We start from the raw sequence: 60948 nt of genomic DNA, 5'->3' as shown, positions 1-60948 counted from the left end.
TTCAGCATGGCTCAACCATATAAGCAGAATACAAAACTTAACGTTGTCTATAAGTGTCCTGTATCTTCATGTCAAAATTCACATAAAATCTTTCCTACCTATGCCAGTGGATCACTGTGAATATAATGTATGTGGGTAGTCACTGCCACAGTTCTGCTGCATGCTTCTCTCCCTGGTAACCCATTTTCTTATTATCTCACCCTCACCCATTTGGTTTATCTAGAAAAAAGAAAATTCACAGCTATTCGAGTACTGCCCTAATCTTCAAAGTCTGTTGCTGGGTAAACAGCAGAAAATGTACCTCCAGGTCCTGTAGAGATTAAGGCAGCAACAGGTGCCTTACAGCATTGTGCCAAACTTGTTATCAAAGGCTTTGGGTTAGCACCAATAAAAGGTTACAATAAACTTCATATCAGCCTCCAAAAAGAAGTTCTAGTATCAGGATTTAGGAAGAAAACAAAGTTTCAAATTCAAGGCTCAATCTTGAAGAAGTTAACATGAGAATAGATTTCAGCAATTGAGATAATGACTACGTGAGTCATTATTCAAGAAAACATCTATTAATCAGAAACAAGATATATTTGAGTACTATTTTAAACTCTGAATAAACTAACATGGAATTGATCGGAAGGTCTAACCCCTTAGTCTGTCAGCTGCGGGAAAATACTTTTCCTTGTCCGGTTTTTACTAGTACTTTGGAAATATGCATTACTGCCTACAGTATTTCCAATGAATAATACATGAGGGAAAAGACTTCAGACTACACAATTAGAAGGAAAGTCTACACAAAATCACATGCCACTTCAACATGAAAGAATCTAAAAATACTGAAATTGAAGCAGTAATCCTAATGATTGATGTTGCAGCTGTATGATGATCTGAATACAATAAATTCATTTACAGAATTTCTGTTAAGAATAAAAGACAAAGGTCTGTGGAGTTGTCATTTAGTTTTAACGCATAAGTGGCTCTCCAACTGGGCAGGTGAAATGCTCACAAATGTACTTGCAAAGTCTGATGTTTGCCTGCTTTCATTTCCCTTTTCGATTTCTTTTCTTTCTTCCCTTCCCTCTTCCCTTTTCCTCTGAAAATGCTCCTTTTTGTGGCAGATGGACAGAGGCAGAGCACTCAGTGTTTCAAGTCAACGAAAAGCATTGATTCTGCTGGCCCAACTGATCGGGAAGGGAGACAGTCACCGTTCTGCTGAGTATGCGAAAACCAAGGCAAGACTGGAAACAGGACTCCAGCACGAGACATTATTCTCTATGGATCTCTGCATGGGATAGATCCCTCTGCCAGAAGGCTTTGGTGTCACCTAGAAGGCAGCAACTTTGAGGAGAGTGACGAAGCAAGAAGGGCATACAAGAGCCCCTGCCTGAACCTGAAATACAGGTTTAAAATGAAGCTGAAGGCAAAATGAGAAACATTATACAAGTGTGGGTGGGGACCAGTCGTAAGGAGAGCTGACTAAAGAATTTGAAATCAGGTGGTAAACACAAGAACAAACCCACTTTTCCAACACTAAACAGTTGCACTACCCTTGGAGAGCAATGCTTTAGGAAGCTGCAAACCCTACTATCTAATTCCATTATCTTTATTTTGTCTTGGTACTATCTACATGAATGGAAAACAATTGCAAAAATAGATGCATGCACTTCGGTTTTACTGGCTTCCAGTACATGACTGGATTGGAAGCAATGGTTCCAACACATTCATCTTCTTTCAAACTGTGGTTTCACTGAAAGGTGGCTGTTTCTTGAGCTTTTACTTAGCATATCATTTGTATGTTAGCCAAGAGAATTCCCAAAGACTCTTTCCCATGCTGCTCCTGTCAGTCTTTTTTTTTAAAAGAGTGCTCAACAGAAGGCTATTTCCAAAATGTACCTGTTAAACTTGTATTTGAATATTATTCATTCATAAAGCAGATGGAAAAGTGAAGAGCAAGGAGCAGAAAAATGTACAGAAAGGAGACCTGTACAAAAAGAATCACAATGAAAACCAGAGATAATTTGATTCTCTATTCCCCATAACAGAAATATTAAAAGTTATGTTCTTTGGACTGTGTGTCACATACAGTTCCTAAAACACAATATTAGCTACTGTGTTTCTGTGCTGAAAGTCATTTTCCCACTGCTTTTTGTTGGCTGTTTGCATTATTTAACTTTAAAGAGTCCAAGAGGCTTCTGATTGTTTCACTTCCTATTCCTTTCATCCTATTCTTCATCTTGCTGGAATTACTTTTTCCAAATGGTATCAGCAGTGCTGCCAGTCCCCAAGGTTCTTTATTGATTATTTTCTGAGTTTTATCTTCCTTCTGTAAAATCCAGGCACTTTCTCTGGCCATAGCAATGAATTTCTCCAGCTGTGGCTGATTAACATTCTTGCTGATATTAAGGTCTTGTTCAAAGGGATTCCAGATATAAAGAGGAGATGATTCAGGTTTATTTACTTCCTTTCCCTGCAGACAGTGTAAAGAAAAAGCAGAAGTTGCATATATGTATAATAGGTTGAGCAAATAACAAATCACTTGACTTATTACATGAGCATTAAGAGTAAAAGTGTTTTGACTTACTAGAGAACTTTTTACAAAACACCCAGTTGTTATTAATCAAGTTAATTTTCCTGTCAACCTGACTGACTGTATGATTCCTGTTCTCTGAATCCTCTTAGTGGTGGTTTTCCTTACCACATTCAGCTTAGATTTCCTTCAAGGCAAAGAACACACAACTACAGCTTAACCTGTCTTTTTGGCCATTCCCCCATTTGCTTTTCAACAAACCTCAGACCTTACCCATTGCAACCCCCTTCTCCTATCTCTGTTTGTGTATGGGCAGCACGAGTGTGTCACATTAACCTGTGTAGCCCAGTTCGATAAACTATTGCAAGCACTTGAACTGTTCAAACCATTCATCCCACAGTGCTCAGACAGCTCGCAGAGCTAGTGTAACTAAACAAGATCACTGCCTTGGCTGAAATCCCTCCCACCACGGTCTGTCTTTTTTTAAGCACAGAGCTACTCAGGTCATGGTCCACTTTTGGGCACTTGATATTGTACAACACATGTAGTTGACAACAGTGTAGGTTTGCTAATTTAAATGCAATTCCACCTCAGTGCTTATCAGTGCTACTTAGCTGACCTGTTCCGTATTCCAGAACCTCTTCAAGCCTTCTATCACAAGCTTTAGCAGGAACCCACCAGCTACTGCTGTTCCAGAAGGTGTCTATGTACATGTTACATACTCTTGCCCCAGGACCAAGAGGACAGACTAATTAAACAGAAAAACACCAGCAGCACAGACATCTTCCCTGACTAGCAGGCTCCAAACGCATGGTTTTGCTTGGTTTTTATGGCTTAGCGGCAAACAGAAGTTCTCCACCTTAATGATCCACATTAGGATCAATCTGCAGCAGCAAAAAGAGCTCTTGTGTCACTGATCCACAGTGCCCAAACAGGAAATGGGACACGAAGGGGTGTCCACACAGCAACATGGCACTGGAACCCCCACCCTGTCAGCAGTGCAGCAGGAACAGGTGCGAGTTAGGGTAGTTATATTTTCATATATTTCTATTAACTTGCTTGCACACACAGAGATCAATAAATAGGATGACGAGCACATAAAGCAAACTGAAGTGAGAGCACAGAATAATCACGTTATTCTCAGCTTACTGAGTTGTACATAGTTACTGTGGGCTGATACAAACTGCAGTGGAAAACTCAAGTGCCAAAAGCAAACTCAGAACTCAGCTGTAAGTTTTAATGCAGAATCTCACTGGGTCTGAACTCCCTGTTTTAAGTTCAAAGCCTGTTGGTGTACAGGGTTTGTCACAGACTTTTGCTATGACATACATCATGACATTTTAAAAGTTTTCCTCTCACAGAAGCAAAATAGCTTTGACTTTTTAAAACTGCCACTTTCTTCTGCATGGTTTTCAAGTAAAATCATACAGGCTTTACATAATTTTGTGCTTTCCAACATATCCAGGTAATGACACTGTAAATGTTCTTGATGATACTTATTATTTATTAGGCTCTGAGAGGAAAACACTGCTCCTTCACAGAAAGAACTCAGTTTCTGGATAAATGTACTTTTCATATACAAATAAAAATGACAGAAATTGTTGCTCAGTATATGTAGTTTATCAAGTGGCAGACAGAGAGATTCAACTGATAATGATGAGCAATTAAAATTCATTTACCTTTCGAAGATTTATGGAATTCCTTCTAAAATCAAAGTTTCCAAAATATTCAAAAAATTCACCCAATAATACATCTAAGGGAAAGAAAAACAAGAGCCATGAGTAACATTAAGGAAAAGTTAATTTTCAATATGCTCCTTAAAAAAAAAATTGACGGAGATTTACCTACCAAGTGTTTCTGTATTTTTTGTAGGTTTAATCTTCCTTAAATCACTAACAAATGAGCAATCATATCCTCCAATTATATGCTTGTCTTTTGCATCTGGAAAAAAAAATATGGGCATATTTTGAAACAATAAACAATAAAATGCCATTGTATTTAATGAAATTCAGATAACAGACATGACTGAAATCAGGGAATGCTGAAATGAAATCAATGAAATTAGGAGTTCACAAGTGAACTTTTAGGTTAAAGATTCAACTTGAAATGGTAAAAGATTGAAAAGAAAAAAGTCTACAGACAGTCAAAGGAAAAGAATCATGAGCAAATGGCATATTTTCAAAATCCTATAGGAATAAGGTACATGACATCTCTGTATCTCTGAAATTACTTATTTTAAGTAACAAACCTGGTATCTCTGCATACAGGGCTGTGTTATACACTAAACAGCACAACTCTCTGAGGTTAATATCTATATGAGAGTTGCAAAAAAATCAGACCCAGACCATCCACTGTCTTTTTCTAAAAAACTTCAGAGAATTAGGAATATTGTAAAATCTCAGAAGAGGTGTTTTATGTATAAAAAATTCTACAGAATTCTGATGCAAATGTTTAAAATTATTTTAAAGCAACTGAACACAGACCTTTTTCTCCACTGAAAACACTCAAAGCTTCCAAGGAAGCATGTCAGTAAGCAGAAGGCATGAGTGAAGAATTAAGAACTTGAGGTGTCATTCTCCGTGCTTTCATAAGATTCTCTGAAGATAATCAACCCTGAAAGCTGTGTATGAAACAGCCATAACAGCTTGTTTGCGAAGATACAAGAATTATTTGCAGATGGCCTGAACAATCTCAAGGATATTACAAATTGTGAGATGAAGATACAGTCTTTCTTTTAAACATTTGGTATCTATAAAACAATACACATATCAATCTGCATAAAATCCTTAACTGCAGAGACATTTGATACCCTACAAGTCTTCTAAATACAAAATAAACAAAAAATTCACCATAGGAGCACTGAACAAATAAATTACTTTTGTCTAAGGCACAGAGAAAGTCTAACCCTTCTAAATAGAATTTACTATTGTATTGGAAATGGATTTACTTGGCATTTAAGAATGCATTATTTTCACAAAAAATACAAGTAAAATTTGTGTATTCCCTCAAACTTAAGGCACACATAATATCCATTAGCATTTGAGAGCATAAAGGGACGGTTTGTGTTTATTTATCACTTTAGTGGAAACAAATACGAAATAAACAATAAAGTGCAATAAACACAGAAACAGCCACCCTTACCTGCCAGTTCCTTAAGTTGGTCTAGCGTTGGAATGATAGGTGGTGATCTCTTTTGCAGAAAAAACATGACCATCATGGTCAGAGAGAAGTTGGTAATCCAGGTACCAGGAGCACTATTTGTAAGTCCATGAACACGGGCCCAACACCGTATAGTGAACACCAGTGCTCGTACTCGGGAATCCAGACAGCCATAGATATACAGGAGTTCTGAACTTCTGATAGCAATGCTGAAAAAGAAATGAAAAGTAAAAGACATGTAAATGATGAGAAAATTGTGAAGTATCAGATGCAATGTTCATTATCCTTTATAAGAGGGCATCCATTAAAAAAAAAAAAAGAAGTAATGCTTACGCACTTTAGAAAATAGAAAATGAATCACAGAATTGCAGAACGGTTTGGGCTGGAATGCTTGAAATTGTACAGGATGAAATACATGTACTTTTCCACAGTAAGAAAAATACAGTTTGGGGTAAATAATAATACTGCATTTGCACAGTTTCCCGTTTCTTTGTTCCACATCACAGTGGGAGAAAAAAACCCAAACAAACAAAAAAACCCCACTATCAAGTACTCAGGAGTCAAACGATGAAGAATCGAGGTGAAAAAACATAATTTAGCCACAGTTGCCTTCAAGGTATATTAGATAATATCTCTATCCTAATATAAAATAAAATCCTTCTTTTACAACTTTCATCTAAAGAGTAATTAAATGCTGCCCTGAAAAATACACTAAGTGCAGAGACACAACGAATCTGCAAACCAAGTCAATTTTGTAATTTTCAAATGATTACTTGTTTTTTTCAGCAGAACCAAACAGTAATCTGGAAGGATAAAGGTTTTCAGATGGGTCAGGTTTTGATCTGCTTCATCACACTGTTATACAAACATTTATGTAGTGTACAAATGGGAGGGTAAGAAAAAGTAGAAAAAAAATGGAAGCACAGTGTGAGAGTAAAACTTATTTTGGTTCAGTTGTAGCCTGAAGTGCTCGCTGAACTACAGTTGCAGGAGATTTTACTCCAAAACGTGCACTAAATTTTTCTAAAAATTCAGCATGGCCTTTTGGAGATGTTTACTAGGTCAAAATTTCGTAACACCAGGACTTCTGAAATTTCAACCATGAGGTGCTTTATGGTATCCACAGAGGTTCATTATTACTCCAAGTGACAAGAAGACAAGATGCACAGTCCCAAACAGCCAAACCATCCAGCAGTGAATTACAAGGATGCTTGCACAGAACTGCATCCCAACTTTCACTGCGGCTGCATATAGAAAAGTTATTTTATTGCAAGACATTTGTTCAATCTTGCCTTAATAACCCCTGCACATTCAGAAACAGAACTTTGGGTAGTTCAGGGCAGTTTCCATGCTCTGCCGTCACCGAGGGCGTGCAGAGGGAGAGGAGCCGCGAGGGGCATTCCCAGGCAGCCCGCGCCCCCTGGCGGCACCGCAGGAAGACCACGGACTTCCCTTCCAGGGATCTTCCCGGAAAACAGATGTATGTGGGCCCTCAGGAAGAAGGAAAGGGCACCAAAATAATTAGAAGCCAAATCACTAAAAATTAACATTCTGGAGCTGTTCAATCTGAAAATCAGTCAAGGAGAGCTGTACATACGCCCATATACATGAAGGGTACTGAAGCTAATGAACACTGACTGCCTTCTCTCAATTCTTCATAAGCCAACCTTATTGTATAGACTGGTTTTCAAGTCCTCAGCTTCAGCTAGAAAGTATTTCCTATGCTCGAGAAAGATAACCACAGCAAAAACTGAGATCTAGGAGTTAAAAAATACCCTATTTAGTTTCAGAGCCAACATTTCATATTTGTTAAGAACACTGAAAGGAGCAGACTCAAACAGTTGTCATTACAGGTTTTCAGAACATTTGAAGTACTTTGGAATTCTTTCTAAACTTTTTTAAACCAGGCCTCACCTGTTGCTCACTGACAGATCACACTGGAATCCTGTCGGTTGATGGGAAAACTTCACCAGAGGGCAGCGAGCATTGAGTATCTTCTGTACACTCACACATCCAGGACCAAAATTATCAAGGCAATCACCAATCACAGAAAGAATCCTCTGAGTCGCTAATCTTTCAGATGGTAATCTTTTCATCTGAAACTCCATTTCAAAGGGACCTTTTTTCTAACACAGAATTTTAAAAGCAATCTGTTAGCTCTAGAACAAAAGAGACATTTAAAAATACTTCTGAAAGACCACAACAATTAGCAAAGGAGCTGGTACAATTAGAGACTGAAAGACAAGAATTATTCAAAGCAATTCACAGAACCTAAAATAAGTAAAAATATATTGCTCTCTCTTTTATATGCTTTTTTGGTGATTAAATTCTTCCAAGCTAATAGTGATCAACTTACTGTAAAGTTACTTGTTCAAATGAAGGTATAATACTGCTATGTCTCACTATTGGCTAAAACAAGTCATTCTGGAATTCCCAAGAGAGCATATATGCTCCAACTGCAAAAGAGGAGCATACAATTAAAGAGGGGTAAGACATAACCAAACTACCATTAATTTCAAGCCACCAGTAATTCCACTTCAAATCCTCAGAGAACAATGAGTTTTTAGTGAATCCACCAGCAGTGCAGGGGAAAATGTCTTTTTCATTAAAAATGTAAAAAAATTTAGCATGCAAAGTACTTAATCCTTCAAAATTAAGATAAGCCCCTGTAAGACTTAAAAAAATCACTGGACATCATATAATTTTTCGGACAAAAATATTGTGAAGATATATTCTAACATCAGAAAGTACTTGTCCCGTATGTCTTTGTAGTTCGATTTGCCACATTTGTAGTTTTTACCTCAATACAACACCTTCATACTTATGAAATATCTGTTCTCTTCATAGTCTGTGTTTTTAAGCCTCAGATAATTTTGCTTGCTAATCCAATACTTGACACTGACTTATCCTCCCCCTTGAGACATGTCATGGGTGAATGCATCCTATGCAAACAGCATTACAGTGACCTAACTCATCAGTTGAGACACAGAGGTTACTTTTCTTGTCACCAGATTAGTGCAAAGAAAACATGCACTCACAGATGGGTGAAACAATTCAGAAGCCATGGACCTTGCAAACTTTCCAACAAACTCACTTTAGGTGTTGAATTTCTGAGTGGCTCTGGCAATCACCAAGGTGACTGTTCCTGCTCTCCTCCTGCCAACAGCTCTCCAGTCAGCACGTGTGCTGGAACATGCCAGGACAGAGGTCCCTAATCCCCTCTGGCTGTGCAGCTGCATGCTACCATAGGGCTGGCTCAAAGTGAAAGAGCCTGTAACTATTCAGCGCTGGGGTAGGTAACCGGAAAGAAAACGATGGTGACTCAACTCAGCCGAGGTATAAGTGGGCTGGTGTTTGGATATTTATGTTTGTGACAAAAACCACAATGGGCCTATCGAGGCAGCAGCTCAATATATTTCAAAAGCTGCAAAAAGGCTTTTTTGTAATGATAAAGTAGATATTCTTAATAATTGACAGAACCTTCATATATAGCTTCAGTGCTAACCAGAGGGTGGATGAAGTACTGATACACTGCTCTAAACCTTTGGTTCTTCCTCTATTCTTGCCATATTGCCGAAAACAGCAAATATAAGTAAACTATTACTTTTGGGTAAATTGACATAGTAATCTAACCCTCTCAAAATGCACATGCTCACACATGCACAAACTTATTATGCTTTAGAACATGGAGGACCTTAAAGATCAAAGCTTTAACAGAGCATGGATATGAGACCCAGCAGAGAAGAGAATGCAACAGCAGAATAAGAAGGTCTGACTTTGTTCAATCAATTCTGGAGGATGAGGGGTTTTTTCATAGTGAAATTCATCCTAACAGTACAAAGTTTATATAAACACCGAATTTTCTTCCTAATGCAAGAAAGATCTCTTATGTCACATCTAGCTTTTGAAAGTCTTCAAGTCCAAACACTCAAATTAATTTGTTTACATCTATAGTATGAACTCATGTAAAACCTGAATATAAATAAACTGATTCCCATCTGTGAAACAGCAAATGAGCTGCTCTGTGGAAGAAATCCAATAAACTGAAGATGCAAAGCATAATCTTACCATTTTTGTAGGACTCTTTCGTGTATCATGGAAGTCCAGAAACATGTCCACATCACATCCCAGTTTGCCAAAGGTGTTGACTGAAGAGCCAAACGGCTTTACTGTGCTGTCTGGAAAATAAGCACGTGCGAAATCCCGAACCAAAGAACAGGCCAGAAATCGGAGCTTGATATTTTCTTCTGTAAGCTGATACTCATTCAGTAGAATGTACATCTGACTGCTTATCTAGTTCAAAAAATAAACACTGTAAACATCCAATAACAGGTCTTCTATCTATTAACATATATTTTAATCCACTTAAAATCACTGCAATTAGAAGATTATTTTATAAAATTTCAAACAGGTTTATTTAATACAGACAAAATTATATTCACGATTAAAATGACTAATTTAATTTATTTGTTTCAATGTAGGAGAAACAGGAAAAATTCTAATATGGGTTACTTTTTTTTTTTACTAGAAATAAATTGCTTTTTAAGTTTCACATGATGACTTCCAAATCTGAAATGAAGATGGTTCATTTTTAATTGAGAGAGATCTAGAAACCTCAACTTACGCTGTCTGCAAGACAAAGCTTTTGAATAAGGTCTGTCACTGGAATGTGACACTGAGGAGAGAGGTGAAGTGGTGTCTCTTCAGCAGGTTGACTCACTGGGTTTTTCAGCGTGAAAGTAAAAAGTCTCGATTTAAATGGGACAACATGATGCTCTGCAGCATTTGGGATTCCAACAGCATCCTGCAACGAGGCTATACTGCTCTTTTCTGAAAACTCTACTAAAGCATTGATGCCCTAAAACATTAAGAATGGAAATACAGGGTTAGATAAATGCATACAAACCTCGAACTCATTGTACTGATATTGTTCAGATGTTCCTGGCAGTACTGAGACAGTTTAATATGCCAGCCCTGAAGTTGAATGAAAGGTTTTGTATCTCAACATGTTTTAGACACTTCTACAAGAGGTTAAAAATATTTATGATGTGCCATTCTTGGCAGTAAACACTAAGCATAAAGTTCTGAAATCTATTTATCTTCACAACTGACATGCTCAAAACCACATAAAAATAGTTATCTCTATTGTTTGAACAAAGAACAATGCAACATGAAAGTTTCAAAGATTTACTGCAAAACAGGTTGCTGACTAGCCTTTAGAGGTGTTGCTTAGCTGACTTCTGAAAAAAAATCTGCTGCTGAGCAACTTGTAAACATTAGCACAGATAGAAACTGATGTAATATACTAATTATGTATATTTTGCTTAACTTGCATGCATGAGGCCATAACCAAGTGCTGGTATTTCTTTTTATCTGAGTCTAGATTTTAGTTCACATTGTTAATTACTTACACGATTTTCAAAGAAGAAGTGACTTCTAACATTTCCATGACTGGATAAATACTGCAATAATTTTTTTTCGTTAAGTTTTGATGGGCACTTAATTAAAACAGTCCGTTCAGCTTGATCCAGTCGTTCTCTTTGGACCTCAGTGAATGTCTTCTTTCTGGTACTGACTTCAGCATCTGTGAGAAGAAATGAGCATCAAGGTTCTTCTGTATAAACAGGAAGATGTAAAACTGATTTTAGTACACTCAATCTCTTCCTCTGGATTGAACAACTGAACAAATATTTGTCCTGGTTCTCCAAGATGGCACAAAAGAGAAAACAATGAAGAATTAATAAAATACTGAAATATAAGTGTATTTCTCTCACAAATGCATAGATTTGTAATAACAAGGAGTAGGAAATGTAGGAAGAAAGTAATACTGACTTCCCTTGGTGCCATGGGAAGCTTGATGATACAAGGAGTCTTTGTTCTTTATTTTGCTGTTCACCACCAAAAAACTTAGCACACACAAAGGAGTCTGGAAATGTCAGCTATGCTACGAGGCAGACCTTTGGCAAGCTGCACTAAAAAAATAATCTCTCTCTGCTACCACAAAACCAGCACTTTTACCTTCGGAACATTTCAACACTTGCTATTTTTACAATTCAGCACCTTCCTTTACAGTAAACTCCTACTCAAAATTTTCATTTAGTAATACACTTTCATCTACTCCACTACAATAAACCCACAGATCAGCTGTATCTCACCACACTACTGGCAATCTGTACTGTTGCTGACAGCCTACAGAATCCACATGGAATCAAGACATACTGAACATCCAGAAACACGGAAACTTTTTTCCTCACTGCACACAGGCACGGGGGGCCATGTTCCAAACCTGAAATTATAATCAGTTCCCTGCATAACTCTCAAACTAATCCACTGACCACATCATATCAGCACAGCCTGTGAAGCTGCTACCTGTTAATACTGACATTCACGTTGGGAAGCTGGGGAGCATTTCCCAGCAGCTACTATCTGCCACAGGAAGATTCAACAGAGCTCCTCATTCTGTGTTTTTGATATTGAGGAACACACATGATATAGTGGCCTCATGAAAATCTTAATTATCATGAAATGATACTTTAGTATTACTTGTATTTATTTTTCTTAAATCTTTTCTTTTGTGAATCTACTGAGCTCTCACAGAGATTAGCAAATAGTCACCAAAGTAGTTGTTTCAATAGCTTAGTTTTTTATAGCATTTTTCATCAGAAGACCAATGAAGTACTTTATGAAGATGACAAATATCCTCATTTCCATAGGAGCAGAGAAGGGTAAAGTGACCAAGATGCAGAAAGCACAAGTCCCATGGATGAGCTGCATGATCAGGAGGTGAAACTAGACCTTCTCACTCCCACAGCTGCATTAGGCCAGAATGGCTGTGATTCTTGCCTGATTTACTGCCTTGTATGTGTTTAGTTACTATGGCAGATGTGCTCTGACATCTTCTGGCTCCATCCTTTGCACAGTCTGAGCATGGCACAGATTCACATGTTCACATCCAAATGGTGGTTGTGAGCATTTCAAACGCATGACAGCCAGTCCACTTTGCTTTCTTCCCCGTTCCACAAAACATTTCCAGTTAGTGCCAGAGTTTCACAATTGTTTTAAAGACGCATTCACCAGCACTGCTGCTAAAAGACACAGCCCCATCCTCCACATGCTGCTCTCTGCATGCTGATGCTAATGCAAGCATTTACACAGTCATGCAGCAAAACAGGTGAGACTAATGATCAAAGTTATGCAGCAAACCAAGAATGATTAACTGTAACCTGGAATTGTTTCTTAATCCGCTTTGCTGCACATCTGCCAGTACAAGGATATGAACAGCAAAGAGTTGCTGGCTTTGAGAAGCTGTGATAATACTACCCGGTCGTATCCTCCCTTCAAGAAACGCTTGCTACCTCACGTTTGCAAGCTGTGAAACACGAACACAAGCACAGGCCTCAGGCTCACACCCGCATGAACTGCTACAGCACAGCAGCGATGGGCACTCCTCACCGGTTCTTGCCTTGCACCAAACACACAGCGCCAGTCACGCCTTTCTTAACTCTGAGGGGGTCTCCCAGGACACCCCCTGTCACCTGATTTACCCCCATGTGAGGTAAACCGAGCGCCGGGCACCGACAGCGGACTCTGCCCCTCGGGCTGCACCGGGAAAGGCACAGCCCGGCCGGGCTGCCCGGGACACCGGCACCGGCCCGGGACACCGGCACCGGCCCGGGACACCGGCACCGGCCCGGGACACCGGCACCGGCCCGGGACACCGGCACCGCCCCGGGACACCGGCACCGGCCCGGGACACCGGCACCGGCCCGGGACACCGGCACCGCCCCGGGACACCGGCACCGCCCGGGACACCGGCACCGGCCCGGGACACCGGCACTGCCCCGGTTCACCGGCACTGCCCCGGGACACCGGCACTGCCCCGGGACACCGGCACTGCCCCGGTTCACCGGCACTGCCCCGGGACACCGGCACTGCCCCGGTTCACCGGCACTGCCCCGGGACACCGGCACTGGCCCGGGCCGAGCGGGACACGCGGGACAGGCGGTCACTCCGTCCCCACGCGCGCCGGCAGCGCCCGCCGCGCTGCCCGGCCCCGCGGCCGCGGCGGCCCCTCCGTACCTTCGGCCGGTTCCTGGGCGGCTGGCTGGGCGGCGGGCTGGGTGCTGGCGGCGGGCTGGGCGGCGGGGCCGAGCCGGGCGTGCCCGCGGCCGCCGGGCCCGGGGAGGGGCAGGCGGCGCCGCAGCAGCCACAGCGCCATGGCCCGCACGGCCGCGCCGCTCTGCGCAGGCGCCGTTTTCCACGGCGGCCGCCGAGGCTCAGCCCGGCCCCGCGGGCGGGGAGGGGATCCCGCGGCGGCCCGAGGCGTGCGGAGCGCTGGGGGAGGGAGCGGACCTGCCCAGCCCGCCTGCCCTGGGGCGCGGACGGCTGCCTGCTGCGTGCAGAGGAAACAAACTGAGCTGTCGGCACTGTGGCCTGGCAGCCAGGAGGGCCAACCGTGTCGTGGGGGGGGACCATCGCCAGCCGGTCCAGGGGTGGGATTGTCCCGCTCTGCTCTGCACTGGTGCAGCCTCAGCTTGAGTGTTGTGTGCAGTTTTGGGCATCACAGTATAAAAAAGACATTAAGCTATTAGAGAGCGTCCTAAGCAGGGTAACGAGGACGGTGAAGGGCCTGGGAGCCGAAGCCGTATGAGGAGCGGCTGAGGGCATTTGGTCTGTTCAGCTGGAGAAGAGACTGAGGGGAGACTTCACTGCAGTTACAAGTTCCTGGTGAGGGGTGAAGAGGGACAGACATGATCTCTTCTCTGTGGTGACCGGTGACAGAACCTGAAGGAGTGGCACGAACCTGTGTCAGGATAGAATTAAGGTTGGATATTAGGAAAATGTTCTCCACCCAGAGGGTGGTTGGGCACTGGAACAGGCTCCCCAGGGAAGGGGTCACAGCACCAAGCCTGACAGAGTTGAAGAAGTGTTTGGACAACGCCCTCAGGCTCATGGTGTGATTCTTGGGGCTGTCCTGTGCAGGGCCAGGAGATAGACTTCGATGATCCTTGTGTGTTCCTTCCAATCCAAGGTACTCCATAAGCTTCCCCGGCCCGGCCTGAGGTGTGGGCTGTGGGCCTGACCTGTGTGAGGAAGCACCCACAGCGCAGGCCAGGGTCGGCTGTGACCCTGTACATGAGCCCCACCAGCCAAGGGCAGGAGGGCGAGGGTGGACATGGAGGTGAGCCCAAAGGGTCAGATGGCCAAGGTGATGGAGACCTAATGTAGGTTCAGCAGACTGCTATTTGAAAAGGGGATGTAAACCATTTGAGTTGTACCAGGAATAGTGTGGCCAGCGGGACTAGGGAAGTGATTCTTCCCCAGTACTTGGCACTGGTGAGGCCACACCTCAAGTACTGTGTTCAGTTCTGGGCCCCTCAATTGAGGAAGGACATTGAGGTGTTGGAGTGAGTCTAGAGAAGGGCAACAAAGCGGGGGAAAAGCTCTATATATTTGGGTATAGAGCCCAAATCCAGTGAGGAGTGGCTGAGGGAGCTGGGGGTGTTTAGCCTGAAGAGGAGGCTCAGGAATGACCTTATCACACTCCACAACCACCTGAAAGGAGCTTGTAGCCAGGTGGGGGTCAGCCTTTTCTCCCAGGCAACTATCAACAGGATATAGTCTTAAGGGCCAGAGGAAGTTTAGGTTGGACATTAGGAGGAATTTCATCACAGAAAGGGTGATTAGACATTGGAACAGGCTGCCCAGAGAGGGAGTGGAGTCACTGTCCCTGAGGTGTTAAGGAAAGACTGGACATGGCACTCAGTGTTCAGTTATAGGTTGGACTTGATGATCTCAGAGGTCTTTTCCAACCTAATTGATTCTGTGATTCTCTTTGTCTAGCCCCATGCCAGGACATGTTGTGTGGGATCTAAAATGCAGTGGTTGGGGCAGAGAGCTGCAGGGCGCCCAGCAGGTAGTTATTGACCTGCAGCATGGTTACCCAGGTATGGACTAAAGAAAAAGTCATTTTCTTTAGTATTTAAAACCAGGCATTTATGTAAAACATGTGGCCACCTCTGCAGTGCATGTTAGGGAGTTTGTAGCTACTTTGTGTATTAGTAGGTCTTCACTGCAGAGTTCTATATACTCTTGATAGCCTCCTAGTAAGTCGGGGTCTATAAATAATTGCTGTGATCTAATGATTTTGGGTTTGTATCCCAGGATGATCATTAAGACAGAGTAGATTGATTTAAAATACATCCTTTCAATTTATATCCTACATATGCATACCATGGAGCAGGAACTTGTGTTTCCTCCCTCTCTCTCTGGCAAGTTTCCCCTGGAATCCTATGACTTGTCCTGCCTAAATTCATTGATGTGGAAAGAGAAACTCCTCCTCTTTCCCCCTTTGAAGTTGGTCTAAAAAAAGAAAATGGTTTCATTAAAATTAATTGTGGGTTTGGGGAAACTAATAGCACAAGCAAGTTCCTGAAAGAGGATACCTCTAGCACCTTAGCGTGAGAGGTGCTGCACGTTAAGGATGTGTTACTCAGCCTCCTTAACCTCCCACTTTCAAGGTGCTGCCAGTTCCACCCTTTGCTTGGCCTGGCCTTTCCTGTAGCCTAACTTCTTCCTCAGTCCCCTAATTTTCTTCCTCTTTTTTTGTCTTTAATAATCTTCAGCTTTCTTATTTTTTTCACAGGCATTTTTTAGCAAATGCACTGGGTTGAACAAGGTCAAACTCAACAAAGAACACGCATATTTCTTTATATAGAGAGGCTTGCCATGTATTTATCATCTGTATAGTCTGGAGAAGACACTGTGAGCAAAGGTTAACCCTGCTAGTAGTGTTCCACATGCATAGTTATGATGCTAAGGAAAAGAAGAAGGTCCTGTAGAGAGTCCAAGTCCCTGTACATTTCAGAATGTCATTTGTGACATACTTTGGCCCATTCTGAACAACATAGGAGAGGTAGCAAACACAGAACCTTTAAACAAGGGAGTCAGTGTGTCTGGATCATATCAACAGAAAAGGATTTGTATGAAGTAGTAAACACTGAAGCCTAAGGTGAATGTTTGTTCTGAAACTTTATAATGAAAGTTTTGCCACTGACTTCAGCAAGTGGATAGTCATGACACTGCAGATAATAAATAGAAAATTAACCTTGACACCTTGAGACAGGTTCAACTCATCAGCTCCTAATGCTGTGGCAGCTGGTTTTGGTAAAGGTGCTACTTGTCTCTTTAAAAACGAACTGACTGAAGAGGAGCTATTGGGCAGCACAGTTCTGCAACAGTTACTGCCTTTTGGATGAGAAATAAAAAGTAGTCCTGCCCAATTTTAGCAATTGCCAAATTCACGCTACTGTGTCCTGGAGTGTTTTAATCCTACTGCCAATAACAAACTATTAAAATTGTTGCCCTAAATTCCACCCGAGTGTCAGCTGAAGTTTGATTCAGATAACGCTTAAACTTGATGTATGGATGCAGCTGAGGGATCTCCTCTATGTGCACACGGGAACACGAGGGGCTGTAGGAGAGCGGTTCAGCGATGCGCCGGTCGGGGCAGGAGGCGAGCGCTGGCCGGGGTTACGGCCGGGCCGGGACTGGGCGGCGCTGGCCATCCTCTGCCGGGAAACCGAAATAGAAACCGCGGTCGGGGCCGCCCCGGTCCCCCGCCCTCGGCGAGGGGCGGGCGGTGCTACCTGCGCCCTTCCCCGCCCCCGGGAGTTTCCCGCGGGACGCGGCCGAGCGGCGCTGGGAGCGGGCGGACAGGCGGCGAGTGCTCTCCCGGCGGCCCGGGGGTGAGCGGGGACGGGGCTGGGGGGCTGGGACGGGAGGGGGCAGCGCTGGGAGAGGCGCCGGGATCCCTGGCGGGATGGAGCGGGACGGGACGGGGCTGCGCTGCCGGGGCGGAGGTGGTCGGGTCCCGCTCCACTTGCCTCCAGCTCGGGCACCGGGCTGGGGCTGCAGGGCTGTCCTGGGGTCAGTCCCGGTCCGCCCTCGCCCTCCCGAGCACCGCCGTGTGTCCGCGGGGGCTGCGGCACCTGCGCTGTCCCCGGGGGCTGCAGGGCAGGAAGGGGCTGGAGCTGGAGTTGGAGTTGGGCTCTGCCGCTGCCAGCGCTGGGAGAGTTGGGGATTTTCTTCTTCCAAGTGAACATGTGCAGTGCTGTCGAAATTGAGGTGTTGACATTTCTTGCTCCTTAACAGTAGAACTTTCCTTCCAGAGGGATTGTGGTTTTCGAAGTCCATCAGTAAGTTTTCTTAAAGGCACATAAGGACTTTTTTCATCGCTAGTAGGAAATGACTTGTCACTTAGATTAGGAAATTATTCCCTAAAAGCAGCAGGAGAGATCTTTATTATGGGTGTGAGGTTGTATTGAGCCAGTCTATTCAGGTTTGGGCTGATGTTTATTTTACTTTTATTGTAGATTTTGTTTAATTTTTTGCTTTGTTGATCGGTGAACCTCAAAAAGTCCCACAGTGTCTCAGAATTCTGGTATCCAGTGACTCTCATTTAATATGATGGATATAAGGATGCTCTCAGGCAGCACACTTCTCAGGCAAAAGGGTTTGAAAAGTTTTGCATGATAAATAGAGAAATAAACCTTTGGCTTGCAAATTACTCATGTGATGATGTTGAAATATTGGCAGAACTGGAGAAAGAGTCTTGTGCTTTAGCAACTGACTTAAGTGCTTGCACGTAGTTTTGTTTTTCCACTGTAGGTAAGACCAACTTTTTTAGCTGAGAATCTAAGTAAAGCCTACTTAGTGATGTAGTTTCTTCATGAACCTGGGTTATATAGAATGGTTAAATATTATATGAGTGCTCACCACTGATACTAGTACAGGATTTTAGGGTAAAAACAAAAAGTGAATTCCGTATTGGTAAATGGACACCTTTTTTGCCAGTGGTGGAAATATAATACTAAATTGCTGCATAATATAAAAAATCAGCTTTTATAGTCCAGATACTGCTTTCATTATGTAAACATTTGGTGTTTAGAATTTGCTAGATATAGGAAAATTAGAATCATAAAATTGTTTAGTTGGAAAACACCTGTAGGATCACTCAGTCCAACCCTTAACGTAGCACTACCGAGTCCACCACTAAACCATGTCCCAAAGTGCAGTTATGTCTACATGTCTTTTAAGTCACCCCAGGGACGGTGACTGCATCACTTCCCTGGGCAGCCTGTTCCAGTGTTTGCAACCCTTTCAGTAAAGAAATTTTTCCTAATATCCAATGTAAACTGATCCTGGCACAACTTGAGACAATTTCCCCATGTCCCATCACTTGTTATTTGGGAGAAGAGACTGACCTCCACCTCTCTACCACTTCCTTTCAGGTAGCTGTAAAGGTGAAGCGTTTACAGCTTTTCTCAAGCACTAAAAGCATAGAACTGAGAATATGCAGGTTGTAGTCACTTTTTCATGTTATTCAGAGCTTTTTGGGTAGTACTGAAACTGCCAAGAATATTATTAGTATTGTGCTGCAGTTTGGGGACGTTTTGAGGAACAGAGCAGAGCTGGCACTTACAGAAAGCTACATTTGGTCTAATCTGTACAGATGCCATGTATATGAAAATGCTGTCAGAGAGTAAATTAGTTTAATTGTGGTATGTACTTGTCTTTATCCACAAAAGACCAGAGCATCTAAAGGCTCATGTTTTTCTTCAAGAAGTCCCTCAGGACTAGTTTGTAACTTTACCTGACTTTACACATGTTGTCTCTCAGTTCCTTTTGTGACTGCACTGTTTCTTTTCTTTCTACCCCTGCTAATTCAGCACCAAAAAAGCACAATGAATAGAAGTCATGCTGTGGGGAAAAGTAGAAATCTCCTTTGTAATAAAGAGTAGTCACTTTCAGGGTTTGTTAACAGCCTGTAGCTTGGTCATGGAGCAGGAAGATGGGGTGATAGGGGTTGGGAAACACCCACATCATCTTTTATTTTTTGTGTAGGTTGGAAAACCTGAGCTCTCTGAGCACCCCAGATACAAAGCCTGGGTCCTCTCTGATTGACTAGAGCTAGTTTCCAACCTGGCTGCGCTAATGCTAGGGGTGCAGTTTGACTGGAGGCTGGGTGAACTGGTGTAGAGTGCTGGTGAAGGTCACTCTGTCCATCTTGGGGGTTTTGGGGGGGTCACAGTATTGCTCTGCCACCGTCACTCTCAGGGTTTGGGTCTGAGTTTGAAAAGGAACAGACACCCTCCTTGCCTTTTCTGGTGCTGCGTCTGCTGTCCTGTCCTGCCTTTTGAATTCTCAGCACGTGGTCCGAATTCTTTGCCAAGTCAGACACGTCATTTTACTTGGTTTCCCTCACATTAGAGCTGACGTAAATACTCTAACCCATGAGAAATATGTGCCACAAAGCTTCCACCTCCTTGTGGTGCGGGCAAGAAAGATAGTGATCATAACCAGAAACTGTACCTGGGTAAATGGCATTGCTTCATGGCCTCAGGGGACCGAGTCTGCTGCTTGTCCTTGAGATAAGGTTGTGTTTGCTGCTTTTCTTTTTTCATTTTTTTCTTTTTATTTTTTAAGTGTTCTTTTAGTCTGGTTGTTATCTCTTGCCCAAAATAGATGGTTGCAGTGGATTATGAAAAAGGGAAATGAGAGCTCTCTAAAGAGGCCATGCTCTGCTTAGTTCTGCTAAAGGAAAAGGAGATGCTTCTCTCTTTGCTATAAACAAGCATGAGGCAGAGAGAATAAAACTCGGGACCTAACCATGGAAAAACTATTTTTCACTACTACTTGGAAATCTGGATGAGCATACAGTAGCTTGATTATTTTTTGAGCTGTCATCTTTTTCTGCAGAAAAATCCCCTGTTATCTCAGCCTTGTGATTACTAGTTTTTCTTTCCGTGAAGCTTGTGAAGCAAATGACCTATGTAAGTACAAACCAGTCCTTCTGCTTGAGCTGGTATGCAATGTCTTTATTTGTTTTGCTTTTTTAATAGACTAACACAAGACGCTGCGAAATTATCATCGGAGGTAAATATGGGTTCAAAAAACATGACGACTTCGGGGATTATATTGAGACGTTTTTAATGGTTTTGAGTGATGTAACCAGGTTAAATACAGGGTAAGTACTCTAGACATTTATGTGTTGAAAACTATTTGTGTCAGTATTTTAATGACTGACTATGCATACATTTTTAATTTGAAGAAGTAACTCTCACTGACTTAAAGTAGAAATCTGGGATGGCAGGGGACTTCTTGGAATGATGAATCCAGTTTCATATAAATCCACTTAGCAAAATAGTTGTGATAGTAACCTAAAAAGTTATTTTTACGACTGGTGGGAGCAGAACAAACTGCTGGAAACGGCTTCAAAAGTTCATTGCTTTTATGATAACTCAGTTTCTGACTTTCTTCTGAAACTGGTGAAAATTTCAGTTTGAGTCTGGTTCTGATCAGTTATTTACTAAAATATGTAGGTTGTGTATCTTAGATGGGGACTTACTTGTGATTTGTACAGTGATATTAACAGATGCTCCCCTTCTTTCTGGATACATCACGTAAACTGCCAGTAAAAAGTTGGACATAAACTAATTGAGAATGTTAATATCTCTGTCATTCCTTTCCAAACAGTGAATTCCTTTATTTGTATTGAAGGTGCTCCTTCATTTTTGCATATCTGTCACAGTGATGTATCCTTACTGTACCAGTTCCTCTAATGAAAAGCTTTATCATAATAAATTACAAGAATGATTGACAGGGGAGTTCACTAATAACTTCTAAATACATTTCACTAGCAAGGACTTTTCCATTTTTTCTTTATCTAGGCTACTAACTATGATTTTCTTCATAATACAAATTATTTATTTTAAATCTAACTATAATGATGAGCTGTTGATCACCCTCATTTCTTCTTTTCATTCTTACTTTGCTAAAACAAATTTAGGTGAAAAGTGTTTTCAGGTTTGTTTCTTTTTTTTTTTTTTCAGGAGTCGTTTTGCAAAGTGGACAGTAATGGAGTATATGAGCACAGGTAGTGATAGCAAAGAGGAAATTGACTTTTTGCTAACTGATCTAAATATGTCCAAGGTGATAGACATCATGGAAAACCTTGAAGACATCGCAGTCTATGAAGACAGCTTATTAACAATGTGTGAAGAGGCAAATCAAAATGATGAACGTTCAGAATCTTTACTGTTTTGTGAAAGGGAGGTTTCTTTTATGTCCTCTGTCAAATACGGGACTGTGGAAGACCTGCTGGCTTTTGCAAATCAGGTGTCGAACACTGCAAAACAATTCAAAGGATGCAGACAACAAGAATCTGGAATCCTTTTGAATATGGTACGTCCGTTTTCTTTTAACTTGACATTTAGTAGAACTAAGGAATTAGAAGGTTTTAATGAATCTAAATAAAGATCACCCCAGTCCCAGGGGTAACAGTCAGGCTGTGGTTTCTTGTGCAACCCTGGGGCTGGAGGGAAGCTCTGAGACCACCAAGCCTTGCCCCTGCAGTCTCAGGCAGCTATGGAGAAGGGTCTGTTCTTTAGAAGGATCCACTTTATGTTGCCTCTTTATATCCCTGGAGATTAGAAGACATTTCCCAGTATTAAATACGAACTTGAGACAAGCAGTAAAAAAGCAAAATACGCAACTCCCTGTGCTTTCAGTACTTAAAGGGGGCTTATAAAATTCTCAACTCATATAAAAAAGAGGGAGAGTGACTTTTTACAAGGTCATGTAGTGATAGGACAAGGAGGAATGGTTTAAACTAGAGGAGGAGAGATTTAGATTAGATGTTGGGGAGAAATTCTTTACTCTGAGGGTGGTAAGGCACTGGAACAGTCTGCCCAGAGAATCTGTGGATGCCCCATAGCTGGAAGAGTTCAAGGCCGGGTAGGATGGGGCCCTGAGCAACCTGATCTAGTGGGTGGCATCTCCTGCCCATGGCAGGGGAGTTGGAACTAGATGATCTTCAAGGTCTCTTCCACCCCAAGCCTTTCTATAATTCTGTGGACTATGATGTTTTACAGATTCAGGAGACAGTAAGGGTCTTCCAGTGTCTTGAGTTCATGCAGTAAAAAGAGTCCATTATGCAAACTCCCGAAAATAAAGATCCAGGATTTATTGATGTAGTTACTAAATTCACTTCGTCTGCACAAAATATCAATAATAGTAACATAAGGAGAAAAAAGCACATAGTATCAAGTGTGATTTTAAGAATTACAATATTATGTAATATCTCACACTAGTAAATTCAAGTTATAGATATGCTGTTTTGAGATATGTTCCTTTTTTCCCTACAATTATTTGTGCTCTACAAGCACAATATCTTTGGATGTTAGTATCATTTGACTCCTGTTTAAGATCAGTTGCTCTAGAAACAATCAATTATGAAATGGAAGTTTATTCATCTATGGTTGTGCTGCTGCTATATTTTCTTAAGATGTTCCACTTCTATCATCTTAAATATCTTGAATGTAGTATGTTTTATATGTGAACACTGTTTGCTTGAGGCTTACTGGTTGTTCAGGTGTAAAATAGCACAGGGTATTGCTTTATTCTGATTTGGAGGGAGCATTGCAGTATTGCAAAACAATCACTTTTCAACTCTGTAACATTGAAATGACACTTAGTAATATTAAATGTTTCCTATACTTAAGGTAGACACTGTTCTACATACTCGTGGTTGTTTTGCTTGCACATTGTTTCTACAGATGCATACAATTGGTATGAACGAAGTACTATTAGGTCCACGTGATCCCATTAAGCAACTGAGGGCTGGAGGCAGGGCATTACCTGTGCATGCATTTCAGCAGGGGCATCTACGTTGTAAATACCTACAGCATTTTAGTTAGGATCAGGAATGTTTCTGATTGCCTGGTGACCCTCACTGACTGCGTCCGTGGCTCTCGTCACAAAGGGTCTTGAAGTGCACAAGCTGGATTTCTTGGAGTTGAAACTAAACTGGAGGGTGCACTACAGCCACAAACTAGCATTCACAGGGCCCGGCTGGGAACTAGTCCTGAAAGCCTCCTGAAAATGTGAATAGTGTTGTGGTTGTTACTCTCTAGCTCTGCAAATCCATTCTACTCAGCCTTTCCAGGATAACATGTAACCCATGGTGGATTAATTAGTCTCAACCCCTTGAAATGCAGAAGGCGGCAGGCAAGATGTATGGATTGCTAGAGATGTTTGGATTGCTTTACAGTAAGTAGAGGGGAGGCTCATTCTCTATATCCTAAGCAAAACACGGTTTATTAAGAGATATCCCCCCTGCTGCTAAAGGTTAAGAATTTATCTTCCCCAAATTTAGGAACTTCAAAAAATTAATTTATTTCATGTAGATACAAATGACAATTTTAGGAGTCAAGCAAATACTTTCATAGTTGAAAAACATGAAGGTAGGTTAAGCACGAAAGACTGTGTGTGTTACATCTGCAAAAGAAATCTAAACCAAATAATCTTAAGATTCTATTGTCTTAAAAAGAGTAACTGAAGAGCTGAATGAGGCCATATGACAGACATGAAGTGATAAATATCCTTGGTCTGATTTTACATCTCTTCAAGAATCTTGATAAAGTAGCAGTAAACAGGTTAATGATATTCCAAATACTGACAATACTGTGTATCTCTGAATTAATTAGAAGAGTATTCATGGAAAACATTATTAATTCTTTAGCTGAGAGAATATTAAGAGACTGAAAAAATAACATCAGACCTCAGGCAGTACTCACATGGCTGTATTTAAGTGTTTGGTCCCGTCTCAGAGAAAGATTTAGAGCAGGATACTGACTTAGGTGCCCTGAATCGCTTCCTGGAGAAGCCCTCCTTGCCTAGTTGGTGATATAAAAGAGCAAAAGCTCCCAGCATTATCCACATAAAGCAGTGTTACTCCTGCTCTTTTTTTTTTTTTAATTTAAACTATGGTATAAAACTAGAGGAAGGTGGCTGATAAAATCATGGCAGACTTCTTCAACCTTTTACTAAGCAGCAGAAACTCTGATACAAGACAGAAAATTAAAATGTGCTCCCCTAGCAGTACATGTGATATTAGGAAATGCTGAAACTCTTGCTCACATTGTATAAGATAACCTGTGAGTAACAGGTATGTGGCACAACAAGTTAACAGATTACAGGAAGGACAAACATGTGCAGGTAAATCTAATAACAACAGGTGGGTAATTTCATTAACCCAGCTGCTGTTGTTGTTGTTTCAAGACAATTAATTGCAACTTACACTTTGAAAGTTAGTCACTGGAGAGAGACGTGGATGCCTAGTCTGTGAATGAATGCCACACCTCACATGCTGTTCCCATTTGGTGTTTCTAAATAAAGACTGCTGAGCAGTCATGCAAATATATAAGTGATATATTATTTTTTCCCCACTACATGTATAAAATTAATTAGGTTTGAAGTAGTTTTAACTTCATTGTGAGTTTCTAATTATTTGTTTAACTCGACAGATCACACCCAAAAATGGGCGCTATCAGATTGACTCAGATGTGCTCCTGTTTCCATGGAAGCTGACTTACAGGAACATTGGCTCTGATTTTATTCCTCGGGGAGCTTTTGGGAAGGTGTACTTAGCCCAAGACAGAGAAACCAAGAAACGAATGGCATGCAAATTGGTATGTTAGTCCAGTAGTTTTATCTCTGAGCAAATATTGTATGATGTAATACATAGAGTATATTTTCAAATATGTCTGCATCAAATTCCACTGTTGGCTAATGATCATCTTGGTTTTGTTGGCCTATACAAGGTAGGAAAAATGCACATTTTTAACTGTTAACTTGTGTTACTTTTTTGGCTCTGAGACTGCAAAAGTTTCTGAGTTTTGAAAGTATCTCTAAGTATATGTAACTAACACATGGGCTGTGGTATGGGAGTAGATTTTCTGCTCTACTCACATGGTAAAATATCAGTGTGAGATCACTTCCCTGCTGAAGGTGGTAGCAAAACCCCTTTGCTGCAGCTGGTTTTACTCTGTTATCCTTTAACTGAGGTCCTCAGACTTCAGTTTTCATTACTCCAGTGCCTTTAAAGTCCCTGAGAGCTCAGTACATGCAACTCCTACTCCAACTCCAGTGTTTTGGGCACTGAGTAAAGGTTGAGACATGTCTGAAGAAAAACTACTGAGCACTGCCTTACTTTTATGTAAGCCAACTTTTTTTTCATCTTTGCCTTTTAGCATACTATTCTGAATGGAGCAGTAAATATTCAGGGCCAGTAAAAACTCAGCTAGGTCATTGCTCTGTATCCCCCAGCTCATGAATAAGTACCTGTATTACTTCTTTGTGGAAGAGTTGGGGAGGCAGGTGTACATCCTTTCCTTGCAGCCAGTGTGTGTCCATGGGGGGACAGATTTAGTTTGCTGCTCCTGCGTAACCCACTGCAGAATTAAAGCATCATAATGTTTTGGAAAACACAAACAATATTTCATTTTGAAATAAAAATATCAGTCTCTTATTTGGTTCACAGACATGAGTCTGAGGGAAGGAGAATAAAAAAGGGTGGTAGTAGATTTTCTGTGTGAAAGCAAACACTGCTTTTATTGTTTTAGCAATCTGCCATTAGTACTTTTTAAAGAAATGAAGTGCTGCTGACTTCAAAGCAGGTTTGATTTCTCGTAAGCCGTAAAACAGTGCTGATAAGGACTGCATTGAGGTCAGTGATGGTCCTGAGCAGGGTTAGTCTGCAGACTGTGCTGAGCATGGCAAGCACTGATCCACCTGTCAGGTGGGTGTATAGTTCTGGTAGAGCAGATGAGACTGCACAAAGCTAATGGAAAAAGCAGTGGGAATTTTATCTCCTTCACCAGGAAGTTTGCATAAAGCTTTTGCATAAGCACTGGGTTTTGACGGGAATAGCTCTTGCTACATTGCTTTTTCTGGAAGATTGCACTTTTTATTTGGGCCTGGTTCCAAAATGTCTCTCAGCTTTTAACAGGATGTCTGTCAACTGCAAAGGAAGAACAAGTCACAGGATCAAAGTAAAGCTCTGTATTTTAACAAGTGGATAGGAGTGCTGTGCTACTTTCATATTAATCTGTAGGATAACTAGTGTTAGTATGAGTAACTTGTTTTTTGAACTGCTTTTCTGTGGTTTTGTTTCAATGTCCTAGGTCCCAGTGGAACAGTTCAAACCATCAGATGTTGAAATACAGGCATGCTTCCGTCACGAAAACATTGCTGAATTATACGGCGCTATTTTGTGGGATGAGACAATCCATCTCTTTATGGAAGCCGGAGAGGGAGGATCTGTCATGGAAAAGCTGGAAAGTTGTGGTCCTATGAGAGAGTTTGAAATCATTTGGGTGACAAAGCATATTCTGAAAGGACTTGACTTTCTGCACTCCAAGAGGATTATCCACCATGATATCAAACGTACGTCTGTGCGATTCCTTGGGGTACTTTCGAGTCCAGGATGGGCTGGGACCCTGGTGGAGAGCCTGGGACTAAGCTGGGGCATGTACCCTCATATCTCTGGGAGGGAGGGATGGATAATGCTTAACAAATGGCAAGGTCAGGTTTTGGAGGTATTAGTTATTTACACTATTTATTAATTCACTTCAGTGGGGAGGATAATTAGAATGTCATAGATACTTTGCCGTTTGTGAGAAACTCAATTTAAATAAAAACCTAAAGAGTGAAATTATCAGTCTGTGTTAAGACAGAAGTTTCCGGCTTTCCATGTAAATTCATCCTGAGTGTTTCCATGCTGACCTTTGGCTCGCATCTTCTTTTAAGTTCTACATTTCTACATGGCTATTCCTCAGTTTGAGACACTTTGGAACTAAATAAGTAATTTGTGCTGATTTTTTTTTTATTTCAACAATTACAGCAAATTTTAGTATATATTTGCTTGTAAAAAACTCTGGATGTAAACACAGAGAAATAATCTAAACATATTTACATTAAATCTAAATTAAATACACTAATATTAAATTGCTTAAAAATTACATTTTAATGCATTACATTGCATTTAATATTAAATGCACAACCTCATCCTGCAGACAGGTATTTCTAGTAACAGTACATCTAATGAAGATGTATTTCTGTGAGTTTATTTAGCTAAACTTGAGGGTTTGAAATAGAAATATTCACACTGAAGCATTATAATAAATAGTTGACAGGAGGTGATTATCAGGAATTGCTAGATTTTTATCTAGGTTTTGCACTTTTTTTAATTTGATATGTGTCAGTACTTTAGATGTCAGAATCTCAGAGGCTTACAACTATAAAACTGCTTAATTTTTCCCTTAATTGTTCTTTCTCACTTGTAGCAAGAGTCATTCCTATGGGTTTATTGTAGTTGGCAGTAACAGTGACATTAATTAAAAGATGTAAAAAACAAACCAGCCCAAAGCTACTGCACCTAGATAGTAGATAGGAGAACCAGTCCATTTTGAATGTGGTGGACATGAGTGTGTTTCACTTTTTCCAGCCTTTTCCTGTGCTGCTGGATACAGGGCAGGTGGTTGTCAGGTGCCTGGGGGTGAGCTGGGAAGTCTGGGCCTGAAATGGCAGCCATGCCCACTGCCTGGCAAGGCAGCCTCCACTCCAGGGAGCAGAGATGTGTTTTCCCTCGCCAGGTGGAATCAATAGAAAAGGCTGTTTCCCAAACATCTCTGATTTCTTCCTCACTCCATCTGCTGCTATTGAGCTGCTGTTGAGTCTGTCCTGGTGATGCAGAAGGAGGTGGGGATTTTACTGAGAGGAAAAACTGCCTTGAGCCTGGAAGGGGAGGACATCCTGGCTCTTGAGAGGTGTTCAGTGCTGCCATTCATTTTAACCCTTGTTTGGAGAGCAGTTAAACCATGAGGCTGTTTGGTAGAGGGAACTTCAGTCCAAAGGGAGCTGCAGCTAGGGCTGGATTGAATCCCAGGCAGGCAGCAGAGCCTGCTGTGCTGTGGCAGTGTGGCTCTTTGCACTGTCTGTTATGAGGTGTTTAAAATCCATATCTTCAAAGGTATCCCTAAAACTACAGATTTAGGTAGTTTTGTAGCACTGGTAAGGAGGCAGCCATGTGAAGCATTTCCTCAGGAATTGGTACTGCAGAAATTAAACTTGTGTCTTCCCACTGGATGGTCATGGTGGGCACTGTCAAGATGGAAAATGGCCCACAGTTTCCTCTGGGAGAAAATGTGTTTCTGTTGTGTAACTTGGAGACTTTTTTTTTACCACATCTTCTGAAACAGCAAACAGGAATTTCTCAAGGCTCTCACAGAGCACTACATTCATAAATAGTTGATCAGAAATACAGCTGCAAACAAAACCTCAGAGTACAAATTTGTGCCTTAGGCAGAGTTCTGTGAAGGAAAGTGAATTAAGCTAGATACTGCTGCAGTTTAGTGGGAGTTTGGAACGTTTGGTCTTCTATTACGTTTGCAGCCATAGTCTGTTCTCTCCACTGTCACACTGAGCTGCTCTCGCTGACCAGTGCAGGAGACTGGTGTGGCTGCTGAGGAGAGGCCTGAGTTACTCTGTTTCTGTCTTCACTTAAATTGGTAGTGTAGAGACACCTCTTGGTGACCAACAGCTGTGCTGTTCATAGCCAGACCTGCACAACGTGCTCTCCCCCTTGGAGACCATTAAATATCTTCAGAGTACTGTGCTGAGATGCCTACCAGTCTTCCATCTTCCTCCCTTACCCTCAGCTTTTTCTCCCTCTCTCTTTTTTTTTATTTTAAGCTAGGAAAATGACCAAACATTGATTCTTCTTTTACATAAACCAGTCTAGTTTGATTTGAAGATATGATTTAAAATTGGACCAAATGACTACCATATTTGTTTTAGCTAGAAGGGCTATTGGCTGTAGAGATTGGTTATGCTAAACTCTCTTCTTTTTCAGGCCAGCATCTGAATGAAACAGGCATGTTGTGAAATAAATGCCAGTGCTAGAAACTTAAATGTTGTCAATTTTGTTTTTCCTTTAGCAAGCAATATTGTCTTTATGTCAACTAAGGCTGTTTTGGTGGATTTTGGCCTAAGCGTTCAAATGACTGAAGACATTTACTATCCCAAAGACCTTAGAGGAACAGAGGTAAGAAGCTGGAGGAAAAGAAGCTCTTATGCTGTACTATTCTTGTGGTTGTGATACTTAGGCTCATATTTGAAGCTTGAGGGTTAGAAGTGTGGGAAAAAGAGTTGTTATAAAATTTAGAGAAAAATAACAAACATTAATGTGGTCTCAGTTATATTCTTTTCAACTTGCTGAATGGAGAATCAAGTGTTAGGCTTTGAAAGCCCTGTCACTTTCTCTGCAGTCCCATTTGTTAGCAATTATTCACTGAAGTCAAACAATACTCTGGGGAGGGTTGTTTGCTGCTGGTCAGAGGCACTTCAAACAGGAATTAGTTCTTTGCTCTAGCAGAGATTTCTTCTGAGATACCCACTATGGACTGGGGTGACCTACTCAGCACAGTGCTTTGACTCCTTCATCAAGACCGCAGAAATTACAGATATCTGTGTTTCATCTCTTAGCATTTCTAAGCTCTGTTCACCATCTACATGTAACCCTTTGGTTCTTTGAGGGTTATGTATGGCACAGTTGATTATTATCTGGTAAATTTGCTTTTAGGCATTACAGTGATGGAGGTGGGGGCCTTTTAAATGTTCTCAGTGACTTTGAGTGTGCACAGAGGTCCTGCACACCACTTGGGCTGCGTTCATGCCGAAGTGTTTCCAGGGCTGGAGCTTTACCAACCAACCAAGGAGCAACAATTAGCTTGGATAGCTGCTGCAGATGTGGCTTCGCGTGCTCTCTGTTGCTGGAGGAGATTGTTTACAGGAAACTTCAGCTGAAATGTTGGCACTTACCACTTTGATAGCCTACCACATGTGTAAAGAGGAGATACTTGTGTAACTGACAAAGAGCATTTCGCTCCTTGGAACAGTAGGATAAATTAAGATTTCACAGAAGGTCAGGCTTGTTTATTTTCAAGATAATTGAGGAAATGCTTACATTTTTTTTTTCACTGGCCTTCCAGTCAGGGGAGTTAAGAGCTTAAAATGCTTACTGAACTGGAAGCAACATGCTTTCTGGTGTTTAATGTACGTGCTTTGTTGTTTTTTTACTTTGGTTTGGTTTGGGGTTTTTTGTTTGTTTAAGGGGATTTTGTGTGCTGTTAATGAGAAAAAGAACAATGAGTTGGAAGCCCTGGTAGGGTATTTCCCAAGGGTGGAGATTTGTGTAAACAGGAAATTTCCAGGTTTGTGGAGCAGACTGGTGATGATCAATTCCTGGTGGAGGACAGATGAAGTTCGTGTTGGTAAGAACAAATGAAAAGTGAAAAGCACTTCACTGTTTTCACTTTAACAAGTGAAAAACACTTAGTCTTTCATTTAGCAGGAGGAAAATGATTCTACACAGTTGAGTACCTGCAGTCACGTCCACAGAAAGCTGACAATCCATACAACCCTGAAATATGTCTGTGTTTGGCATTTACTGGCTCAGGGGAGCAGTAGCTAGTCCTTGGAAGTGGCAATCCTGCCACAGCACTGCAGGCCAGAAGTGAGGTTGGAGAGAGAGCGCCGGGAAAGGGGATTTTCAGATACCAGTCAAAGACTTACAGACTAGGATTCATGATGTTCCTTCCTATAGGCTTTTCTGCTCACAGTCTTCCTTCTAGGCATCTTCCTCTCTGCAGTGCCTAATCCAGTCACCCATAAATGCCTTCTGTAGTCCGGATTTCTGGATTTTATTTCTTTTCAAAGAAAGGTCTTGACTTCTCCAAAGTCCTCCCACGTTTTGCATACCTCTGTTTTGCAGCCTTAAGAAGTGGTGCAGTTGTTCAGGGGTGCTGTTTCTTCATATCGTTGTGGTTAGGACTCTGTCACCGCCGTGCAGCATCGTGTCTGTGAGCTGGCTGGTTTCTCTTACATCTGGTATTGGCAGGGACTTGTGTCCTTGAGGGAAGTGGCAGGTGGAGTTATCTTTCTTCTGTGTGTGTTCTTCTCTGGGAGTTAGGATTTTTGTTCACTTCTATAGCACAGGAAGTCTGAATGTAGTGAATCTTCTTTGTGTTTATGAAAATGAGTAGTTACGGTTTGGACCAAAATGATTGAAAGGTAGTTAAATTTTGTTTAGTTTGTGTACTGTGAAAAACTTGGTGTTTCTGCTTTTGTGTACAATTCATACAGCATAATAAACTGTGGTTGTGATGAAACTGCTCTGCAGGAAATACTTTGGCCGGGCAGTTGCTGCACTTTCTGTTATGCTTCTGTCACTTTCTTAAAAGATGTAAGCATCAGCTTACCACCATTTGAGGGGAGTAAGTTATCTGCTAAAGTTTGGGTGTGGAAGGTGTGATTCATTTTCAGGAGTGCTAAACTAAACTTAGCCCAGCATGAAGAAAGGACTGGTTTTTAGCTGGGCTGTGTCTTTGGTCTGACTGGCAGGCAAGTGCCAGCACAGCAGGCAGAAGGAATGAAAACGGGAAGGTATCTGTGGCTTGGGCTGTCTGCCTTGGTGAAAATAGAGTCTTAGACCAGTCTAAAATCAGAGCTTGGGTGCACATACCATTTTTGCGTTTTGTCCCTGTGCAATCCAGGTGCATCCTGACCATTTTCACACTTTACCTGGCAGACAGAATCTTGTACCAGCATCCTTTTTCTCTCATAAAGGCAGCTGGTTTTTTTTTAATATAGATTTCACTCAAGTTGTTCTGTATTTGCCAAAGACTTTTTTCTACGAGTTTAGAAATTCTGTTCGTTGCTCCTTACGAGACTTAAAGGTTGAGTGTGCAGTCACACTGAGATTCTATCTTAGCCCCGAGGAAAGCAGTGGATAGGAGTCAATAGCAGCTGCAGACACCTGTTGAACCTTTGCACACACTTCCAATTGCAAGTTCTGTTTGCAGATATGGTATGTGATTTACTGGGAAATATTCCTTGGAATTTGCGTGAGCCCTGCAGCCGTTCTCAATCTGTGGTAATAAGTAGTCGAACCATGTGGTGATGACTTAACTTCCTGCCCTTGTGTCAGTTAATGGCTTTTAATGTGATTCTTTGTGACAGGATGCCTTGAACTAATTAAAGTTTGTTTGAGTCCTTTAGAGGGAAATCGGGTGAGGGAAAAGTAGGAACCAGAAGCAAATACTGTGGCTTGCTAACCTAGTGTGCCGTTGTGTTGAAACCTGCTCCCTGATCTAGTGGCAGAGCTGTGCAGACAGCTCCTGCCACCCATGGAGGTGTGCCTCCTGCACCCTGTCTGTCTGGTTCTCCTCCAGCAGCACTCTGAACTGCTTGGAACTGGCAGGAGCTTCCCACCAGGTCCTTCTTCAATCTTGACAAATTCAAATGTTTCAGTGAAGTGTTTGAATGGAAACTGTATTTTGGTTTAGACAAGATTTGAATTTCTGGTTTGAAAAAAGGATAGAAGAGGGTGCTTGTGCTAGGTGCTCTTGGGGGTAATCTGATGGAAAGAGCATGCAACAGGATTTAAGAGACCTGACTTTTAATTTATGCATTGCCTAGACCTGGCTTGTTCTTCATCATCCCATTTCTTAGGATAATGCTCCAACGTGCAGGTTATTGGATAAGAAGAAGATGAGTAAGGAAGTCAGGAGGGTGTTTATCTGTCAGTTCTGTTCAGAAGACTTGTGTAGTATCCAGTGTAACAGGGATTTGAAGAGTGGACTCCTACCCCCATCTGAGTAGCTGTCAGTGCAGGTCTCCCTCTCTCTTTAGCCTAGTGCACACCCATGTTGTTCATGTAGAATGGAGCAGTCCCAGCAGTGCCCCACAAACCAAACTGCCACTCGTTTGCTGTGGAGGGATGAGGTTTCTGCTGCTCTGGTGAAGGAAGCAGGGCCATGGCTTGAACAGCTCAACCAAGTCCCATAAATGCTGAGTTGTGGTCTGTCTGGGGAGGGCAGACTTGGAATATGAGTTTGTCCAGGTGTCATATCTTTGACTGTAGTAACGTGCAGAGCACAAAAATTGTTTTCCCCAGATGATGCTTGGTCTTTAGGCTTCAGGTACTAATCGCATGCATCCATTTAGGGGGTGGTTTCTCAGGTCACAAAGTGTCACAATTCATCTTTGCTTGTTGTTTTCCCTTAGTGACTAATCTTTGTTTTTCCTATTCTCCACAGATTTACATGAGCCCTGAAGTTATCCTCTGCAGAGGCCACACAACAAAAGCAGACATCTACAGCATGGGAGCTACAATCATTCATATGCAAACGGGCATCCCGCCCTGGGTGAACAGATATCCTCGTTCTGCATATCCATCCTACCTCTACATTGTAAGTGTCCTTAGCAAAACCACAGCTCAGTTTCAGTTGAAGAGTTTCCTGTACTTGTGTTGGGAAAACTCCAGTCATATAAAAACTACCAAAATATTTGTCAGAGAGATGATATCATCTTTTTTGCTTCAGGGGAGGGAGGGAAGAGGTGGGTTTTGATCATTTAGGGGAAAACAGAGGCTGAGCTGGAGTCATCTCTGTGATTTGTGTTGCAATTTACAGGTCTGGGGTTTATTGCGAGGACAGGGTTAGAACAGTGTGAGACTTGACTGAAACAAGTCCATCTGTCTTGTCTGTTTTTCTTAGAAGTTGCAGTTAAAAACTGCACCCTGGCAAAATTTGATTCTCTGGTTCTTCCAGTGTGGCACAGAAACCTGGTGATTTTGTATTGCACTGGATTTTTGGCTTGCTTGAAGCTTCTTAGAGTTTTTAAATTCCTTATAAAATCTGATTTTAAGAAGGTGGATTTTGTGCAGTTGCATGTTCGTTTCTAATTGATCAGCTCAACTTATGGAGGTGATGAGTTGTAACTGGGGAATTCCCAGACCAACTGTGGTTATCTGTGACTTCCTCTTCCATTGTTTTTGGAATAACTGTTTCAGTGTTCTTTTTTGCATTCCAACAGATACACAAGCAAGCTCCCCCCTTAGAGGACATTGCTGAAGACTGCAGCACTTCCATGAGAATGTTGCTAGAAGCAGCTCTGGAAAGGAATCCTAATCACAGGCTGTCTGCAGCCGACTTACTGAAACACGAAGCCTTACACCCACCCCCAGAAGATCAGCCGAGATGCCAGAGTCTGGACTCGGCATTGTTTGAAAGGAAAAGACTACTCGCCAGGAAGGATCTGCAGCTGCCAGAAAACATTACAGGTAATGGTATCAGGCTTGCTTACCTTGCACGTTTAGATTTTACTTTGTGTCAAATCTTGATTTGAGTGAGTGTTAAGAAGCCAACGAAACTCAAAATGCGTCTGGAAAGAGACCAGTGAAAATCCCAGTCGGATGAGATCAGACCCAGAGGTCATTAAGTGATCTGTAAAACGCCCATTGACTTCAGTGGGGAGGAACTCAGCCTGAATTCTGCAGCTCCGGAAGGACTGGCTCTTAAAAAAAGCCCTGGCAGTCATTCAAGGCACTTCATGAAGTGTAGATCGCTGTCCCAAATTGCCTTAATTTGCCACAGTACTAGAGATGTTTTATAGATACTAGTGATTTGTCAACAACAAAGTCCAACAGACACCACCACTAGTTCTTCTTGCCTCCTTAAGGAAAAAGATGCATGCAACACATACCAATGTTGCTGAGTGTCAGCAGTACAAACCCTTTGTTTTAAAAACAAAAATTACTGTAGGATAGAACACAGTTGCCCTTGTGCATTAGCAAGTGCTTTATAAGGATAATACACGAACCAGGTAGTAACTCAGTGTGCCCTTGGATTGTTTCAAGCCCACGGGACATTTAGTGCCAGCAAACTGCGAACAGGCTTCAAAATTATTTTCTTGTACTTATAAAATACATTAGGAGGGTTCTGACAAAAGACATTGAAAGACTCAACCCAGATAAAGGGTTTATTTAGTTGGGATAAGTATTTGAAAAGATATCTATGCAAAGTTTTGGGTGCTGTAATGCATAATTGTTGCAGCAAATTTACTTAACATTTAAATCAGTCACAGTCTTTGAGTTTAGAATGGTGTTGTATGTTCTGGATTTTGCCTTGAGAGTGCATAATCCTTTGACAGGCTCAGACCATCTGAATCAATTCTTTTGAACACGAAAAGAATATTTGACCATTAAACTAGAACTTTCATGTAGATGCTTGAGATTCCAAGATACTCATTATACAAGTATTTAGGGGAATTCTGCTATTGCAAACTAGGTCTGGTTTCTTCAGACCCTGATTTAAAAGAAGTAAAAAATCTGAGACTGACAGTTCCATGTTTGTTCTGTACTGTCACACCCAGACAAAGATGATGTCATCTGTTTACATGAAAATTGCCCTATGATGAAGCAGAATTTTCAGCTGGCAGAAAGTTAGCAGGTTTTTCCTTGCACCAAACTCTCCTTTATCACTATAGCTCCGAGGATGACGACAGCTGTCGCAGCTGATGGAGGCTTTTTTTGAAATAGTTGAACACACTTTCTGTTTTCACTTGCAAACTGCTTACCTCTCTTTGCCCTCGAGTTGATTTGTTATACTTTGTGAGGTTTGATTTATGTTGTCCTTAAAAATGAAATTTTCTAAACCACAGATTAGTAAAATCAAATAATAGGCCAATTATTCCAGTAATATCTACAACCACAAAAATGAACTGCTTTAGCTATTTGTGCAATAATGACATGATTTCTGTCTTTCCTTTTTAGATTCCTCATTGTGTAATGGGAGCATGGAAGAGTCAGACCTGCTAAAGAGGCAAAGATCACTCTACATAGACCTTGGAGCTCTAGCTGGTTACTTCAATATTGTTAGGGGACCACCAGCCCTAGAATATGAGTGACTCAGTAACATTTTATGTTGGCAGGTCAGAAATGGACCTCTACCTCTTAAAACTTGATTTTAAGACTTGATTTTCAAATTTGTACATAAAACTATTGCCATTGTAGGCTGTCAAATGTGAATAGTGTTTAATTGCACAGATGATTAAGCTAAACCCTTAGGGGCTCTGATAAGCTGATCCCAAGCAATGGTACTTGTGCGGCTGCTGGTTGACCGACAAGAAGATGGCAAAAAGAACACTGCTGGGAATGTCTTAATCCAGGCTGTCTTCCTGTGCTGGGCCTTGCACTTTTATAAAACTTATAATATGTGCTTGCAAGTAATGTTATGAAAAAATATAATAATAATTGAGCATATGGGCTGTAAGATTCAGTCTCTCTGAGCTGTCCTTAGAGCAAACCCTCCCCCACCCAAAAAAAAAATAATCCTTGATTTAACCAGTCAAAGGCTGGTTCAGTCTTGTTCTCTCTTTAAGATTTGACCATCTCTGGTCATTCTTACTGGAAATCAGGGCATCCCTTAAGCTGAGCTAATTTCTATCAGCTGTCTCTGGAGTCAAAGCATCACTTGGTTACAGATGAGTGTGAACTTTGCATCTTCCCTGGGCTGTGGAGCTAAGCAGGATGCTGTCCATTTCTCTGTGGGTGGAGGGAATCCTTCACTGGCTGTATTGGCTAGCTTTGGGAGTAGCACAGCAAGCTGGCCCTGGCAAAGCATGACAGTGACTCCACCTTTTTCCTCTGTTACAGCTATTGCAAGGATATTTATGATAGTTTTCAAGTGTAGATCAAATGTTATTCCCTATTGCACAGTAACCATGGGCAGGCTCCAGACTCTTGCTTTTTCATACTTTAAAATTGTATACATGTATAATTGCTGTGAGTGCTACAGTTTGGAAAGCGTGTCATTAGTGACAAGCAGTGTTTATGTTCCTATGGAAATGGAATTATATTGTTTTTGCTGTGCCTCATACATTTGAAACATGATGTTTTGGATGATAATAAAACTATGTAAACTGCATAGTTCTGTACATCCCATAGGATGAGAATGTAAACTTTTATAAAACTCTCTTTGATGCTTAGGATGACTCTTTATAAGCATTTGTGTTTAATGGCATACTGTGTATGTTGTACACTGAATCTTTTCTGAAGCACAGTCTCTTTTTCATATGTCTGTTATTTAATGCTGTTCCTAACACATGATCTTAAACAGATGATTTCTAGTTTGATACTGATATTGTCAAATGAATAAATCCAGCTCAGTGCCTTGAGACATGGTCACTCTTTTCCTTCATCTTTGAAAACAGTGTGGAGCTGTGACTGTATTTGGGCCAATCTCCCCTACCATGGTCCAGGTACACTACGGGTACTGCATTTATTGGAAAGTTGGGTGAAGGTGATTGTTGATGGATGTTTGGACTCTGGTAACAGATGATAAGTGTTTCTAACAAAATCTTATTCTCACACCCCAGTGATCCTTCTGGACTGCTTGGATGTTGCACAGTGGTTGTGTACCACATGCAGTGATTCAGTCCTGATGTTAATTGCTGCAAAAAATTCTCCTGGGAATAACCCACTTGCTCCAGTGCTTTGTGCAAATTCTCTAGATGACTAGCTGCTTAGTATTTATACTGACTGTAGTGATCAGGATATTCAGAGATCAGATTTTCAGTGTAGCTGACTTAAAGAAAACATGATCACCTGTGCTTTGAGAGACCTGGTTTCAATTTTCTGATTTTTTGCTGATAGCTTTTGTTCCTAAAGGAGATTCATAAAATTAGTAGGAAGCAGCTTTTCGAGTAACTGGAGGTAGGTTTATAATCTCTTCCCCAGTTTCCTTTCAATAAAACTAAGGTGTTTATTCTCACCAAATAATGCATGCAAATGCCTGTCGAGTGCCTGTATACTTCAACAGTGAGATCCATGTCAAAATTACAGGCTACTACAGGGGTCTTTTACCTTTGCTTAAAACACCTTACACTGATTTTCCCTCTTATTTTTTTCTGTTATGCCATTCTCCTTTCCCACACCAAGTTAAATGATTTGCTATAGAAATCTGCCTGTGGGGACGCTATTTAACATTTGCAGTAGTATATGGCTGTTATGTATCTTCTCACTAAGAAAGTAATAACTGACCAGATTATCCAAAATAATTACAGTTTATGTATTGCCAGACATAAATGATAAGGTTTGGCTGAGTGAACCAATAGCTCTTTATAGACACATCCACATACCTAAAGAGTGGGAGGGCTTCATGATAAATATCACTTCAGAGAACTGGTACACAATCAACAAGTAGCTGTTCAGGCACACCAAACACCAAGCACTGCTTTCGGCTCTGTGATCTTTTCAATAGCTGAGGAGTGTTTTTCAGGTGAGCCTCAGGCTGCAGCTAAGCAGCTCTCTGGAGCAGTACATCATATCCCAAGCATATCACATCCCTCAAGCATATCCCGCAGTAGTTGATCCCTGTGATGTGTAGGTTCAGCTGTTTGTGCCAACACCCGGGGAATGAGGTCAGGGAAATGAACTGGGTTAGAAATATCCTGGGAGGGGAAAGATTATTTCTCTAATCTGGTTGCCTGAGCAGCTGTGTACCTGGAGCAACGGAGACTGGAGGTGAGGAGGAGGGAATGAAAATGGGTGATGAGAAAACCCTGCCAGCATAAGCCCCAGGGGGATGGCTGGTCAGCACAGAGCTTGATTTTGCAAATGGTTTGCCTCTGTTTGCATTGATTTCTGGTGTGCAGTTTCATTTTCTCTTGGGGGAATACTGAGAGTCACGCTAACTGCAAAAGGAAAATACAAGTGTGTGGTTTTGGCTGGGATGGAGATATTTTTTTTCACAGTAGCTGGTATGGGGCTCTGCTCTGGATTTGTGCTGAAAATGGTGTTGAGAGCAAGGGACGTTTTTGTCACTGCTGAGCAGCACTTAAAGTGTGAAGACCTTTTCTACTTCTGGTACTGTCTTGGCAGTGAGGAAGCTGGAGGTGCACAAGGAGCTGGGAGGGGACACAGCCAGGACAACTGAGCCCACCCAACCCAAGGGATATTCCAGACCATATGATGTCATGCTCAATATATAAAGCAGAGGGACAAAGGAGGAAGAGAGGGACATTCAGAGTAATGGTGTTTGTCTTCCCAAGTCACAGTTACACGTGATGGAGCCCTGCTGTCCTGGAAATGGATGAACACCTGCCAGCCCATGGGAAGTGGTGGATGAATTCCTTGTTTTGCTTTGTTTGCATGTACAACATTTGTTTTACTTATTAAACTCTGTTTATCTCAACCCATGAGTCTTCTCACTTCTACCCTTCTAGTTCTGTCCCCCATGCCACCAGAGGTGGATGAGCAAGTGGCAGCGTGGGGCTTGGTTGCCAGCTGGGGATAAATCAGAACAGTGATGAAATTAAGGAGCCAGATGTGCCTTTTCTTCTCCTGGGCTTAGAAGGTTTCTCAGATCAGCCTGTGACCTTGGGACTGAACCCACCACCATGCTCCTCCACAAGGCTTCCTGATGTGAGCAGCCTACAGCTGGTTTGGAGATTGCTTGAAGACATGCTGAGCCACCCACTCTGTGAAGGCAGTTTGGGTTTAGGTCATGCCTTTGAAACTACGTTGGGGGTGACAGAGGAAAAAAGTCCTTTTGTTACCATTTTCTTGAAGGTGCAGCTACTCTACATTCCCTGCCCCCTGTCCTTCCCCCTTGATCTCCCATGCCTCCTGCAAGAGAGAGGGTTTTCCTCACTGCATGGTTTCTGGAGATTTCTAAACTCCTGCTAAATTCAGGTCCCCATTTTTCTAATCCTTAAAAAAAGTCAATGGACAGGAGAGACTGGGAGAAGCATCAGAAGAAGTAGAAATAAGGGTTTTCTTGCCTGGAGGTTAAATGAGCTTCCCTGTTTCCCCAGAGGGAAGTTTGAGAAAAGTGCACTTCTGCAGTAGAAGTGCAGAGCAGTTTGCCAGCCCTCTCTGTGTGCAGAGCTGGTGGGGATGGGTAGGGAGGCCCTCGGCCAAGAACTAGTCCCTCTGTTGGAACCTTGAGGAAAACAGTCCTCTGGGGTTTTTTCTGCCTAAATGACAGAAGCAAAGAAGCAGTTGGTGAAGACACTGGAGATATGACCCTGCTGCAGCTGAGAAGGACAAACTGGTTGGGTGGGAAGGCCTGGGATGTATGGCACTGCATGGTGCTGTGTATGGCCAAAACTGGGAAGGTTTGCATGGCTGGAAATAGTTTCCCTTAGGGCTGCACTAGCTGCTTCCAAGGCAGGCTCAGACACCATGAAGAACAAGTTTGCTTCCTATGTTTGCTTTGCATCTCATGCTTTGCTTCGCATCCCATACCCAGGGGACTTTGCGAATTTCGGGTAAAGAAATTTGTTTGGAGCTTGAGCAACCTTTTCCTTCTGTACAGGAAAGGCCCAGCAAGGTCCATTTTTAAAACTGTCACCATCCACAGCTAATCATTCAGGCAAAGGGAAAACAAGTCCTTTGTAAATGGTGTGTGCTGACCAAACTCAGCAACGCCCAAAAAATTCCAACTGGACCTTGGGAGTGGCTCATTACAGTCCCATGGGCACACTCGTGCTGCTTCAGGCTGGTCACCAGATACAGCCATGCTGACAGATACTGGGACATGGTGACTCACCAGGAAGGAGGTGAACTGCTGTGACAACCACGAGCCTTTGCTCACCTGCACCCAGGTTTTATGCAACCTCCTGGCGAGGCAGCAACATGTGCCACCTGAGCAGTGGGGAGGAATGGCCACAGTGTCAGTTCAGAAGAAGGTGGGTTTGTCCGGAGAGAAGCTGTCAGAGGGAGGAGAGCCAGGGATGCTCCCAGAGTGAGGTGTACAGAGAAGATGGATGTGCGTAGCTGACCCTCGTCAAAGCTCCGTGCAGTGGCAGCCTCACACTCACCCATGAGTCTGACACACACATGCTGACTGATACCCAGCCCACCACCAAGAAGCAAATGAACCCTTCTGAACAACACCCCCCACTTCATATATTAAGCATGATTTTCTACGGTGTGGAACATCCCTTGGCCCACTTTGAATGAGCTCTCCCGCCTATGCTCCCTCCCAGCTTTTTGTGCATTTCCTCACTGACAGAGCACGAGACACTGGGAAGTCCTTGATGGAGTGTAAGCACTACTTAGCAACAACCAAAACATCAATGTGTTATCAACATCATTCTCATTCTAAATCCAAAACACAGCACTGTACCAGCTAATAAGAAGAAAACTAACTCTACCCCAGTTGAAACCAGGATACCTTCCCCCTGAAAAAAGAAAACAAAGCACTGTTTGCCCAAGGAGGAAATCTGCAAAATTAGTGTGTGAATTTCCAGTGTGCCTTTTCCTTTTGTCAACTCTTCTCTTGCCTTTTTAAATTGCAAGTGAACAGGAGCTGCTGTATATGGTCTGGGTACATGTAAGCTCATGGCAGAGCTGACTCTGAGCACAGCCTGTGCCTGTATCACAGTGTCACTGTGAATGATCCTTCAGGAGCCTTCACTCACCTGTGGTATAAAAATCCCCTCCAACCACTGAGCTATTGTGCCTCATTTTTGTGCATAATGACAGTAGTTTCCAAGCCTAACCTGGTGTCCCTATACAACTTCCCAGGAACAGCTTCCCTCCTACCTCACAGTGTCTGTCCTCGTTCTGCAACGCTGTCGGGTCCCCACCAGTCACTATCTGCCCAGCACATCCCACGTTACCAGCCAGCCTCGTGGCCCTCTGGTACAGATGCAGGGGGACTTTACAGGAGGATGGCACCATGGCTGTGCCCCAGCACTGGGCCACCAGCCTCCTGTGTGTCCTCTGCCAGTAGTGGCACACATGGAGGTGTTTGGGGACCCCTGGCTCCTTTGCCCATCGAGCTCCTGCCACAGTACCTGGAGGGGGTGGGTTTCAACTGCTGTCCTGAGCAGAGCCAGAAGCATGGCCATGCCCTGGGGATGACAACAGCCCAGTGGCAATGTGCTCCCATTCCCAAGATGCCAATGGCCCAAGGACAATCTGGATTCCTGGGAACTGTGGGGCTGGGCATTGTGAGGACCATGGCTGTGCTTTCTGGCATACAGAGATGGCAAGACCCGGGTAAACCAGCAAAGGGTTCCACTAAGGGATGTGCTTGAAATAGGGTCTAAAACCCCATATAAAGATGACTTGTCTAACTGGCACCCTGCTCATCCTGCAGACTCGCTGAGGAGGGACACATATCCTGCATCCATGTGGGTTTCAGTGCAGATGGTTTTGAAAGAATGGAAGATCAGGCTTCACTGCCTTAGGCAGAGTTAGCCAAACACCATTTCCATGTAGCACTGGGTTGTCTTCAGGGAAAACCATTTTCTGTGTAAGAAAGGATCTTTGAAAGTAAGCAAAAAGTACACTTTGAAGTTAAGCTGGCTTTTCCTCAGACATATGAAAGCAACCTTGGCAACAACATATCAACAACTCATTGTGCCAAAAGAGCAACATTTCAGGGAGGGGATATGTAACCCAAATATGTTAAAAATGTTTGGGAAGGTCTGTCTTCCTTTCTGCACTCTTTTATGCAACTAGTACCCCAGTTAGGTTGTATTTTCCAGCCTTGCAGCAAGACTCCAGTATTAACTGCGTCATCTTCTCTTGATCTTCTCTGTAGTGCTCGTGGACAGGTGCAGATATGATAACAAATCTGAAATTACCTGGAAGAAGAAGGCCTCAGGGTGTGTCTCTGAGCACACAGATCTCAAAGAGAGGTGCGATATTTCCTCCTGCACCCCATAAAGTTCATAAATGGAGCCAGAAGCATTCCCACTTCCATGGTGAAGGGGCAATGACTTCCAGAACTAATTTATCAGATGATTGCTTGAGCAGAGCTGCACACTCAGACAGCTGAAGCCAGAATTAATGTCTGTGCCTGTCCCTACACATGCTGTGTTCTGCCATACCAGAGCACAAGAGGGACTACCAGCAAACCCCTCCATAGGCAGGTCTTGGGCAAGAGCCGCTTTTTTTGGGTTTGTTTTTGTTTTTTCCACTCCAGACCACTTGCTAGGACACACAGCAAACTAAACCAGCATGATAGGAAGGATGCTAGAGATGGGAATCAACAGAGACCTCTCATCACTCGGCTGCCTGGGAAAAGGACAGAAGTTCTCGATTTACTCAAGGAAATATGGTTTTCCTTCCAAACTCCAGCTTCTTGCAAACTTCAGCTAACTCCAGCAGTTGTATGCTGGAATTTTGCCTTCCCTTAGACTTCAATGTTATGCATGCTCAGCCTTCATATTTCAGCAGATACTATTCTAGATTATTCGATAGTGGTGGTTATAGTAACTCATTGCGCCTCTTTAATTAGGAAAGGTCTTGTTTATATCTAGGAAGTTGTTTTAGTGAACTGGACAGCGCTTCTATATGAAAAGACATCACGTCAGAGTCAAGCTTTTCATAGGAGTAATTAGTACCAGAAGTCATCAATACAGATCATCTTCTCTGAAATGATACTGTTGGTGTTGTAGTTGCAAATGTCCCAAGCACCATCACCTTTGCCCCTGAAAGATTAAGAAATGAGGCAGAGGTTAGACACCAGGGAAACATGTCCAGCTGTTAAATATAGGCCTGTTGCGTATGACTCGTCTCTCTAACACTCCTGGCTGGGTGCTTCTCTTCCAAGTCCCTTGAGGAATTATTCAGCTGAAGTTGTGCATGGACAGTGACATAACAGTTTCAGACCACAGTTCTTAAAACACAAGCAACCACCTGGGACCATATAAGATTGCCCGCACAATTCGAAGTCTAATTTATAAGGTCAGTATCTTTATAAGCTGGTAAATTGTTATTTTTACAGACATGGGGATATGTTTTCAAAGCTTGAATGGGATAACCCAAATAAGTGAGTGTGACTTTGAGGCCTGTCCTGTGTGGAGTTGGACTAGAGATACCTCCTGCTCCATGTGGACCTGAACCTTGAGAGGCAGCAGGAGAAAGCTGAGTCACCCTGCACCCTGTTGCCCACTGACCCATGTTTTGGATATAGAGTAGAAGCTGATGCCCAAAAAGGCAGACACAGTAAGACAAACCTTGTTTTCCTTGAGCATCTACCTGGAATCTCATCTCTGTCTGATGTCCGACAGCACTGGGATCTTCCTCTTCATGTGTTTTGTTGCCTCACCTTCCTTCTTAGTCTTGCAAGATCTCAGGAATGGCTTTTATAAATTTCACCTTATGACAGTCTTTTAATCCTTCTCACTGCAGCTCTCCCAGGTTATTCATTGTGCCTGGACGAATCTACAGAAGGAGACTTGTTTCCCCCATCCAGGCAACTTCTGACATACTGTGGGGCTTTGTCCCTCTGTGCTTCCCTGGAAGGACACAAGCCTTTAGTATAGGTACAATACTTGGACTTGCACTGACACCAAAACACGCTGAAAAGAAGAGGTGACCTGTACACTGTGCTTGCCCTAAGCCAGTGCGCTGCCAGTGCTGGGCTGGTTCAGATGTCAGGTACTTTGGGAAGCGAAATGCTGCGGGGTCAGGTCCTGTGCTACCCACCAGGTGGTATGCTGAGTATGGTTCCCAGTGTCTCCCAGGAGCGCCAGGATATTGCTGTAATACAGAGCAGAATGATTAAAGATTATTTCCACTTTCCAAGCAATGTCAGTGCCTCCACCTTGTCTCCTCTCAGGACATGAGACAGAACATCCAAAGCTGTTCCACTGCCAACTTGTGAGTCAAACACAAAAGGGAATGGGGATGCAGAAGCTGTCCTGAGACAAGGAGTATAGTCTGACTCTGTTAATTTGCTTAGTGCAGTTACCCATAACATCACATAAGTTTCTCTTCTATTTTAAAAAGGACTTTTTCAGGTGTTTATCTAGCACTGCTCATTTTGCAAGACACTAGCAGCACTCTCTCTGCTCTGCACTGAGTAGGCTGGTGTTTCTGACTTTAAATCCCTCTTCTAAGAAAAGCAACAGTGCAGTTTGTGCCATCCTGCCCTCAGGTACCTTAAGGCACTTACATCTTTGCTAGGGTGATGTTTCATGCCCCTTGCCTTGCATCTGACCACATGCCATGAAGCCTGTATGGAGCTCTCTAGCCAGCAAACAGGCAAGCTGCCTGTATTCAGTGAGCCTGCTCCTGCCCCACCCCAGCCATGGCAAATGAGCTGTCTCCTGTCACTCAGGCACTTGAGTTCTGAGCAACTCATTTGCTGCATCATCCTTACAAATATCTCTTCCCTGGAAGCCAATAGCGCACTCCTGGGCATGCACCTCAGATACCCCCCTGTTTTGCATCTTTTGGGTTAACAGGCAGTCAAATATACTTAAGGAGACATGTTGCTGCTGGTGATGAGCTTCACACAGCTTTCCATCCCAGGGTGGTGTATGCAGGATTATTCACAACTTCCACAGCTCCCACAGACTCACTCCTGGCGCGTCGCTGACTCCCCGTGTCACGCCGCTGACTGTACGGGCACGCTGCCAGGGACAGGATACCTTTCTGCATTTGTCCTGGATGGTAAATGTTTTCTCAGCCCTGTACGCTGGAGCCCTCATCTTATTTCCTTGCTGTTGAGAGCCAAGTACGGTACAATCTTTGTTTATTTGTGCCTGAAACCTGTCTCACCTTTCACAGGGTGTGGGAAGGAAAGGCTCGTGTCTGTAGAGCAGGGTGTCCATGAGCCCCAAGCAAGGCAGAACTCACAGCCTCACTCCCTGAGAGGAAAACTGTGGCCCTCAGGACTTGAGGGGAAATGAATCTCCCTCCAGTTTGGGTGGGCATTTCAGCAGTGGTATGTTTTCCCCTCCCTCTAGTGTGGTTCCCCAGCCTTTGAGGTGCTTTCCACAGTGAGGTTTTGTGGAGCTCCTGTCAGGTGGTGGTGATGTCTCAGGGATCAGACTTTGCTGCAAACCAGCTTGGACAGAGGAGAAAGCTCTAGTGTGGGGCAAAATGAACAGAGCAGATGTGTGAGATAGCAACAAGAAATGGTTCAGAACCCTAAGAAATGGAAGGGATAATTATCATTTTGTCCAACCTTTTGCATGACAAAGCTAAAGGAATCCTTGCAGAAAATCAGGTTCCTCTGCCCTGCCCTTCCCCTGGAGCAGGAGGGATGGAGATCAGTGGATGAACTACTTCAGAAACACAAGAAGACCTGAATGCCACAGCTGAAGGATACCAGCTGTGAAAACTGGCCTCATGGACACGAGCTGTGTGCATTTCTGCTGCAAGTAGAGGAGTGCAGCAGGATGTCTGAGCAGGGCTGGGCAGTGTGGGCACTGTGAGCACCCCTGGGCTGAGGCACCTACAACAGAAGGTCCTCTACTGTCTCTGCTGGTGGCAGTGGAAGTGTTATGTCAGAAGGATACAGGAACATCTTTGGTCTGTTCCATGCCCCCAGCTTACTGCTAGGCACTGTAGGAGCCAAATCCCTGCCCGTGCTTTCTGTCTCATCCAGTGTCTTCATGTTTTTGCAATCCCAGACCTGCCCCGCTCTCATCCTTCTCCTGTACAGACCAATGAGCCCTAGGCTTTGCCTCCTTCTCTCTCAGGCTGCTGCTTGGTGCCCCAGTGGTTTTTTATGCCCTCTCATCAGCTGGATGAGTAGTCATTGGCACCAAAGTGTTGGTATTCCCCTGCTCAGTTTCCCTGTGACTCACCCACTCTGACCACCAACCACCCCTGGTCAGTGTGAACCCATGTGAAGGGGGAAAGGGAGATGACCCCTCAGCAAGGGACTGCTTCCATTTTGCACCCCCTTGACCACTTTCTTGGAAAAGTCTGTCTCGAACTGATGTTCCCTTATGGATGAGATCAGTGCAGAAATGAGTTGGCAGTGAGGAAAGTTTGCTTTAAGAACCACTTTCAGGCTTAGCTGAATGCAGAGAAAAGTTCTTTTTCTGCTATATTTTCAGGTGCCTTTCTGTACTCTGGTAAATATACTCTAGTTTTATTTTCAGCCCTTCTAGCTTGGGGATTTCCTGAGAGCTTAAAGGAGGAAGGTGTCTGGAACCAGATCCTAAAAAGGACACAGGAAATGATGTCCAGCACCTGATCAGCTGATGCCAACCCTAGATCCTGTCTAAAGGCTGTCTATTTTTTCTTTATGCCCAGACTTCCCTAGAAACTGGAGGAAATCTAGAACTACAGAAAAACTAAGAGGATGTAGTAAAAATATTGTCAGGGAAAATGTCTGTACAATAGTGCTGCTTTTTGCAACACCCCTGGCACTGCTGCATCTTACAGCAGCCCTTGCATAAAAGAGGAAGAGTTCCCACTGTTGAGTTCTTTTTCCACTTCATTTAACCCATACTTTGCAGTTTGTTTTAATGTCCTTTGACTGATTTTACATGTCTCATGACAACTCTCGCTTTCCCCTTGCACTCTGAGGTGCCCAAGGGATGAACTTGGCTGCTCCGTGCCTTTTCCTTGCCTCTGTAGGCTCCTGCTCTACACTCTACAAGAGTGGATCACAATGCAAATTTGACTGTAAGGAATTTGTAACAGATTACTAACATTAGAACTTCTTTATGACTGGTTCAACAAAACAATTTTTACACACAGCAAAACTGCTTTCTTTCCCATTCCCAAAGTGAGGAAAGCTTTCCATCCCCTCTTCTGGTACTGTTCTCTTCCCTGCTCAATTCTGACCCTACAACCCTAAATAAGATTCCTGCTGATGTTATCTCAATACTAGCTGATTTCATGTCTTTCCTTGGAATATCAAGATACTCTTCTATTTTATTACTTTGGCTGCCTGCATTTCTGAATGATTCTTTTTCTTTTCTTTCTTTTCTTTCTTTTCTTTCTTTCTTTCTTTCTTTCTTTCTTTCTTTCTTTCTTTCTTTCTTTCTTTCTTTCTTTCTTTCTTTCTTTCTTTCTTTCTTTCTTTCTTTCTTTCTTTCTTTCTCTCTCTCTTTCTTCTTTCTTTCTTTCTTTCTTTCTTTCTGTCTTTCTTTCTTTCTTTCTTTCTTTCCTTCTTTCTTTACCTCTTTCTTTCCTTCTTTCTTTCCTCCCCATCTTTCTTAATGGAAAGAGACACAGTTCTCTCATTTACTGTAACATTTCCTTAATAGCTGTCCTTATCATCATGACTACTTCCCTTCTCCTTGACGTGTATTTCCTTACCCTCTTGTATATCCGACTCAATCTTACTTTTCCTGTGTAGTAGGAGTAGGCAGAGCAAACAAAGCTTTATCAGCAGTTGAAACTTGGAGCTGAATGGGAAGTTGCTTTGACAATATGTCATAGGCTGCAAAAACAATTCCAGATCTAAGCTTAAAAGTTTTCTTTTTTTAAAAAAAACTTGAAGTATCAACTAGGATGCACTGTCAGATCCAACCCCTAAAGTCCAGTCTTTCAGCTACATAGATTTCATGTTGTGAATGTCATCTAAGTCCTCACATTCCCAAAGTGTCCTTACAACATTAAGTCTTGAAACAACTCTTTGTTTTTACTCTGCAGTCAAGGCTTCACACTCCTTTCTGTGGCCAGAAAAATCCATGGGACATCACCTAAACTTCTTCAATGAGAGCATCTTCCATCACCTGCTGTAGTTGTGCTGAGGTACTCCAGTATGAATTGCTCACAGTCATTTGTTCTAATAAAGAAAACCCTCAGGCTTTCACAGTTCTCAGATGACCTTTGCACTTTCAAATCTTCACTTATTGTCATTGCTCTTGGCAAACATGTTTGCTCTGCAGAGAAACTTGTCAGCCTCCTTCATAAGAAGTACACAGGCAGATAAATGAATCTGAATCTCATCTCTGAATCCTGACCAGCTGGATTTTTTTGTTGTTGGGGGGGGTGTGTTTGCATTTTGTTTATTTTGGGGTTTGTTTGTTTGTTTGTTTTTGTTGTTTGTTTGGTTTTTCCTGAGACCTCTTTATTCATTTTTTGTTTCAATGTCTGGGCCATCTTCACTACACGGCAGCATTATACTCAGAGTTGATTAAGACCAACGGCAAAAATCAGAGCCTTTCTCTTGGATCTATTCTAACACTTCTCATGATATCTGAGTGACTGAAGGAATCAGTGGCTGTAGCAAGACTTGGTCCTCCCCAGTCATCCTTGGTCCATAGTAGGAGGACAGCTGGGAGGACAGCTGGGTGAACTGTTGAAGCACAACTGTGCCCCTGGCTAAGGACCTCCAATATTGTTTTCAGCTCTGTCACTGCCTGCCTGGGTAACACCAATCTGTAAAAAAGAGTGACTATGAAAAAGAGATAGTTACTACATGTATTAAAATGTGTCTACTCTATGAAGAAAAATGTGAAGAAACATTTCCTACTTAAGGAAACAAGATAGTAGGACTCTATCCCAGAAATGGAGCATAAGTTTGGGCAAGTAGGGTAAGGCCTTGTGTTCTGAAAATTTGTTGTTACTCAGTTCTTACTTTGGCAAAATTTAAATTCTGCAGTTATTTTGAAGCTTTCAGACATGAATTTTAACTCAAAAGCAAAACATTATTATTCTTAAACACCTTCTGCTAGGCAAAACTGGGACTGAGCTGTGAATACTGATACTAAGCAGGTATTTGAGAGGGAGGAGAAAGTATGTGATGTTCACAGGGTTTGACAGATGTCAAAGTTTGACTTACCTTTAGCTAAGCACAAGCCAAATTACCTCATAGTGCCCCTGTTTTGTTTCCAAAAATCTCCTGATGTTGCATGAACCTAAAATACCCTGAGAACAGCTTCTCTTGCTGCTTTTCACTTCTGCTTTCAGTGGTAACTGGAAACCAGAAGCTCCAGCGCACACGAAAACGGTGGTGATGGGAGAAAGTAAATTACACTCACTCATTTTAACTACCAGTGGGAAAAAAAGCTAAAACTTCCCAGATTGGTCTGAACTTTCAGTGGAGCCTGGAAGAGAGGAGGCTGGTGTGACTGCAGTTGTTTCTGCCAGTGTACAGAGTGAGGGCCAGGTTATTTGCCTCCAGCCTGGCTGGGGATTGCCCACCCAGATGCAGGGATTAAATCTGAATCACTGACATTGACTGTGAGTGGCAAAAACACAGCTTGAAGGACTTTCCTTTTCCTTTTTCCAGGTACACATGTCCTTCAGGGACGTACTCCCAGGATCTTGCCTTGGCACCAAGAAGTGGGCATTTGATTGCAAGCCCCTTGTTTTGGCAGAACACTGCTTACTAGCTCAGCATGAGTCCTGTCAGGGTCAGCAGGGCGTTCTGAGCAGTTTCTGCCTGTATTAAAAGCACACTTGGCTGTGGTAGGAACTCATCCCAGAAAGCGGATGAGCTTTCCCCAGCCTTTTGAATCACAGAATCATAGAATAAACCAGGTTGGAAAAGACCTCCAAGATCATCAAGTCCAACCCTCGATCCAACACCCATGGTTACTACACCATGCCACTAAGTGGCACATCCAGTCTCACCTTAAAAACCTCCAGGGATGGTGAATCCACCACTTCCCAGTGCAACCCATTCCAATGTCTGATTACTCTGTAAAAATTTTCTTCCTAAGAAGTGAGGTGACCTTCTGCTCTTGCAACCACACCAGATGTTTCCTAAGGGTTTTGCCATCTGTCTTCTCAGTGCTCCCCCACCAATGCCTCTTTTCCTGCCTCCAGCCCTCACAGCACTGGACTGTGCCTCTTCTTGCTCACTTCTCACATTGCTCCTGCCTTTCAGCTTCCTTTACGAGTTAAGGCAGTGTGTCAGGAATGACACGACATAGTTTCATCCTTTTTCCATAAATCACCATAGAAACACAGAAATGGGTTTAAATGGCTTTTGTGATGTTCCAGGATTTCCAACGCTTCCACAACACAGTTAGATTCTTGGTGGACACTAACACACTTGGATTGCCACAAAAGATGAGAAACAGTACTAGAAAACCCCCCAAATTCTCTTGAACAGTTCAACAGCATGTTTTCTAAGAAACACCTGGATTATGAACAGCAAGGGAGGGTAGGGGGGGTTGTGGTTTGGGTTTCCACTTCTGGGGAAAAACAGAGCAACTATTGAGACTGTCACATGTGAGCACCATCCTTACCAGAGCCATGTTGATACCAAGCTGGTAATAATGGCACATGACAGATGCTCACCAGTGCATTTCCCCAAGGTGCTGCAGGGCATTGTCCTGCCTACTGAACTTTGTAGCCGTTGAGGCACTTTTGCTGGGGCAATGAATCTTCTCTGTTCTCAGCACCACCAAGAGACTCTTTTTCCTGAAAATGACTGAGCCATGACTTAAACGGTGGTTCAGCGGCTGGTGCAACTCCCTCCTCTGCAGCAAGCTCCCAGAATGCTGGTGGGTCACTCTTATTCCCAGTGCCTCTGTGTCCATCTGCACTTTCCTGCTCATAAAGCCCTCGAGAAGATAAAACCTTGGAAGTCTGTGCAGATAGACTCTCTGGCTGAGACTTAGCAGTTAGAAACCAAGAGAGTGTCATGTAGACCATGATCTCTTCTTTCTATGTTTTCTATCCAATTTCATCCAGACCCTTGTGTGACATGGGGTTTCAGTGTATATGAGATAGACTTGGCAATTAGAACATGGTATGAGAATGTCCAGCCTATGGCAAACTGCTTTTGTCCTGGGTTTCACCCTGGCCCTGAAAGGACTCAATTCCATGCTGCAAAGAGGCCACCAGACCCTGCCTGTGCCTACATTCAACTTTGACTCCTGGGAGGAGACAACCTGCACGTAGGGAGATATGTTGTTTCCTGAGTTTCATTGGGGAAATCTGGAGAAGATGCTGGGGACTGGAAGAGCGGCAGACAAGTTTCAGTACCCCAACAGGTCCTGCTGTCCCTGCTGTGAGGCAGGGAACTGTCATCACTTTGGGATGCCACCTCTGCTTCCCTAGCAGAGCACAGTAAGCAGCAGTAATGTAATAACTTCAGTAATATTCCAAAGCAGTTTCAATAATTAATCCTTTTGTGACTTTACAATTTTGCATCACAGGTCAGAAAACACCAACAATTTGTTCAACCCATTTTTTAAATACAGCTGGAACTGAAACCCTGTAGGTTGTCTGACAGCAATGAATCACAGGGTTCATTTATACAGAAAAACAAGTTAATCATGTTTACAGCACATAATAAGGAGATATGCCTCCCACATCTTCCCCAGGGAGTAGCTTAACACCCAGAATGGCAAGCAACTTCCTTGCAGAACACTTTTATTTTATATGAAGGTAAATTTAATTTTTCTTGGCCTCTCCTCTTTTTATTTTGCACTCCCATCCCCCTCACCCCTCGTTTTTGCATGGAATTACATTAAGCCTAAGCCTGGGCACAGGATGGAGATGTGCCAGGTCAGGGCTGCAGGGATGGATGACTGGTGAGAAGGCAGTGTGCTGCAGCCTGGGACTGAGCCCAAAGACCTTCAAAAACTTTTGTTCCTGAATGATGTGGCAAATGCCACTCTGGGCACCTCAGTGTTATTATTTCAGTCTGTTGACCAAGCTCAAATTGCTCAGTCACGTTCAAGAGCTGCAGCAGGTGCAATGGGAGGTGATTATTTGAATTGCCTTGCTGGTAGACAAGAGGCCCTCCAGCCGCCTCTGTATCTCCAACCCAGCATTCTGGATTCTCGCCTTGAAACAAAGGTAAGTGTAGTATAATGCGGCTTATTTGCCTCTCTGTGAGGGAAAGCGGATGACAGCTGGAGCTAAAGAGGCCCATCAGCAGCCCAAGCTGTAGGTCCTGCCTCTTAGTGTTCCGTCAAAGCCTGAGCCTCATCCCTTAGCCTCGTGCGAACCTCAGGAGACTAGGCTCAGTTTGAAAACTTCTGTCGCCATCTAGTGATGTCCCTGCGAGAATCACACGTTCGGGAGCTGCACGGCTGGGGCCAGCGAGTCCAGTCCTCTGGAGCCCGGAATTTCCCAAGGGAGACGGGAAAGGGCAGCTGGAAGCGGGGCAGCCGCAGCCGCCTCCCCGCGGGACGGGTGGGCTGGATCGCTACTGCACCAGCTCCCTGCTTTCCTCTGGGAATGCTACGAGTCCAAACTGTGGCTGAGCCCGCACAGGTGGCAAGGAAGGCACAGGGGTTGTGTGCTGCCAGTGGCTGCCACCTTGTCACCTCTGCTCTGCTGGCAGCAGAGACCTGTGGCTGTGGCGTCCAGGAAACACGAACCAGCCGTCACCTGCCGAGGGGCAGCATAGGAACGGTGCTCAGGTTAAATTCCCAAGTGCAGCATGATCTCTCTTGTGTTTCACGGGTTAAATTGGAAATATAAATATCAGGATCATTTGGTATTACAAGCATTTTATGTGTAGTCCAGCATTACTGCTACAAATTATAGGACAAACCTCAGGTGCAGGAATTAATGTGACACAGAGAAGAAACATGAACCACAAAACATATAAATGTCCTGTATGCAAAAATAAACTCATTACGCTTTTCATTAGAAAATGGTAAGCACTTGTCAATCCACCAGTGAAGTAAATTTAATCTAAGACAGTTGAATTTTATTAAACAGAAAACTCTTAAGAGATGACCCAAGACATTTGTGCAGTAGGAGTAGAAGGATCCAGGTTCACAAGATGAAAAAAATAAATACACACACAAAAAAAATTAAATTAAAGTATTACTAGCTTGTTGTTCTGCCCTTCCTTGCTACCACCTGGTGCAGTTCACACAGGTGGAGTTACATGAGCACATTTCTGCTGCAAATCTGGAACAAGGAGCTCTTGGCCCTGCCCCAGGCATTTGTTCCCATCCCCATGCAGAATGTGTCTCCCCCTCACTCCTGCCTGGGACTAGGTCTGATTCTTAAAATTATGTCATACTAAAATTGAATAAATATGGGAGTGAATAGGTAGGGATAGGGAACTGGAGAGCTTTCTACTGCGCTGCTGCTGAGCCTCTGATCCCAACCCTGAAGTCTCAGAGTGCTGTAAAAGGACACCCTGACAAACGTGGCTTGCTTTTCATTTCATTTTGGAGCCCAAATCCATTTTATTTCAAATCCTCTTTTCTTCCATTCCGGTTTCTTCCTTCACCTACTTCCCCATGAGATACCCGAGCACAGCTTTGGGCACTCACTGGTGTTGGTGGCTGGGAGGCACTGAGGGGTTTCCAGGCGTGCTGGGCACATCCGTGCCGCTGATTCACCACACTGCTGTGCAAATCCTGGCACTTTCTGCACCTCTGCTGATATACAGCAGTTCTACTTCTCCCTTTGGTTCTTGGTCTCACTTTCATCCAAATGACTTTTACCCTAGAATAACACCACCCAGAGTTTCACCAGGCATGACTCAGCCCCAGTTGGTTCCCTCTCTGCACAGCACAGGAGGAAGCAAGCATTTGCTCTTGCAGGCTGAGATCAGACTGGCCACAGCACATTTCTGGTGCCTGGGGTCAACAGTGGAAAGAACACTGATGAAATCAAATGGAAAATAAGGGGGGGTGAGGATGTGGGGTTGTTTCTTGCCTTGGGAGAACTCACAAACTTTATGTTGAGACTTTCTTGGATTTTCTAGTGAGGTCACTCATGGTGGAAGGGACAAAACCACAAAAGCAGGCATAAAAAGAAATAAACTGAAAGAAGAAGCCTTTGAAAACAAGGAGAGCTATAAAGAGATATAGAATGGAAAAAAAGTTTATTTATTGTTCCCAGGGATGAACTGGTTTAATTTATTTATGTTTTACAATCCTTGTCAGAATTGTAAAACAAGGTCTGTAGGATTATTCTTAGCTTGTGTCATCACTTCAAAGTAGTATTCAGGAAATGTGTTTGTGGGCAAAATGACACCCAATAGGTGGAGAGGATTTCCAGTGCATTCCAAACCAGTAGTGCAGAAGGAATGTACGAAGGTAGCTTTGACCCCCAAACCCACAACCCATTTACCACTGAAATCTCTCAACACATAAATGTTGACTGTTGTTGTTTTGCCCAAAGAGATCAAAAACTTAGACATGGTGTAGTCATTGTGAAAGACACAGGAAAAAAACCTACAGATCAAAAATTCTTCAGGATCCCTCCTTCAGCATTTGGCAAATGACCTCAAGATATGAGCGAATACCCATCCTTCATCAATTAACTACTTCTGAAAAATTTGTGATCAGAAAAAAATAATTTCTTGAGTATTGATTCTGTTCTTATTGTGGGCTGTCCTCGGCTTTTCCTCTCCTAGCACTGAAAAATAATCAAATTATTCCTTCTGCTTGCAGAAGGCCTGAGCTATGCAGGCATCTCACAGGGTGGCAGTATTTTCTTGTGCTGTGATGTAACTGTTTTTCAGAGCACATGCCCTCCTAGCAGAGGATGTAAAGGACAAAAAATAGCACAGGAAGGCATTCTGACCACTCTCACTAGTGGCCCATACAGTCCCCAAACTGCACCTCCCCTGCAGCGGGGCCTTGATGTGCAGCACACACCACCCTCTCCACGTGTGGGTGCTGGAAGGGTGGGCAGCACCCAAGGACTCTTCCTAGAGGCTCCCCCCAGTACTGTGCTGCAGCCAAGTGGTTCTTCACAGGCAGAAAACAAGAGAAAAAACGTTGCATCATTTGGAACTTCTGAGTTTTCAAAGACTTCTCCAGCATTTGATAAGGAGAGGATTTTAAAAAGAGCGCTTGTTCTCAAATTCAAAGTGTGTTATGAAGGAGAAGGACTGTGTGGTAGGTTTTGAGCAAACACAAAGACGTTCCACCCTTATAGGTGGAATTTGCTGAGTGAATTGGTGTCATATGCCAGTAAGGATAAATTAAGTCAACACCTGTGTTTACGCCTCATGTGGAAAGGTGATATTTCCTGAAGGAAGAACTTACACTATCCAGTCATTGTTACCGCTATCCAGCCATATGAACATCACCTTGCTTGTGCAGTCAGATACAGCCTGCACAACACTGTTAAGCTGTTGACATATTAAAGAGGAACTATGGATTTCCCAGAAGCTCATAGCACTTCCTTGACAACGATGCAAGGACTTATATATATGCAATATATTCTACTATCTCCCCCTTTCATCTGCAGACAGGGACATGAAGGCTGAGCAGAGCCTTTTTCCACAAGCAGCTTTGCTTTTGTTGGCAAAGGGTTCCTGTTCCAGGTGAAGAGCAATCATACAGTAAGAAGAAGATTAGCTGCCTTCTCTCAAAAAACTTTATTAGTTTATAAAAAAATGGCCAGGAAGTTCCTCCCTGCCTGGCTATAACACAGCTTCCTTCAGCCTGCAAATTAAAAACTGCCCTTTGGCTGCTCTGCTCTGCATATACTACAGTCCTTATTAAATAACATTTGACTGAAAAGGATCTAGAAAATCAAACAGAGTTTACAACTAGTTGATAGAGATAGAGGAAACTACATAAAGATAAGTGCTTTCATGTTTCAATAGCAACAATGACCTATAAAATAATCATCAGTGCACAATGTCATTTCCTCGAAGTATAAACCACCAGACCTTTCTTCTATAAGCCTGGAACTTGTATCTCAATAAAAGTTGTACACAAACCACTTACTGCTGGCACCTTAGCAAAGATTTAGCTTTCAGTGGTTTCCATTGAAAAGTCCTCAGTCACTTGCTGATTTCTAATTTTTTTTTCACTATTCATATTTTTTATAACTATGTTGGTTTAGGGGCCTCTAGTTCTGTCATGAGCAGCTGATTTTAGAAGCAGCTCTTAAATCCATGTAAGTTTTCACCAGTTTTACCTTGCTGAATCTTTCATACTGACATTTCCTGGGGTTTGGGAAAAAGTGGTCAGGGTTTTTTTTTCGTAATTTTAGCAGAAATGGTTAAACTTCTATTTAGGACTAAGTGAAAATAATACATTTACCATGAAGATTTTTGTTTGGGATTGAAGTGGGGATGAGCTGGTACTTGGAGGTTGGAAGGCTGTCTGTTGGTTTTCACGATGGGTCTTCTGGGAATATCATGTTGACATTTTCTGTATAGGTGAGCTTGCCATCCAAGGCAATTGGGGTTTGGGAACTGGTTTAGCGAGGATACTTGTGCGTCACTTCTATACAAAAACATTTACAAAGCTAGACACTGATAATGCGTTCATTCAAAACTTAAAATCTTACAAAGCTTACAAATCTCACAAACCTCTAACATGAATTAATTTATTTGGGAGCTAAAACAAAACGTAATGTCTGCTGACCTGATACATACCTTCACAAAACTTCTTGTCTGGTGTGACTACAGAGTGAAAATCCTCAGACAGGGAAATTAGTTGACATATTTAAAGACATTTAAACCCACTCCTAAAACACTTTATGCAATTTTCCTCTCTCTTTAAATAACAATACTTCTCTATTTATGTTGTTGCAACACCAAAGCTTAAAAATTACTCCAAACTATGCAATAGCTTGGATTTTTTACACTCTTGGAGTCAGCAAATATTTATGAAAATTTTGCTTGTCATTAAAAATAGTCTAGTCCCGATGGCTGCAAGATATGTCCACTGCTATGAAGTTTGTGTGCCTTAAGCTGTCAGAGGCTGGGAAATCACCCCATAATCTCCATGCCTGCATTAGGAAATTTTGTAAGCTGGTGCCAGGCCCTGTAGGGAGCCAGACCTGCCTCCTGGTATTGCAGCACCTCGGCCCTGGCCAGGCTGATTTCTCCTTGTCCCGCTTCTCTGCATTTTGTGAACGCACCATGGTGTTCCCTTATCAGGGGTCATCCTCCCTTTCACGTTCTTGCTTGGGGATTCCTGAGCATCGCTCTACTCTCACCCAGGCACCATCGCTCTCCCTTTCCCCCGCGCTCTTCCAAGCGGTGGTTTTGGGGGCGGGAGAGCCTTTCCCCGCTGACTGCCGGGTCTGGCCGGGAGTCTCTGTGGCGGGGGTGTTTTGGGAGGGGTCGCTGTCCCGGCAGGTGGCGGCGGGTCCCCCCCGGCCGTGGGGACCGCTGTGCCCGCAGGGCCCGCGAACGGGACGGGCCCCGCGGGAGGGGGGCGCGGGAGGGGAGGATGCTGTCAACGAACCGCGGGGCGAGCGGGAGGTCCTCTCAACCCCGGGTGGTTCTCTTCCACGTGTGGGCACACGCCCTGGGCGAGGAGGGGTGGCACCAGGCAGAGGGGTGTTTGACGTGCTGCCTGAAGCGGGCCGAGAGGAGTAAGGGACATATCTGATCACACAGAGAAAAAGCTCACACAGCCCCACCCTCCCTTTCCTTAGCTGCGATTGCGTGGCAGGAGACAGGCGGCACCGGCTACAGTACCCATAGTGATAGGGATCTCCTGGGGCCCGGGGGTTTCCCCTTGATTCATATGTGATTTTGGGTGAGTTATTTGAACTCTTTGTGCTGGGTCCTTGTGCGTATTAGAATTTTCCGTGGTAGCATCCCACCCATGAAAGCCTGAAGTCAATGGGATCATAGAATCATGGAATCATTAAGGTTGGAAAAAACCTCCAAGATCGAGTCCAACCTTTGACCAAACAACACCATGTCAACTAGACCATGGCATTAAGTACCATGTACAATTGTTTCTTGAACACTAGCAGGGATAGTGACTCTACCACCTCCATGGACAGCCTGTTCCAATGCTTAACAACCCTTTCAGTGAAGGAATTCTTCCTGATGTCCAACCTGAACTTCCCCTGGCATAGCTTGAGGCTATGCCTTCTTGTCCTGTCACTAGTTGCCTGGAAGAAGAGGCTGAACCCCACCTGGCTACAACCTCCTTTCAGGTAGTTGTAAAGAGGAATAAGGTATCCTCTTAGCTTCCTTTTCTCTAGGCTAAAAATACCAGCTCCATAGGGAGAATCACTTCCCTAGTCCTGCTGGCCATGCTATATTTCTAATACAAACCAGGATACCGTTGACCTTCTTGGCCACTTGGGCATTCTGGCAACTCACATTCAGCTGCTGTCAACCAGCACTGCCAGGTCATTTTGTGCTTTCCAGCCACTATTCCTCCAGTCTGTAGCACTACCTGGGGTTGCTGTGATCCAAGTGCAGGGTCCAACAGTTTGCCTTGTTGAACCTGACACTGCTGGCCTCAGCCCACTGATGCAGCTTGTCCAAATCCCTCTGCAGAGCCTTCCTACCCTACAGCACATCGACACTCCTGCCCTACTAAGTATCTTCCATGAACTGACTGAGAGTGCACTCGATCTCCACGTCCAGATCATTGATTAAACAGGACTGACCCCAATACTGAGCCCTCTGGAACACCACTGGTGAAAGCTGCCAACTGGATGTGGCACCATTCACCAAGACTCTCTGGGCCTGGCCATCTGGACAGCTTTTTACCCAATAGAGAGTGCACCTGTCCAAGCTATGGGCTGCCAGTTTTTCCAGGAGGATGCAGTATCAAAGACTTTATTTAAGTCCCGGTAGACTACATCCACAGCCTTTCCATCATCTGCTAGCCAGGTCACCTAGTCATAAAAGGAGATCAGGTCAGTCAAGCAGCACCTGCCGTTCCTAAACCAGTGCTGGCTGGGCATGATCCCCTGGGCTGTCCTGTACATGCCATGTGATGGCACTCAAGATGGCCTGTTCCATTACCTTCCACGGCACTGAAGTCAGGTTGACAGGCCTGTAGTTCCATGGATCCTTCTTCCAACCCTTCTGGTAGATGAGCATCACACTGGCTAACCTCCAACTGTTTGGAACCTCCACAGTTAACCAGGGCTAATGATAAATGATCAGGGGTGACCTGGCAACCTCTTCTGCCAGCTCCCTCTGTACCCTTGAGTGGATCCTCTTTGGACCCATAGACTTGTGTGTGTCTAAATGGTTCAACAGGTCATTAACTACATCCTCCTGGATTGCAGAGGGCCGATTCTGCTCCCCATCCCTGTCTAACAGCTCACAGGGCTGGTTGCCCTGAGGATAACCAGTCTTTCTGTCAAAAACTGAGGCAAAGAAGCCATTGAGTACATAAACCTTTCCTTAATCCTTGGTGACAATGTTCTCCTCCAAGTCCAATAAAACATGAAGATTTTCCTTGGCCCTCCTTTTATTATTGATGTATTTATGAAAACACCTTTTATTATCTTTCACAGGCCATGGCCAGGCTGAGTTTTAGCTGAGCTTTCACCTTTGTCAAACCAAAATTTCACAAGGTGGTTCTCCATAAGAGTTCGCTGGTTTGACCCTCACAAAGTCAGTGTGACCAGTTCTGTATCACTTGGGGTAGTCTTCTTCACTTCCTTTCTTCTTCTGCACTCTTTCTCTCCAGGAAGGTGGCCATGGGCAACAGGAAAGTGTTTCCATGCCAAATAATTAGGGCTGTATGGGAAGTACCAAAAGTCCAGCAATACACAGTTATGGAACAGTTTGAGTCATGTGAGAATTTATCCCTAAAAAAATAGGTGGATTCCCCCCTACACCCCCCGCTAATGATATATGTCTTCAAATAGATCTTGTTTATCCATATTTAAACCCTCTTGGAAATCTGATATAGGCTTGGCTTCAATGAAATCATGAGCAGTAAGTGCCGGAGATAATGTGATATAAAAACTAGTTTCTCTTGTTCTTTTTTTTCATTTTAAAATAATTCTTAAATGTGTAATTTTTCTGTCTCATTGAGTTACACAGTTCTAGTGTTTCTCATTGCTCTTTTTTTTTTACTTCTGTCACCATTTTAGTTTCCGATCTTTCAGCTCCCACTATCTTTGCATCACTTCTTGTGAAAGATTGACGGAGCTGAGCAAATTTTCTTGTCAGGGTAGACTCTGGACTTCCAGAACATTTTCA

The 60948-nt window shown here is 43.2% G+C and overlaps 2 protein-coding genes across 2 annotated transcripts; one reads left to right on the top strand and one right to left on the bottom strand.

The window, feature by feature from the left end:
• Window positions 1-1578: 1578 nt before the first annotated feature.
• MTPAP (mitochondrial poly(A) polymerase) lies at window positions 1579-13895 on the bottom strand. Its single transcript, XM_050335633.1, is given in 10 exon segments — window positions 1579-2143; window positions 2146-2458; window positions 4198-4271; window positions 4367-4459; window positions 5660-5886; window positions 7592-7803; window positions 9746-9970; window positions 10302-10535; window positions 11089-11261; window positions 13757-13895. Coding segments are annotated over 10 exon segments (1737 nt in total). The 3' UTR covers window positions 1579-2096.
• Window positions 13896-17355: 3460 nt separating this feature from the next.
• On the top strand, window positions 17356-37578 carry MAP3K8 (mitogen-activated protein kinase kinase kinase 8). The gene is made up of 9 exons (XM_050313608.1): window positions 17356-17424; window positions 20581-20705; window positions 21571-21922; window positions 25045-25209; window positions 26704-26965; window positions 29518-29624; window positions 33679-33831; window positions 34457-34703; window positions 36195-37578. Exons 2-9 carry the CDS (start codon window positions 20671-20673, stop codon window positions 36326-36328), a joined length of 1455 nt encoding a protein of 484 aa, XP_050169565.1. The 5' UTR covers window positions 17356-17424; window positions 20581-20670; the 3' UTR covers window positions 36329-37578.
• The last annotated feature ends 23370 nt before the right edge of the window (window positions 37579-60948 follow it).

The sequence above is a fragment of the Myiozetetes cayanensis genome, unplaced genomic scaffold, assembly GCF_022539395.1.
Source record: "Myiozetetes cayanensis isolate MyiCay16 unplaced genomic scaffold, myiCay2020 scf1, whole genome shotgun sequence".
NCBI classification, from domain to species: domain Eukaryota; kingdom Metazoa; phylum Chordata; class Aves; order Passeriformes; family Tyrannidae; genus Myiozetetes; species Myiozetetes cayanensis.
Note: the sequence above shows the minus strand (reverse complement) of the source record. Positions and strands in the feature narration are given on the sequence as shown.

What these genes read in the sequence shown, in the direction of transcription:
- MAP3K8 (XM_050313608.1), top strand. Translation starts at nt 20,671, where the DNA reads ATGGTTTTGAGTGATGTAACCAGGTTAAATACAGG. An exon ending in GTAACCAGGTTAAATACAGG is followed by an intron (nt 20,706 to 21,570) that starts GTAAGTACTCTA and finishes TTTTTTTTTCAG; the next exon opens with GAGTCGTTTTGCAAAGTGGA. An exon ending in CTGGAATCCTTTTGAATATG is followed by an intron (nt 21,923 to 25,044) that starts GTACGTCCGTTT and finishes TTAACTCGACAG; the next exon opens with ATCACACCCAAAAATGGGCG.